Source organism: Onychomys torridus, chromosome 17 (genome assembly GCF_903995425.1).
Source record: "Onychomys torridus chromosome 17, mOncTor1.1, whole genome shotgun sequence".
Classification (NCBI taxonomy): domain Eukaryota; kingdom Metazoa; phylum Chordata; class Mammalia; order Rodentia; family Cricetidae; genus Onychomys; species Onychomys torridus.
The window spans coordinates 16,766,718-16,825,727 of NC_050459.1; the positions used below are offsets into that span (position 1 = coordinate 16,766,718).

The 59,010-nt window shown below is 42.9% G+C and overlaps 3 protein-coding genes across 3 annotated transcripts; 1 reads left to right on the forward strand and 2 right to left on the reverse strand.

The window, feature by feature from the left end:
* Positions 1 to 2,225: 2,225 nt before the first annotated feature.
* Ckap2 (cytoskeleton associated protein 2) lies at positions 2,226 to 20,508 on the reverse strand. Its single transcript, XM_036166566.1, has 9 exons — positions 20,382 to 20,508; positions 11,639 to 11,720; positions 10,638 to 10,710; positions 9,763 to 10,550; positions 8,583 to 8,787; positions 7,354 to 7,524; positions 5,727 to 5,796; positions 3,938 to 4,187; positions 2,226 to 3,028 (listed from the first exon to the last, which is right to left on the reverse strand). The coding sequence occupies exons 1-9, from the start codon at positions 20,491 to 20,493 to the stop codon at positions 2,782 to 2,784; spliced, it is 1,998 nt and encodes a 665-aa protein (XP_036022459.1). The 5' UTR covers positions 20,494 to 20,508; the 3' UTR covers positions 2,226 to 2,781.
* A 4,641-nt stretch (positions 20,509 to 25,149) lies between these two features.
* On the reverse strand, positions 25,150 to 25,743 carry LOC118569218 (charged multivesicular body protein 1b-like). The gene has a single exon (XM_036166967.1). The coding sequence runs from the start codon at positions 25,738 to 25,740 to the stop codon at positions 25,150 to 25,152; it is 591 nt and encodes a 196-aa protein (XP_036022860.1). The 5' UTR covers positions 25,741 to 25,743.
* Positions 25,744 to 28,884: 3,141 nt separating this feature from the next.
* Vps36 (vacuolar protein sorting 36 homolog) lies at positions 28,885 to 53,857 on the forward strand. The gene is made up of 14 exons (XM_036166744.1): positions 28,885 to 29,038; positions 32,783 to 32,851; positions 36,159 to 36,229; positions 40,136 to 40,250; positions 40,837 to 40,926; positions 42,114 to 42,200; positions 44,495 to 44,527; positions 44,615 to 44,692; positions 46,130 to 46,264; positions 48,383 to 48,448; positions 49,421 to 49,485; positions 50,034 to 50,118; positions 50,951 to 51,027; positions 51,117 to 53,857. Exons 1-14 carry the CDS (start codon positions 28,943 to 28,945, stop codon positions 51,208 to 51,210), a joined length of 1,161 nt encoding a protein of 386 aa, XP_036022637.1. The 5' UTR covers positions 28,885 to 28,942; the 3' UTR covers positions 51,211 to 53,857.
* Positions 53,858 to 59,010: the final 5,153 nt, after the last annotated feature.

Genomic DNA, 59,010 nt, shown 5'->3' on the forward strand with positions numbered 1-59,010 from the left:
AGGAAGGCACTGAGACGAGGTCGCTGACGTAGTGATGACTGGACTAGCACGTCTTGGTGTCTAGGTTAGAAATCCCTGTGAAGGAAGTGAAGTTGGCATCCCTGCCATCTGACTGTAGCTATGTGGCTACCAACTTTTTCCATTCGGACACAATGCCTATTTTAGCTTTGTATTGAACTGGCCTTGAACTTGTGATTCTACTGCCCCAGTCTCCAAAATAACTAAGACTACAGGTAGATCTCACCATGCCATCTTATTTTTGTGGTGCCTGGAGGAAGGAACCACACCCTAGTCCTTAAACACTGTCATTTTATTTCAGCTGGGAAAGGTTCTTACTCTGTAGTGCAGGCTACCCCAGAACTCAGTATACTGCCCAGGGTGAGTTGAACTTATAGTAATCCACTTGCCTAGGCCTCTGAAGTACCCAAAACTTATAATTCTTTAAAAAAATGATTTATTAATTTATGTGTTTGTGTGCATGGACCACAGCATGAATATGGAGATCAGGGAGAGTTTTCAGGAGTTGGTTCTCCCCTCCCACCATGTGAGGCTGTCAAAATGGCAAGCACACTTCATTTACCCACGAAGCCATCTTGCTGGCCCAGGGAGGGTACTTTTTAAGTGACTGGTATGAATAAACGCAAGGCTTCAAAGACAGCAACAACACACAATATGTCAAACAATTTCTAATGATTCTTACAGTAATTACATGCTACAATATTTTAGATATACTGTGTTAAATGTTATACAAATTACTTTTTTTGTTTTTTCGAGACAGGGTTTCTCTGTGTAGCTTTGCGCCTTTCCTGGAACTCCCTTTGGAGACAGGCTGGCCTTGAACTCACAAAGATCCACCTGGCTCTACCTCCTGAGTGCTGGGATTAAAGGCATGTGCCACCAGTGCCCGGCACAAATTACTTCTTTTACTCTTCAGAATCATTGCCACTAGAATATTCTTTTATTATCCACATAGTTGTATTGTTTCTATTGTTTCTAATGCTGCTCTGCAAGGTCACAATGGGGAGAGCACCTGAAGAACTGTCAATGAAACCAAGAATGAGCACTGGCAGTGCAAGAGAGAGTCAGGAGAAATGACGACCTAGAGTCCATTACTGGCAGAAGAGGCACTTTATCAGGCAAGTCATTAAACAGCATTAAGGAGAGAGGAGAGGGAGCCAGCTCAGGGTTCCTCAGCTTCAGCACTGTTGACATTCGGGACTCTAATTCTTTGCTGAGGTTGTGGTCTGTATCTCTGGCCTCTGCCCACAAGATGACAGCAGTATTCACAACTCCATTTCCCCATCGTTCTATTTTTTTGAAACAGGGTTTCATTATGAACACCAGACTGGCCTGGAAACCACAAATCTGCCACCTCTGCAGGGGATTAAATGTGTGAACCACTACCTTGACAACCAAAAATGCCTTGATTTTGAAAATGCCTGAAGGGAAGGACAGACCCAGATTCAATTCTCAGTTCCTGCATGGCAGCTCACAACTAGCTGTTACTCCACTCCCAGGGGTTCCTACACCCTCTTCTGGTTTCTGTGGACACTGTACTCATGGGATGCATAGATATACATGCAGGCAAAACACTCATGCACATAAAAATAAATCTCAAAAAAATTAAACACATGCCCTGGGAAAGGTGGGAGTGGTACAGACTGCCTGTGGCTGAGATCCAAGTGTGGCTGTATAGATTAAACATCAGAGGATGAGAATTGGGGCTGAGCATGTGGCTCATCCATCCAGTACATGCTTAGCATGCATGAAGCTTTCGGTCCCCAGGCACCACCAATTTTTGAATCTGAATTATCCCTAGTAAGCTTGTTTAAAATGCCTGGTTTCCAGCCTGGGACACTGTTCTAGGGAGCCTGTGAAGGTTATACCTGCCCTAGAGGTTTTCCCAACACTGTGTAAGCAGTGTTCTCTATCCTCTGCAGCAGACAGGCCCATTCCCCTACCATGCCTTCCTCAGCATGGTGGACTGCACTCTGAAAGAGTCAAACTCTCCTTTGTTTCTGTCAGGTATTTTTATTTCATTTTATTTATTTATTTATTTATTATGAATACAGTGTTCTGCCTGCATCCCTGCAGGCCCGAAGAGGGCACCAGATCTCATTACAGATGGTTGTAAACCATCATGTGATTGCTGGGAATTGAACTCAGGACCTCTGGAAGAACAGCCAGTGCTCTTAACCTCTGAGCCATTTCTCCAGCCCCTCTGTCAGGTATTTTATCACAACAAAAAAAAGTAAGAAATGCAAATACAAATTTAGCAATGTATTTTGAAGGCAAAGTTTAAATCCAGCTACTGTAGCCAAAGTATTTCTTCTTGCAGTGCTTAAGACTGGATCCAGGGCCTTGCAATGTTAGCAGAGTGCTCTATGGGGACCACATCCTGAGCCCACATAACCTATTTGTTGAAATAAGTGCCATATTGCAGCATACTATAGCCCATATTAGGGTCCTAAGGTCAGTTCCATCATTAACTAAGTCAATCAATAAATGAAATGTCACTGGAACACTATACAGATATTTATTATAAACATATTAAGTACAAAGTCACTGTAAAAATATAAATTTATATAGACTACATTTTCTGACTATGCAGCACTAGTGTAAGGAATTAGTAAAGTGAAGAAGCTATCATGAGATCTTAAAAACAAACAAGCTAATGAAGTTCACTGTACTGTACTTCGGCACAGGGGCAGCTTCAGACCTATAAAGCTGTATGTAACAAACCACCACAGGAATAAGACAACAGCTCCTTGCTCAGGAGCACTATTTCTCTCCCACTAGGTCAGTCTCAGAGAACATGGGGCACAGTGATGCATTAGGACGGCAAATGAAAGCATCCTCTCCCAACTCAGACAGCTGTTCCAGGGAAGACACAGAAGGGTCGTGGTCTTTTAACATGTCCGGCAGCTGTAAAGCCTTCTCTTGAATGCGTCGTGAACGCCTCACTGGTGTGAGAAACTTTAGCTCTTTAAATGTGGAATTTTTACCATGTTGTATCTTCTTTTTCATACTGAAAAACAGAAAAATATTTCACAAATTCAAAAACACGTTCAAGTGTTTATCTTATACTTTTATTGTTTCTCACAGTGTACTTCTATGTGGCACCCATGTGCCAGACTGTCTTATAGAAAGGGAGAGGCAACACAAGTTCCGAGAAGTGAGCAATTTGCTTTATGTGGTCCTTCGAGTAGCTGTAAAAGCCTGATTTCTCACTTCCAGCACTACAGCTATTAATACACTGATAAATGTAAACCAAAAATGTCTTCATTTTGAAAATGCTTGGAGGGAAGGACCCAGGTTCAAATCCTAGCCTCACAAGACAGGTAGCTCACAACTATCTAAAGTTATTCCAGTCCCAGGGGAATCCAACACCCTCTTCTGGCTTCTGTGGGTATTACACTCATATGGTATAAAGATACACATACAGGCCAAACACCCGCATACAAAAAAAATAAATCTTTAAAAAAAAATGCTTGGGGGAATGGGCAGTGGTGGTGCTCCCCTTTAATCCCAAAACCCTGGGAGTCAGAGCCAGGCAGATATCTTGTCTGGGAAAAAAAAAAAAAAGCCTGGGGGAAGGTGAAGGTGGTACAGATTGCCTGTGGTGGAAACAAGTCTAGCTTTTGTAAAGGGGCACAATGTAGGAAAAAACAAAGCCAGTACAGTAATTGAAAGGTGAAATGTCCCAATGACTTTATACTTGGATTTTTTTTTTCTGGTTTTGTTTGAAACAGGGTAGTCTAGGCTGGACTTCAATCCACAGCAGCCTGCCTGCCTCAGTCTCCCCAGTGTTGCAATTACAGACATGAGCCATCATGATCAGGGCTCTGGATTTGACCCTTAGCATTAACATTTATTTTTTTAAACAAAATTACCACTGAAGCTTGAAACCAAATCCCATTCCAGTTTAAACATTTACCTTTGCAAGCCTGGTGTAGAAGATACATTATATCTAATTAGGCAGCCTGCTTCCATTTTTGAATCAGGGGTTATAAAATGGTCGGTTTGATCTTTTATTTTGCTGTCTTGGTTGTCCTCACAACCTTCAACGTTTCTATGACACTCCATCTCCTCTCCTGGATTTCCTGGTTCCAGACCGACACTTGTTTCTTCAATTTTGACTTCCTGGGTATGTTCGTTGGTTGCATGAGGCTCCTCACTGTTTTCTCCTACAAAAAAATTTGAAGATGTAAACTTAAAAATTCAAAATGACAGAACCAAACTGCATGTCCCAATCATTACTTTTTCTATGTACAGACTGCTGCCAAGGGTTTAACAAATACTTACTATCCTTTGTGCAGATACAAATTTAAGAATGAAACCACCCCAGTTCTTAAGATTATGTCCCATGAAAGACAGTTGAAGAACAACTAACTATTAAATGAGGAAACACTGTAAGTGAAGTAAGATCAGAGGGTTTTGGTACCTATAAAAAGGAATGTACTAGCTAGATTAATGTCTACTTGACACAGGCTAGAGTCATTTGGGAAGAGAGAATTTCAATTGAGAAAATACCCACCCAAGACTGCTCTATGGGCAAGCCTGTGGGGCATTGTCTTATTAATGAGTGATGTGGTTGGGCCCATCCCAAAGGAAATGGCGCTACTTCTGGGTGTGTGGTCCTGAGTAATAAGAGCCCCTTCTGTAGCAAAGGCCAAGCTAACTACCAGAAAGCCAGATCCCAACAAGGACAGAGACTCCCTGCTAGATCAGAGGTCACACTGGCCACTAGAAATCCAAGCCACAAGTACTAGAAGACCAAAAGGAAACAAACCAAGGAACAAAACACCCATCCAAGAAGGACAAAATCAGAAATCAGGATCTAGACCTATAATCATCTCAAAACCAGATTCCTAAATTCCAGTGTAAGAATACAGTCAATTAAAAAAAAAAAAATGGGTTGGGGATTTAACTCAGTGGTAAAGTGCTTTCCTAGCAAGTGCAAGGCTCTGGGTTCAGTCCTCAGCTCAAAAAAACAAAAAAACAAAAAAACAAAAAAAAAAAAAAAAAAAAAACACCACAGTCGATAAAAGCCAGGGCAAAACCGCACCACCAGCAAGACCTGAATATTCCAAAGCAGCGAAGCACAAGGCAGGCCTCAGCGAAACATTTCACTATTAGGATAAGAATTTGTACTGTGTCAAGCTGAGAACAGAAAAATAAATAAAAATGGGGAAGAAAAAAAAGGAGGAAGCCAGTAGTAAGTAACAGCACTCCTCCATGGCCCCTGCCACAGCTCCTGCCCCGACTCCCCTCAGTGATGGACTGTGATGCAGAACTGAAATAAACCCTTGGGTGGTGTTTTACACAGCAATCGGAAGCCGGACTAAACTAGGAATTACGCTTACGGCACAGGAAGATAGATACTGGGGAGGCTTCAAAAGTAACATTTAGAATGAGTCCTGAAAGCAAGTACTGGACAGGACCAAAGGTCTTCTAAACAACAGCAGCAACAACAACAACAACAACAGCAACAACAACAACAACAACAACAGCAACAACAACAACACCAGCACCAGCACAAGGCTGCTGTGCTGGTGATCACAGTCACAGTGTCGCCAGCCCTAAAGACATCCACTGAAGTTTAGAAGCAGGTCAGTGCAAGTACATGGAGAAGAAGACCTGACTTCTTAAAAGTTAAATAAAATAAAAGGAAAACAAACCAGTAGATTTTAGCAAAATTGCAATTCACCTGAAGGAAAACTTACCCAAATTAACTTTTTCTTGACTCTTCATTGTTAGAATATCTATGACTGTTTGTCGCATCTCTTCAATAGGCTTAAATTAAAAAAAAAAAAAAATGTTTGTTAACAAAAGAGTTTATATGGTCAAAAATAAGGTTATTTCGGGGCTGGAGAGATGGCTCAGAGGTTAAGAGCACTGACCGCTCTTCCAGAGGTCCTAGGTTCAATTCCCAGCAACCACATGGTGGCTCACAACCATCTGTAATGAGATCTGGCGCCCTCGTCTGTGTACATAATAAATAAATAATCTTTTTTAAAAAAAGGTTATTTCAATAGAAAATATTAGACACAGTGAAAATTTTTCCAATCTTAAACATTTGTTTTTAAGATTGAAAGTGATTATTTTATTTCAACTTAATAGAATAAGAAAAGTGAACTTAAAGGACAGAATTTTATCATTAAAAGAAAAAAATCCTCTAATTTTTAGGCCTTTGATAACTAGTAATGCTTGTTTGATTGGAACAAAATTAATGAGCAGATGGGAAGTTATCCTCTGTTCACAGCTGATTATACTGCCTGAAAGGTCTTTTTAAAAACATTTTGGGCTGGAGAGATGGCTCAGGTGAAGAGCACTGACTCCTCTTCCAGAGGTCCTGAGTTCAATTCCCAGCTACCACATGGTGGCTCACAACCATCTGTAATGGGATCTGGCGCCCTCTTCTGGCCTACAGGGATACATGCAAGCAGAACACTGTATACATGATAAATAAATAATCTTTAAAAAAAAGAAAGAAGATTTAAAAAACATTTTAGCCGGGCGGTGGTGGCGCACGCCTGTAATCCCAGCACTCGGGAGGCAGAGGCAGGTGGATCTCTGTGAGTTCGAGGCCAGCCTGGTCTACAGAGCTAGTCCAGGACAGGCTCCAAAGCTACAGAGAAACCCTGTCTCCTGGGAAAAACAAAAAAAATTAAGTCCTAGTTGTATTTTGTCTCACACTATTAAATTCATCTCTGACTATCTTAGGGTTGGTCAACCCAACATATTTCACATGTTCAAATTTCACTGTCTAAAAGATAGTGAAAGCACTTTCTATGTTCCTTAGAGCCACCCTGCTTGGTGACACAAGATTAGTTATGAAATGGAAGCCCTGGTTCAGTCCTAGTTTCAGAACTCAGTCCTAGAATCATCAGTTAAGGCCTGCTCTATGTCAGCCCTCCTCCACGGTCTCTACCTACAGCCTAGGCTCTCACATCACATCACTACGCCAGCAGCACACTGTTATGTAACAGTGTCCCCTCTGGTCCGTCATAGGAATCACATAGGAGGCTATTTTGTGCTAAAATATCGTTTCATTTACATTTCATTTATATTTCAGCATGTATCCATTTTCTGAAGCCTTATAACCCTTAGTACACAGATGAAAAGTGTTGGAAGGTTGAATGGAAACATGCACGATGCAATCCTTGTAGTGTGCACTGTCTCTTCTGCTCCACACTGAACCCTGTGCCTCCATGTGCCACTGACCTACACTTCCAGGTCCTTTTGTAGCCTTCTAACACTCAATCTTATCAAGTTACACCATGATGTGCTCCAAAATAACTCTGAATTGTTCACACTGTAAAACTGAAGATCAGTCCATTTTGATCTTACCTGAGCCCCTGCCAGAATGGCCTTCTCATAGATTGAGATAATATTTTCAATAGGACTTGTGATTGGCTCAATACGTACAAGACATATCCAATATTTAACAAGTTTTTTGGCATCTGGAATATTATGAATCAGGTCATTCAATGTGCCTAAAATTTCTTCTTTTGGGCATCCCTAAAATACCAAGAGATAAAATGTGTGAGCTACAAATTACGAATTATGAACAAGAACAATGAGCAATATAAAAAGTTCCTAGTGGGAGCCAGTTACACAGCCTAGCAGTCAAGAGCATGTGATGCTCTCTCCATCAGAGAACCTGCGTGGGTTCCTGGAACCCCTGTTGGGCAGCTCACAGTTGACTATAAATTCCAGATTCAGGGATCTGACACTTTCTGGCCTCCACTGGCATCTGCATACATGTGATACACATAAATGAGAGGGCTGGGGAGCCCGAGCAGAGCCAGAACAGGTTTCTAATAGCCCTGCCGGGGACCAGGCCTTAGTTCCAGTTTACTGGATGGAACTGGCTGGAGCTGAGCAAGCAGTTCTCGGGAAGACCACAGCTCAGGGGCAACCAATCAGCAGGCACCCCACAGCCTTTTGAGGGCTCAGCAGGCACCCTGAAGCCCCTTCTGCTGGCTCAGCAGATGTTCCCCTCCACCCACCAGCCTTCTACTAGCTAAAGATAGCTTTTCCTACCCTCCTGTCTAGAAGCCCCTAACCACTACAGCCGCCAACCAATCAGCTCCCAGACTAATCTTTCTTCTACCAATCAGCACCAGATTAATCCCTCCTCCTTGGAACTCCCTTAACTTTGCTTAAAAAAGAACTTGTGACCTCCCTTGGGGGTTGATACTTGCCACCCCATCATGCTGGAAATAAACGCTCTTGCTAAACTGCATATGTGACTGTTGGTCTTTCTTGGGGGCTTCTCTCTGACCCTAACAACTCATTTGAGTACATAAATAAAATCTTTTAAAAAACATATCTAAATTATGTACAAAAATGAGGGCTCTACCTAGAAGGCTGGAGATGGCCCTGTGGTTGAGAGCACTGGCTTACTCTGCCAGGGGATCTGGGTTCAGTTCCCAGGACCCACATGGTGGCTCACAACTATCTGTAACTAGGGTTCCAGGGGATCTGACACCTCTTCTATCCTCTGCAGGCACCGGGCACACACATGGACATACATCCAGGCAAAACAGCTATACATATTTTAAAAAGGACTCTACCTCATTAATCAGGTTCAGGCATTCAGAAATGGTCTTGTTTACTTTTTCAGTAAATAGCCTCTGTTCATCTTCTTCTGCCATGGTAGTCCAAAAGGATTCGACTGGGTTTTCACTTGGTCCTTTGGGCTCAGACTGATGAGCTATTAAATTCGGAGGCCTTTTTAGCCCTCTTCCTTTGCCAGTTCTCCACTCAGTCATTCGAGATCTACAAGCAGAAGCAGTACACTGACATTATTTTGATTTTGATGATGGCATCCTGCTAAATGGAGTGGGTGAATATATTTCAAATCTGGGGCTGGAGAGATGGCTCAACAGCACCAGCTGCTCTTCCAGAGAACCCTGGTATGAATGAACCCAGCACCCACATGTGGTTCACAACCATGAGCAACTCCAGTTCCAGAGGACCTGACACCTTTTTCTGGCCTCTGTGGGCACCAGGAACACACATGGTGCAGACACATCCATGTATGCAAAACACCCATACACAAATCAAGAAAACTAAATTATAAAGTGGTGGAACATACAAAATATTTGTTTGCAGAGATGAACTCTTGAATATAACAAGATCAAATATGTTCAAAGGATCCAAGAATGGGAGCTGGGGAGATGGCTGAGAGGTTAAGGGTTCTTACTGCTCTTGCAGAGGACTCCGGTTTGGTTCCTCACACCAACATCAGGAGGCTCACAACCACCTGTAACTCCGGTTCCAGAGGAGCCAATGCCCTCTCACACACACACACACACACACACACACACACACACACACATCCCTGGGAGGCCTGCTTGTTTCTGAAGGGGTCTGGGGGAAAGTAGAGGTGGGGAGAGGAACTGGGAGGAGGGGAGGGAGGGGAAACTGCTGTTGGGATGTAACGTTTGAGAAAAGAATAAAAACAATAAAATAAATTCTAAAAAAAAAAAAAAAAAAAAAAGAACCAAAAAATGGCTATGTTATAAATATTTCTCAATTGTTATTAGCGTTCAGCTGAGATCAAAAAGCAACCAGCAAACTACATTTAAAACATATAACTTTTTGGTCTTTTTACTCCATACATAAATCTGACTGCGTGGCAGAAAATAATCAATTAAAGGAATTCTAACACATTCAAAGGAATTACAAGCCAAATTCACATACGGTATTCTACTGAAAACTAAGAAGACAAAGTGAATTTCATCTACTTACTTTCTCTCCTCTGTACTTTCTCTGGGCGGAACTGATCTATGAACAGTCGCTCCTGCTATTGTGTATCTGCGCTGGTCAGTATTTTTTGACTTTTCTATCAGTCTGGTATTAGACAAATTAGTCCTGGCTACACCTTCAGATGTCACGCTTCTTGATGGTGCCTTGTCTCTTTTTCTGTCCTGAGGATGGGTATCAACAACGGACGCAACTGCTTCTGATCGTAGAGATTCTTTTTTAAAAGGTCCTTTCCTGACTGTCACATTGGCAGGCGCCCTGCCGAGGCCCTGTTTCGCAGTGCCCTGGGTATCACCGTGGAGGCTCCTAATAGGCGGTCGCACAAGTGTGTTCTTTGATGTAGTGCTCACAGATTTAGCGTTGACACACTTGGTGGCAGCAGTCACGTGTGAGGCTCTTATACTGATGGCGCTGGCAGGCACAGACTGAGCCTTTGCGGCTTTGGACACAGTAGCAGGAAGTTTCTTGCTTGCTGCAGGATTCTCGCCTTTGACACTCGGAAGCTTTCTAAATGAATTAATCTTGGACTGAACAACCTGGCCATGATAATAACCAAGCGCTCGTTTTTTGGGCACGTCGGCGTCCTGTCTGGGCTTTTCTGCTGTTGCTTGCATCTTTTTATTGTCTTTAAGGTGACTTGCCTGGTCTGACATCATTGTCTGTCCTTGAAAATCACCTCGAGTTGATAACTGCACAGCTTGAATGTTAGCCTTCAGGTTGTGTCTTTCTGAACTGGTTACGTTCCTTGTGTTTCCAATATTTTCTTTATCGGCCTACAAGAGTTAAGAGGACTCAGTATTTCAGAACTCATTTCTTCATAACAATGTAGGGAAGGTCTGAGTGCTGGACACATATCTTACCATCTCCGTTTTGAGTTTCAGAATTCTCCTCCCTTCTTGGGCCTGATCTTCAGCCGTCTTCACTTTCTGATCTCTATTAATTAAAAATTTAATTAGTTCTGTATGAAGGAGATTTCCTTTTAGGGGAGGAAAGGGAGCGTGTGTGCACAAACTAAGCAAACGCCTACCACTGAACTAGTCAAGGCCCCACATTTTTAAATTTTAAATTGAGGCAAGTGAATTAAGATTTGTGCAGTTAATGGAGCAGACAAGATGCATTTAAAGCCTTAGTCCAATTTTTATTTATTTATTTTTTTTAGCCATAGACTAGTATAGTATCTGACTATCCCTTAGCAAATGATACCAACTGCATGTAAAATCAAGATAGGAAATAAAATATTTATTGTCAATTAGATATTCCAGTAATTCTAACAGATTCACAAATTCAGAGAATATTCTAAAGTGTGGAAACCATGTTATTTGGTAAATCTGACAAAATCTGGTATTTTAGAGCTAATGAAACTAATTCCTAACAACTGCAGAGCAAGATTATCACCCTCTAACTCTGCTTTTCTACTGGATGAAGTCCACCTAGGCAGAGGGTCACCTGCTGTCCTCAAAGTCACACATTCAAATATTAGTAACACCTAAAAGATTCTCTTCTTCTGTTTTGTTTGTTTTTGTTTTTCAAGACAGGGCTTCTGTGTAGCCCTGGCTGTCCTGGAACTCGCTCTGTAGACCAGGCTGGTCCCCTACTCTTTTGTGGTGCTTTTGGTGGCAAGCATTCTACTACTGAAATACATGTCCAGACCAGACCTCTTAATGCTTTTAAATATCACATGTTGAAGTAATAAGACCTGGAATCATAACTGCATTTATTATTGTGTTATTAAAATTTATTTCATTTTTTGAAAGTTAAATATGGTTAGTAGGAAAGTAAAAGTTACAAATGTGGTACATGTTAGGTTCTTAGTGGACAATTCTAATGTAATTCTGCACAACTGAATTAAACTTGACCTCACCTGGATATCTGATTTCCTTGTTTGTATGAAAACATTGTTTTTCGTGTTAACAGATATTCCTTGAGTTTTTCTTTTCTTTGTTCTAAAGAGGAAGGAGTAACAAAGTCAACTTTAGTTAAAACATCAAATGTGGTTGAATAACAGTTATCTTACTTGGAAAATTATTTTGAGATAGTATTGTCTGCACTGATGTAGAAGTAACTCAAATGAACAGAACTGGTGTTATAAAGAATTTGCTAACGAATTTGCTTAGGAGACATTAAATCACACTAAGCAGAGTTTAGCTAAGCCAGCGCTGCCCCCACAAACACCCCACAGGTAAGTGAGGCTAACCAGGCAGGTTAGAGGTAAGATTGAAGATGCTAGGATGTAAATGCTTATTCACTAGACTTCCTTTTGGCTCTAGTCACATACAAAGGGCATTTACTCTAACAGGCTGCTCAAGGTGAGCAGAGTAGGGTCAACCACCAAGTCCTGGTCTGCTATAAAAGTCCTCTGTGCTCTTATCAGTAAATCATAATTCTGCCAGGTAGGCAAAATGACCCTAGGTAAGTAACAGCTATTTGAAAATAACAACACTGATGTACTTAAGAAGTAATTCTGTCAATTATCTTAGCTGTGTCAATCTCTCATATGCCCAAAGTGTCCAGACAGGAAGTGTCCTGTCTGTTTAAATTGTTCCAAGTATTACCTGGAGCCAAGACCTGGAGTTTAATAATGACAGCACATGTGAAATGTACAAGCCTAAAGTATATATAAGCCAATGGTTCTGAACCTGTGGGTCACAACCCAGGGGTCACCTAAGACCATTAGAAAGCACAGATATTTATATTATGATTAATAACAGTAGCCTGGCAGCAGTGGCACATGCCTTTAATCCCAGCTCTTAAGAGGCAGAGCCAGGCATATCTCTGTGAGTTCAAGGCCAGCCTGGTCTACAGAGTGAGATCCAGGACAGGCACCAAAACTACACAGAAAATCCATCTTCAAAACAAAATAACAACAACAACAACAAAAATAACAGTAGCAAAATTACAGCTATGAAGTAGCAACAAAAATAATTTTATGGTTGGGGTCAGCACAACATGAGGAACTGTATTAAAGGGTTGCAGCATTAGGAAGGTTGACACCACTGATATAAGCTATTGAAATCTCTCCTCAAGGCCAGCTCTTCTTTGGGTGTTAGCCAAAACCTAGTTAAGCACTATTAAGGAGCCTTTCCTTCATTACTCTCTAAGTGTGTGGAGTGATTCCTCACAGGGAAGGCATGTAATGACATGCAACAAACACAGAGGTCCTCAGTAGATGTCTTTCTACAGTGTTGTATTGCTGGAAAGGCTGCTCAAATGGCTGGGGGGGCCCTGCAAGAAGAGTGCTCCCTGACCATTTCCAGCACCTCCTCTGCAGGGCACTCCAGACTCTCCAGTCAGAGATTAGGAAAATCCACCAGGAAACCTTCTGGACAAGGAAAGGTGTCAAGACTGACCCTACCCTGTGGGGTAGAGAGCTCAGATGGAGCTCAAGGAAGCTTCCCAGTAAAGCTGACAGTCAGATCCCGGGGTACACGAACTGGCTTCCCAGCAAAGCTGACAGTCAGATCCTGGGGTACACGAACTGGCTTCCCAGCAAAGCTGACAGTCAGATCCCGGGGTACGTGAACTGGCTTTGGAGCCCAGTCCCTATGGAGGAATACCTTGCTCAGCCTTAAGCCTGCCTCAATTTGATATGCCAGACTTTGCTGACTCCCCAAGGAGTGGATTGGGGGAGGGGGAGGTGTGTGAAAAGGGAGCAGGAGGAGGGGAGGGAGGGGGAAGGAACTATGGTTGATATATAAAATGAAAAAAATTTTTTAATAAAATTAAAAAAAGAAAACAATGGAGGGAACCAGGTGGTGGCACATGCATTTAATCTCAGCACTGGTAGGCAGAGGCAGGCAGATCTCTGTGAGTTCGAGGCCAGTCTGGGCTAGAGTTACAGGACAGGCTCCAAAACTACACAGAGAAACCCTGTCTCGAAAAACAACAATGAAAGAAAGAAAGGAAGGAAGGAAGGAAGGAAGGAAGGAAGGAAGGAAGGAAGAGAAAGAAGAGAAAGGAAGGAAGAGAGGGAGGGACGGAGCGTGGTAACGTCGGAATGGATGTGTGAGTGAAGGCGCTGTCTGGTCATCCGCCAGGAGAGCTCTCTGGTACGTCGCAGAGATGCCCCTGGAGTTGGGGGAGAGTAGGAACAACTTTCTTTGAGAAAATTCACTCTCTGTTCAGCTGGATTGAGCCAGATAAACTAGACTGCAAACTCATTTTCACCCTTGAAACCTGCATCATCTGTGCCCCCAGATAGGAGCTGCTGCTGGCCTCTGTCTCTCTGTCTCTCTCTGTCTCTCTCTGTCTCTCTCTGTCTCTCTCTCTCTCTCTCTCTCTCACACACACACACACACACACACACACACACACACACACACACACACACACAAAGGTCCAATTAAGACTTGGAGCTCCTTCCCTACAAAGAATTTTGAATCCTGCTCAGAACAGAAAATGGCTCTGGTACCTCTAAACGGAAAAGACCACTTCTCTAGCAGGGCACGAGTGGGCCATACAATCTCCATTGAGCCGTGCCTGGGCTAAAGTGGCTGCTGGAGCCTCTTGAGCAGTAGCTACAGTTGCAGCAGGAGGCCCCCTCCCTTTCTTTAACCCTAACCAGAAACCCAGGCATCCCTGCCAGCCAGGGAGACCAGGGGCCCCACCTCAGAGAGGCCACAGGGTGCACAGCTAGTTTTTCTGGGAAGGGAGCCCCTTAGCTGTGGTCTCTAGAGGGAGTCTGGAGTCATGCTGTGCCAAGTGCTGTGCCAAGTCCAGTTGCTTGCTCTTTCCACTTAGTCTGTCTGTTCTTGGGACTCCTTTGCCTTACGCTTGTGGAAGAAGTCACTGCGTGGTCAGAACAGCTAAGAGGTAAACTATTTCCAATATCTATTTCCAATAGAGCTCATGGTATAAAGATGCCTATAATAAACACAGCTAATGGGAAACATACATGGGGAGGCTAAAAGAGACCCACTATTTTAAATCTCTCAGTAGTAACTCCAGCAGCATAGATTTAACAGGGCTCCCTCAGCTAAATTGTGTCAGATGATGTAAACATGAATTTAAAGCTCCACATGCTAGTAAGTCAGGTTCTCCCAGCATCCCTCAGACCCTACTGTGATAGGGCATGGCTGGCTACCACACCCTCTACCCTGAACTCTCTGGCCCAGGGGCTGGGCTGCCCTTCCCTTCCCCCAGAGGCTCTTCCCTGTATAATCCAGACATTTAAGTTACCCTTTCTCTCCAGTACCTTTGGCCTCCAGGCTGCTGCACCTGGTTCCCTTCTCTCCTTTCTCCCTTCCCCTCCCCCCTGCCCCCACACCCAGCTCTGCCTGTTCATATCCACTCTGCACTCTCCTAGATACCTTGCCTCTGGCTATGCTCTCCCACATATCTACAATAAACGTTCTCCTCCACCACACCTAGGAGTCATGTCCTTCCCTTTCTTTTTTTCATTCACTTTACATAGAAACTTGCAGGGCCTAATAGTGTAACAGTATGTTCACGGGTGGTATTAATTTATTGTATTACCCTATGTGTGTAACTTGGATTCACCCTTCCTTTATTAAGGTGATGTTGCATATGTTCTAGCTAAACAACTGCCATCTTCAGAACTCCAGCTGTGGCTGCCTAAAATAATTACAGCTGGACATGTCAGATGTTAATATCCCCTCAAGGAGAAGAGTCAAGGTCTCTGTACCCTAACCTGAGGAGGGGCTCCTCCTAGCCAGCTGTATGCAATTAGGCTCTAATTTTATGGGGCCTCAAGGTTTCTGAAGATAGGGTATAAAAACTGTGAAAAACTACGGGGAGCCTTGAACTCAGAGATCAACTTGCCTCAGTTTCCCAAGTACTGGGATTAAAGGTGTGAGCCACCTTGCCCAGGTTGGTATTCACATTTTTTAAATTGTCCAGTCAAGGTGATTTATATGTAAAGCTTAAGATAGCTGGATGGGTCCAGGACTTAAAAAAAAAAAATGGTTTTCTAAAACTACAATTACAGATGTTTAGCTCTCTGAGTACTCAACCCAATGTGTTTGTTCTTGTTTACACAGAATATTCTTTCATTTAAGGTTATTGCTATCTCTAAAGTTCTGGATGAGACTGAACTTTCTCAGGATGTCAAAAAAAGTTAAGATATAAATTTGAAGTTATATCTCTAATAAGGGTTAAATCTTTTAGATAAGATAAATTAGATAAATAAATACAGGAACAAAACCATAAAAGCCTGAAGCCAAGCCAGAGGTCCGAACATGTCAAACAGGACTTAATGGACTTAACGGTTAAAATGATCTAATATTCCTATGCATATCATGGTCTATCCATGTTGACAAAAGCTGACTTGAAGATGTGTGTCTTGTCACTTGTGTCTTTGCTAACTTTGTTAAGCTTTAACTACCTGGAGAAACTGAGTCATCCAGAGCTGTGGTAAAAATTAATTGTATGCCTTTTATTCTTCTGTCTCCTGATGACAGCCAATCTTCTTGTTCTCTGCTATAATTATACTCTTGTGATAAAGTGAGCTACGGAATACAAAAGCTCTATTAAATTGACAGACTATAATTGTACTTTTGTGATAAAGTGAGCTACTGAATATAAAAGCTCTGTTAAATTGACTTAAGATTTTTTTTTTTTTAAACTATACTACCCAGGAGAAAGAGGTTCCCAGTTTCTTCCAGTTTCTCCGTGGGCTGTATTTATTGTATAAAGTGTATTTTGGTGCTAACAGAGCTTCAGTTTAAAAAACAAAAAAAGCTGGGGGTTGGGGATTTAGCTCAGTGGTAGAGCACTTGCCTAGCAAGCACAAGGCCCTGGGTTTGGTCCTCAGCTCCAGGGGCTGGGGGTTGGGGAAACTGTCATTTTTAAGGCTCAGAAATTTTAACAGGGATAATTTACCTTAGTACAAAATCCTCACATTGTTGAGAATTGCTAATTTATTGTAAACTGTTAAAACAAAGGTGATTTTGGGGGGGGCTGGGGATTTAGCTCAGTGGTAGACAAGGCCCTGGGTTCAGTCCTCAGATCCGAGAGAAAAAAAAGACAAAACAACAAAAAAACCAAAGGTGATTTTGGGCATAAAAATTAATGACCAGTCACTTATAAGTGATTAAATGGCTGGGTGGGTGGCAAACACCTTTAGTCCCAGCACTGGGGAGGCAGAGACAGGTGGAGCTCTGTGGGTTACAGGCCAGCTTGGTCTGCATAGTTAGTGCATTCCAGGACAACCAGGGCTAGAGAGAGAGAGAGAGACCTTGTCTCAAACTGAAATAAAAAAATTTATTAAATGATTAAATGTCCTTTACGTGCCCAGAATTGTGTTTGTAGTCACGGTAAGTACAAATGTAATTCATTTATTTACAGAGACAATATGAGAGAGACCAATTTATATCTTGAAGTACAGAGTCTTCTGCATATGCTGTCAAGGGTAAACCCTAAAGCAGGTAACTCAAAACAAGTTTAAAAGCAAACTTAAGGTTTGTTAAATAAAAAATAATTTTCAAAATCAGGCACATTAAAAAGGAACAACTAATTACAGAGAACTAAATGCTCAAGTAAAATGGGTCAAATTTACAATACACTTACATGATGGGCTCCAGTGATGCTTTCCCTGGGTAGGACAGATACCAGAGTAAGTTGCATGCTAGCCTCATTGCAGAATAAGGATACATGGGGAAGTAAGACTTGCCAGAGTCTCCTGTCTCCACTGTGCAGAGGAGACCAGAAAATGTCCTATCTATAGGGAAGATGAATCAGCCCTCATGTCTCCCTTGACAGGCAGATGGAGTCTCACCCAGTGGAGGATCTTTGAGTCTGCATCCACACCCTAAATGTCTCAAGCAACAAAAGCAAATAGCAATGACTTCACTCACTGTCTCCTGAACTGACTGAGGATGCTGCAAATGGGGGATCTTTTACCTGAGCCTGTCACCCAACTAGTATGAGACCTGAATGCTAGTTCAATTGGCCATGACCTTTGTCCTGGCTTCAATATTCCTTCTCTTGGCAAAGCTGGTGATCCAAGTCTCAGGATCAATAACAGATTATGTAAGGACTCCCCAGGAGAGTTTTAGATCATATAAGACAGAGCCTCTGTCAGAAGGCCAATCAGCGCCGGACAGTGGTGGCCCATGCTTTTAATCCCAGCACTAAGGCAGAGGCAGGCGGATCTCTGTGAGTTCGAGGCCAGCCTGGTCTACAGAGTGAGTTCCAGGAAAGGTGCAAAGCTACACAGAGAAACCCGGGAGAGGGGGGTGGGGGGGGGGGGAAGCCAATCACCAATCAGCACAGCAGGCTGAAACATGGGCACTCATTTAAACACTAAGTTGTAGGTGCCATCCTACCTGAGGAGGAGGAGACCTGGACTGTGACAGTCCACCTACACCAGCCTCTCATAGAAAAGAGCTCTTCAGCCCAGTTCCCAGTGCAAACCTGAAAGCCACGGCACATGACACAACATATGGTCCAAGCTTGCGGAATCCAACAGGAGACATTTGCAGATGGGGATCACAATGCCTCTTCCTCCCTTGGACTCATGGTAATACTAGCCGTAATGCTTCCTACAGGGCTAGCCACCATGGACTCCCATAGACTGGACACAAAGAATTTTACTAGCTCTGTTCTATCTCGTAATAACGGGTTTGTAAAAAATTATCTGGTTTCTTTAATGAGTTTCCCTGGCTGTGCATCCAAATGACAATTGGTCCTTGTAAATGATATATTTTTCTGAAAATGAACAGAGCCTCGCAACTCTATAAAAGGCCTAAATCTACTAGCTGCTGTTTGAATAAAGAGTGCTATTAATATGGTAACTAGTCAGGGACTAGTTAGAAACACGGTGCAGCACAGGGTGGAAAGTGTGGCCAACAGAAGGGAAGCCCTAGAGAGCCCCTGGTACTCTTAGAATGGCTATTGGAATTAAAAGGCTTGGTTAATGTCTCTTACAGGGCCCTACCTAATGCTGCAACCCTTTAATACAGCCCTCATGTCCTGGTGACCCCCAACCATAACATTATTTCATTGCTACTTCATAAGTGTCATTTGCTACTGTTATGAATCATGATGTAAATATCTGATATGCAACCCCAATGAGGTTGTGACCCATGGGTGGAGAACCACTGTATTAGGCCTTTGGGACCCAGAACCTGGCTTGCTGGAGCCTGTTTAGTGCCTCGTGTGGAGCTGTGGTAGAACCACCTCAAACACAGATGGTTCTGACCTCGAAGCTACTTTCTCAGGTGTTGAAAACAAGAGGACCCTGAGTGTTCAGTCCCCTACAACACAACATTTTTAAAACTGGAGCTTTACAGAAAAATTTTAATAGCTCCATCAGGGAGAATGATGACTCTGGCTGACAATTTATTCAGAAAAGAATAACACTGGTATACTTAAGTAATTCTGGCAATTACCTTTGCTGCGTCAAACTCCCACCTACCCAAGTGTTCAGACTTGTAGTCTGTTGCTGTTTAAACTGTCCAAAGTGTAACCTGGAGCGGGGACGCAACAGCATATGTAAAATGCACAAGCCTGCTGGGCGGTGGTGGCCCACACCTTTAATTAAGCACTTGGGAGGCAGAACCAGGTGGATCTCTGTGAGTTCGAGGCCACCCTGGTCTACAGAGAGATCCAGGAAAGGCGAAAAGCTACACAGAGAAACCCTTTCTCAAAAAGAGGACTGGCTGCTCTTCCAAGACCCGGGTTCCATTCCCAGCACCCATGTGACAGCTCACACTTTCTATAACTCCTATTCCAGGGGAATCCAACACACTCACACAGACACACATGCAGGCAAATCATCAAAAATCTAATTTAAAAAAATGCCCTACAGATTTGCCCACAGCCTGATCTTACGGAAACATTTCTCAATTTAGATTCTTTCCTCTCAGCTTGCATCTAGCTGGCACAAGTCTAGCCTGAATAGCCGGGCGTGGCAGCGCACGCCTTTAATCCCAGCACTCCGGAGGCAGCGGCAGGTGGATCTCTGTGAGTTCGAGAACAGCCTGGTCCACAAAGCAAGTTCCAGGACAGCCAGGGCCGTTACACAGACAAACCCTGTCTCAAAAAAAAAAAAAAAAAAAAAAAAAAAATCTAGCCGGAATGATGCTCACAACTGCCCTAAATAAGAAACACATTCTCTGGAGTCCAGGGTCAGGAGTGAGGCAGGCTATTGCTCAACGTAGAACAACTGGGGGGGTCCATCCTCAGCAGTGCAGTACCAGCAAAGACGGACGGGCATCGCAGACAGATAGACAGACACCACGATCCCTAGGGCACACCATTTCGACGTACGGTTCCAGAAAGCCAGTCTCCAAAAAACAACGGTAGAGAGGAGATACTAGTCTCCCAATTTGGGCCAACTTACAGAAGTTGGGTGAGAACATGCTTTCCGTATTATCGCCGCAGACCACTCCCCTCCGTCTGCCAAAATCAAGCAACAGCCCCAAGCCTCACCTGCCGAGCTCACACCGGGCGATCCCGCGCGCAGGCGCAGTCGGGGGTCCTTGCGGCCCCGCCCCCCCAGCCCCGAGCCCCGACCCCGGTGCTAAACCGCTGTCCTCCCCAGCTTCCAGCCCGGCGCGGGGCCGCGCGCTCCCCACGGCCAGCGGCCTAGGCTGTCAGGAGGCCGTGGGGCGGCCGAGCGGCCGAGGCCCCGCGCCGCCGCTCACCTCTGAAGGCCGGCTGGTCTCTCTTGGTCGGAGGCAGCTGCAGGTCCCGGGGCACCGGCAAGGTGTTCCTCGCAGCCCTGCCTGGACAGCGTTTCCTGGTCGCCTCTGCCATCTCTTAATGCGCGCGCCTCGGCGCCGGCGTGGATTGAATGGGCCAATGAGCGCGGAGGGGCGGGGCCTGGGCGAGGGGCGGGGCCTGGGCGAGGGGCGGGGCCGTCCCGGAGTCTGTAGCGTTGGCAAGCTGGCGTGAGGTTTCAAAAAATCGAAAGATGCTCTTTCCAGCTGGACAGACCACAGGGTCGGGGCGGGGCGGGGCGGGCTCGCTGAATCCTCGGGATGCAGCAGGACTGGGGTTGACAAGTCAGGACAAGTCCTCAGACACAGCCCCGAGCAAGGCAAAGGACAGCAGATGGCTGCTGGTGCGCTCACCGAGGGGAGCTCAGAACTTCCCTGAGGAGTACACAGTCACAAAGGCTCTTTTGAGCTGCCTAACGGAAGTGGGTTGTGATTACAATTCGCAAGCGAGATGAGCTCACATGTTAGCTGTCCATGTTTGCATAGCTTGCATTTTTATTTATTTATTTTGGGTTTGTTTTTTGGTTTTTTTGGGGTTTTTTTGTTTTGTTTTGTTTTGTTTTTTTGTTTTTGTTTTTGTTTTTGTTTTTTTTTTTTTGAGAAAGGGTTTGTCTGTGTAGCTTTTGAAACCTATCCTGGAACTTGCTCTGTAGACCAGGCTGGCCTAGAACTCACAGAGATCTGCCTGCCTCTGCCTCCCGATTGCTGGGATTAAAGGCGTGTGCCACCACTGCCCGGCTCAAAATCTTAAATTCAGATCTACCTTTGTACTGTTATTACTTTATTGAAATGTTTGTAATGTACCACAGGCTGACCTAGAACTTAGCCTCCTGAGTGCTAAGACTACAAGTGTATACCCAGTCCTTTTCATGCATTTGTGAACTTAAGCAAGAATAGGAGACAAGAAAAGAGAGACAGAGAAGAGAGAGAGAGAGAGGGCAGGCTATAACTGTTCCACCCAGGCAGTATGTAATTCTTCTGTGAGATAAACTAACGCTTTTGGACAGTTTTTCTTTGTTTGTATATTTACGTGTGCTACTATAACCTTTCAACTCCCATCATTTAAACGTCATCTATATAAAACCCAGACAGTCTGGCAGTGGTGGCTCACATCTGCAATGCCAGCCCTCAAGAAGATGATATGTGAAATATATTCCCAGAAAGAGGCTACATCTTCAAACTGGAACTTTTTGCAAGGCTGATTGATTAGAACCTCAGTGACGGTGGAGAGGCTGGAACATTGCAGGCCCAGGACCCAGCTACAATTTATCTTAGGCTGTCTTTAGTTGACTAAATAGCCATCCCTTCCCAACCTTGTAACAGCTCCTCCAGACCTTAGGACAACTGACACCATGTTGGAGGCCTTGTTTTATTTAAGCAAGAGAGAATGCTATTTTTCCAGGCCAGAGGGTCTCCCCAGCTAGCTCTCAGCTGTGGTCAGCTTTTCTACTATTTTCTCCCTTTTGTTCCCTCAGATCTTTTTGTTTGTTTGTTTGTTTGTTTTTTCAGCTCTAGGGATAGAACTCAGACCTATTCAAGTGCTCTGCCATTGAGCTACATCCCTGGAACTTCTGCAGGATTTTTTTTTTTTTTTTTTTTTTTTGCCTTTTTAAATTTCCTATTTTAGTATAGCTTTACCAACTTAGGAGAAGCTCTCATTTTTAAAGACATCACTGATTTACATACTCACTACAATATGGTTGATTGTTAAAGTTCCATTGGTGTTGCTGGGCGGGGTGGTACATGCCTTTAATCCCAGCACTCGGGAGACAGAGCCAGGCGGATCTCTGTGAGTTCGAGACTGGCCTGGGCTACAGAGTGAGTTCCAGGAGAGGCACCAAGTCGACACAGAGAAACCCTGTCTCCAAAAAAAAAAAAAAAAAAAAAAAAAAAGGCTTCATTGGTGTGCTGGCTAGTCTTGGTTATCAACTTGACTGTATCTGGAATCAACTGAAACCTAAGCAGCTGGACATGCCTGTGAGGGATTTTCTTGATTGGGTCATCTGAGGTGAGGAGCCATCCTAAATCTGTACACATCTAGTAGCCCATACAAGGACACAAAGGAAGCTTTTGCTTTTTGCCTGCTTGCCCTCACTCACACTGGCAAGTTCATCTATCCTGCTGCAGAGGGCATGCATTCCCTGGTATTAGAACCTACTTCTTCCGAATTCCAGTGTAGACTGAAGACTAGCAGAATCCCTTTAGCATCAGAGCCCCTGATTGAGACTGCTGAGATACAGTCTCATGGACTGAACAATTACTGGATTCTTGGAATTTCCACTGGGAGACAGTCACTATTGGACAATTTGGACCATAGACTAAGCGATGCTAATAAATCATTCTATCAGTTATTTTCTCTTAGAGAACCTTGACTAATACAACCAGACAGTTAATTTTGGGGGCCTGGGGAAGATAGCTTGCCTAGCAAGCATGAGGAACTAAGTTTTGATGCTTAAAACCCAGTTAATTTTATGTCTGTGATATAGGTGGAAGTTTCTGTCCTGTCTGCCAGCTCCCAAATAACCAACACAGAGACTTAATATTAATTATAAATGCTTGGCCAATAGCTCAGGATTATTACTAACTAGCTGTTACATTTTTATTTTTCCTTTGGAGCTGAGGATCGAACCCCGGGCCTTGTACTTGCTAGGCAAGCGCTCTACCACTGAGCTAAATCCCCACCCCCTAGCTGTTACATTTTAAGTTAACCCATATTCCTTATTTATGCTCTGCCCCATGGCAGTACCTATATTAGCATAGCACATTCATCTCCTGCTCCCTCTGTGTCTGGCTGGTGACTCCTCTGACTCTACCTTTCCTCATCCCATCGTTCTCAGTTTGGTGTTCTTGCCTAACTTTATCTTATTCAGCAATTGGCCAGTCAGCTTGTTTATTAAACCAATGGTAATGACAGATATTCACACATTGTACAGAAGGATTATTCCACAGCATTGTGAAATTCAACTTAATAGTTTTTTTTGTGTGTGTGTTTTGTTTTTTGTTTTCAAGACAGGGTTTCTCTATGTAGTCTTGGCTGTCCTGGAACTCACCCTGTAGACCAGGTTGGCCTCAAACTCACAGAGATCCGCCTACCTCTGCCTCCCAAGTGCTAGGATTAAAGGCGTGCACCACCACCACCACCGGAGGGCTAATAGTTGTTTTAAAGGATTAAGACTCAGGTTTTATTGATGCATGCCTGACTCAGCACAACTGTGTATATGAGAAGACATGTCTTCTGGTAAAGGTCATTTGAGAGAGGACACTATGCAGTTAAGGTGTCCCTTAGAGCACTTATCAAAAAAAAAAAAGTGTAAATATGTACACACACACACACACACACACACACACACACACACACACACTGGGTGGCAGTACTCATCTGTGCAGGCTTGTCTTCGTTGACACTCATTCACATGGGAAACCACACTATAGTGGATTTTTCAAAGAGTTTTGTAGAGGCTCTATTTTTGTCTGAAACATTGGAATTCTCTTAATAGAAGAAAAAGAAACAGGAAAAGGGGAAATTAAATAAAACAAACTTCGTAAGTATTTAACTTAGGTTAATGTATGTGGCAAGCAAACCCTTGTTCTCTGTGTTTGGAGGCCGGGAGGAAGTGGTAGCTGCTTTGCTTTCCACCAGAGGATAAAAGGAAGGTGGATGGTGGTGGAGACTTCTAGCCTCTATCTGGTTCCTTCTAATCCCAGCTCACTCCTTGGTCCGAGACTTCCAGCTAGCTAAATGTACATTTAAGCTTTGCAGATCTACAGCATTAACTTATGCTTGAGGTTTGAAAAGAGTTGTTGCTTTAAGACAAAATAATACATACAAATAATTAGCACTTAAAAAGGCTGTTCTAATTTTATTTATAGTTTTGGTTATTAAATCAAAACAAAACCTATAGTGACATAGTTCCAGGATTTACCTGGACCCAAATCAGCAGTTCTTTGGCAATGTTAGGCATATAATAGGACTGCCATGTTGCTGAACATTATCTTGATCAGAAGTCAATAAAGATTGACTTTCATCAGAAAACAACTATAAATTATCAAATGTTAAGCCTTAAGAATTCTTGGTAAATTAGAATATAAATAAACAAATTTAATTTTTCCTGATATTAAATTATGTGGTATTTTTTTCCCAGTTACACAAACTCCATTATTATATGAACTAACAGAATGTAAAGTGAGTATTTTCAAAAATCTTCTATGGTAACTTTAATATAAATTAATAGTCAATTGTAATCTTTCTTTGACAGCAAAAACAAAGAAAACCAAGTGATATACAGAAAGAGTATTTCCCACCAAATAAGTTGAACAAAGTGTTTACAAATTTGTAAATAAAGTACCCATTCCTCCCCATTTAATTTTTTCGTACCATTTGTCAGTCTATATATCATCAACCACACTAAAAATAAACTTCAATCTGATGGATTACGTGAGGACTAGAGTTCTAGATTCATTCACAGCAAATTAACCGGTTCCAATAAAAAAAATACACATCATCATAAGCTATAAAGAACTTTAAAATCCAGTTAAAGGTGGAGGAAAACTGGAATTCCTTATCCTATCTGGAGAGAGCTGTAAACCCAAAGGTTTTTAGAAAGAAGAGTGTTGGGTATTCTGGCACAATTCTAGGGCACCCCTCTAAAACATAGAGAACACGTCAAACGTAAACCTGAGACAGCTTCTGCAGTCAGATTTGATCCCGAAGGCGGGCCAGTCTCTGGGACAGTCCATCCTGCTCAGCCGAAGCCAAGCTCATTCCCACGGAACTGGTCTGGCCCTGCGGCAGCTCCATGCTGAGGTCGAGGCCCGCCTCATCTGCCATTTCCCGGAGCAGCATGTCCACCTGGTTCTGGGGAGTGCTCAGCGTCGTCGTACTGCTCATCGTGTCTTCCAATTGCTGCGTCTGGACGTCCAGGGTCTCAAACTGGTGCTCGAATTTGTCCATCAAAGCGGAGATCTCCTCCAGATTCATGGTCTTCAACGTCGCATCCGTAGTCTTCACCACACCGGCCATGGTCTTGGTCACTTTGCCCATGGTCACCGCGGTCTGGACTCGGGCAGCCACCGCATCCACCCGCGCACTCATTCTCAAGAAATTCACCGCTTGGTTCTTCTGGCGGATGGCATTTTCAGCGTGTATCCTCGCAACTTCCATGTTGCCCTTCTGAATGGCCTTTTTAATTTTGGCCTTTTCGGCCTTTTCCTCCTTGTCGCATTTTTTGGCACTCCTGTTCAGTTCTTTGGCCGCGAACTTCAGGCTGAACAGGTGTTTCTCCATGTTGGACAAGGGCGTGCGGCTTCTGTGGAGTGGGCCGGGGCGAAGCAGCAGACACACAGGCTCAGGAGGTCTTCTCCCAGCCCTGTTTGTTTGCTTGCTTTAAGTGTCTGTAGTTAAACTCAGTATAAAAGATAAACCATGTCGGGCGGTGGTGGCACACACCTTTAATCCCAGCACTCGGGAGGCAGAGCCAGACTGATCTCTGAGTTCAAGGCTAGCCTGGGCTACAGAACGAGATCCAAGACAGGCACCAAAACTACTTTCTCGAAAAAACCAAACCCAAACCAAACCAAACAATAAATAATTAAATAAAAATTAAAAAGATAAACCATGAGATTTCAATATACTGAGACAGTAAGAAAAACTTTGAGACTACTATATTTTTCAACGTGACAAATTTTCCCTAATTTTCAGATGTACCCACTCCAAGAGCAGTTTTGGGTTTTTTTGGTTTTTGTTTTGTTTGGTTTTGGTTTTTCAAGACAGGGTTTCTCTGTGTTGTTTTAGTGCCTCTCCTGGATCTCACTCTAGACCAGGCTGGCCTCGAACTCACAGAGATCTGCCTGGCTCTACCTCCTGAGTGCTGAGATTTGTAGGGCCCTGGAACTCCCAAGTTGGGTAACTGCAGCCCTACTTGCTGACCTTAACCAGATGTCCTCCCTATGCTGATTCCCTGCCTGCGTCCACCCTCCTGAATGCTCACCAGAGGTTCTTTGTGTATCCTGCATTTGGTGAAAACAGCTTAGATGCAAGAATGTAGAACATTCAGTAGCGAACTTCTGCCCTCCGGGGTTCCTCCATTGTGCTGTAAGCCTATATTTAAGGTTCCCTCCCTTCTTCGATGAACGCCATTCGGCATCCTTTGGCACGTATGACCTGCTGTCTTTTGTCTTTTTTTGATCCACAGCCCCTCGCTCGGACATGGTGAATGGGTGGTGGTATCTCGGGCGCTACTGCAACAGAGATTAAAGGCGTGCGCCACCCGTGGCTGCCCAGCAAGAGCAGCTTCTTTTTTGAGATTGTTAACAAAATCACATCATTCTCCCTTCCCTTTCCTCCCTCCAAACTGCTCTCATGTGCCCCTCCTTACTTTCTCATGCCCAAGTGGGTGGGGGAAAGCCCGGAAGGTCTCAACCCTACACAAAGCACAGCTTATTTTAAACACACACACACACACACACACACACACACACACACACAACCACTCCACAGTGTTGGGAGGTGAGAACGATTCTTTTCTAAAAGGTCAAAGAAGATGTCTCTCAAAATAGACCATTGTCAACACAGCTGGCTATAAACTGTAGATTATGACTGTTATTGATCGGCTTCTCCTGTGGGTACATGACACAAGATATGTGCTTGTGGGAGAATAGGGTGGATCAGTCCTAGGGGCAGTTTGGGAAAGAAAGGCTAAAGAGAGAGTTTGTGAACCACAGAGATAACACGCAGAGACCTGGCAAGGTTGGTAATGAACGAAATCGCACTGAATTCTTTTTTTTTTTTTTTTTTTTTTTTGAGACAGGGTTTCTCTGTGTAGCTTTGGAGCCTATCCTGGAACTTTCTCTGTAGACCAGGCTGGCCTTGAACTCACAGAGATCTGCTTGGCTCTGCCTTCTGAGTGCTGGGATTAAAGGCGTGCCGCACCACCACCAGCTTTGTATGGGTACTTTACCTGCTTGTATATCTGTCGCATCAAATGCATATTTGGTGCCCCCAAAAGCCAGAAGAGGGCTTTGAATCCCCTGGAAATGGGGTTACACATAGTTGTGAGCTGCCATGTGGGTGCTGGGAGTTGAACCTGGGTTCTTTGGAAGAGCAGCCAGTGCTCTTTACCACTGAGCCATCTTTCTAGCTCCAAATACTTAAGTAGAAACAAAACAAAACAAACCATATTTCTCCTTCTCTTTTTCCTCCCTCCTTTCCTTTCTTCCTTTTTTCCATCCTTTCTTTCCTTTTTATGTGTGGCATTTTGTTGTTTGTTTTTAGGGTCTCACTATGTAGCCCATGCTGACCCGGAACACGCCTCTTGCCCCTGTTCCCCAAGTGTTAGTATTACAGGTGTGTACTACAATGCCTGGTTTGAAGAAAAAACTATGTAAAAAAAAAAAAAAAAAAAAAAAGAGGGGTTGGGGATTTAGCTCAGTGGTAGAGCACTTGCCTAGCAAGCACAAGGCCCTGGGTTCAATCCTCAGCTCAAAGAAAGAAAGAAAGAAAGAAAGAGAGAGAGAGAGAGAGAGAGAGAGAGAGAGAGAGAGATTTACGTTGGACAGAATAATAATTAAAGCTTTTTGTTCTACCTGGGCAACAGGCATGGATCAGTGCACAGACCTACACTTAGGCAAAATATCCATGCACATTGAAGGTTAAGGACCTAAAAGCCTCAGGCAGGCCGAGAAACTCCGGGCAGGAAAGTTGACTTGACTGATAACACCTGTGGCTCTCAGGATGGAGGAAGCCTCCGATAAGATCAGCATGAACTGTCCGGCAGATGGACTCTCCCATCCCCCGAGTTCCCCTTTTCAACCCTATAGACCGCCCAAGCCCCCTTGCACTATGTGTTCAGTCTCCAGTCTCTAGGAGGGACTGATGTCCTTCATTGTCCTTATTAAATGACAGTCTGCTTGGGATCGGTTTTTCCATGTCACCTCCGTTAATCTAAACTAATAGACATTTTTATAAAAAGGGGGTGGAGGGTGGCTCAGCCGGTAAAGGTGCCAGCTGCCAAACCTGAGTTTGATCCCCAAGATCCACAAGGTGGAAGGAGAGGATCAGATCTCATCAGGTGTCCTCTGTCTCCTACAAAGGAGCACTTCCTTGCATGTGCCCCACCCACACAAACACACTCATAAAATAAATACAATGTTGTAAAAAAAAAAAAAAAAAATCTGAAACAAAAATCCGAGAGAGGAGCAGAGGGTATCACCTAAGATACTGATTACAGATTAAAAACAACAGTTATTTGAAAAACAAAAACAAATCATTATTTACAACCTTTTAACAAGCCTATCCACAAGGAAACAAACGTGCACATGAGTGGCCGCCGCCAGGGGGCGCTCCCTCACGCCGCCTGTCGGTGGCCGGGGGTCGGGTGGAGGGGAAGCTCCCAGCCTGCGAGCGGCGCTCCACCCCCGCCGGCCACCAGGGGGCGCCGCTCGCAGGCCGGGAGCACCGGCGAGCGGCAGAGGCTCGGCCGGCCGCGGCCATGGACCGCTTCGTGTGGACCAGCGGCCTCCTGGAGATCAACGAGACGCTGGTGATCCAGCAGCGCGGGGTGCGCGTCTACGACGGCGAGGAGAAGGTAGGGCGGAGGCAGACCCGCGCCCGCGGGCCCCCATGCTGCGCCCGGCCTGGCTCGCCCTCGGGCCCCGGGCTCCCGGCCTCGGCCTCGCGGCCCGCGGTGCACCGTGGACGGCGGAGCCCGGCGCGGGGGACCGGAGGTCTCGGGGGGACGGGGAGGGTGGCCGGAGCCCGGGACAGCCCAGTTCCGCCTTGTCGGGAGCGCGCCACCGGAACGCCTTCCCCACCCTCCTGCTGGACCGGTGATGATGGATTTGTTCTGGGCTGAGCCGCCGTCGGTCCCTCGCTCGCCCGAAAGGATTTCCGAAGGAGGCAGCGGGGTCCAGCCCCTTGGGGTTTTCCGTTTGCTTTGTCATTACTTTAGGAAGTGGGTTTGACGCTTCGTTTGTTTTATGGAGTCATGTAGTTAAGCCCTTGCCTTGGAATGCAAGCTGAAATCTTAAGAGACGGGCTTGCACATGATACGAGAAATCCCGAATGGAAGTAAGTCATTTGTACATACTGGGAACTGCCAGCCGTCCTGTTCTGAATGAAATGTACGACCTGAAACGGAGGGAAAGAGCTTGCGTTCCCACAAACACTTTTACTTTCAAGTTTTCACTTGCTGCACCCCTCCTTCCTCGCTGCTATGGAAATGACGCCTCGCTCTGTACTTCGATACGCTTTTTCCTGGTCAGTGCTTACAGATGTTGGAGGTGTATGCGACGTTTGACCCATGTCCCCCGAGTTTCTTAGGGTATTTTTGTGGATTGTACTACTGTTGCTTTGAACCAAGATCATTTCCACAACTGCTTTAAAAATGTTTGGTTTACTTTTTAAGTAGCTCAGATTATTCTGGTTTTAGGTAGTAAATGCAAACCAGTCTGACTTGTCTGTCAGGTTGAGAATAATCCACGGGAGAACGGAAGGGAACTATCGCACAGTTCCTTCACTAGAACAACAACCTTTCCCATTTCCTCCTGCTCATCGACATGGCAGTGGTCATAACTGACATGATGAGCTTTAAATGTATATCCTAAACTTTGATTTCAACAAGATAAAACCAGAACTACTCTAGTCTAAGGGAACATTGTGCACTTCCAAGCTAACAAAACATTTGCTTTGAAAACGGGAATTTTTACTAGCAAAAAGAGATTCTTAAAATACCATTAACTCAGTTGCTTGGTTTTGCGTAAATCAGACTAGCCAAGACACTTAAAGTTAGGTTGAATTTCATACTAGGAGTACTTGAACTCTATTTTTTTAATGTGGAGCTGAGGATCAAACCCAGGTCCTTGTGCTTGCTAGGCAAGCGCTCTACCACTGAGCTAAATCCCCAATCCCCCCTCCCCTTCTCTCTCTCTCTCTCTCTCTCTCTCTCTCTCTCTCTCTCTCTCTCTCTCTCTTTCTATTTTTATTGTAACATTTTTCTTATTTTTAATTGTGTATTGGTGTGTGTGTGTGTGTGTGTGTGTGTGTGTGTGTGTCTGTCTGTCTGTCTGTCTGTCTACATGTGGGTGTGTGCACATAAGGGCAGGTGTCAGGCTAGGCCAGAGGTGTCAGATTCCCTGGATCTGTGGGTGCTGGGTCCTCTAGAAGAGAAAGCAAGTGCTCTTAACTGCTGAATCATCTCTCCAGTCTCCTTCCTCCCCTCTTTGAGACAGGATCTCTCTGTGTAGCTCTGGCTGTCCTGGAACTTGCTATGTAGATCAGGCTAGCCTCAAACTCACAGTGATGTGCCTGCCTATGCCTCCCAAGGCTGGGGTTAAAGGCAAATGTAACATCATACCTAGCCTTTTACTTCTAACTCAGAGGGAAGCACAGAACTTTTAAATATTTCCTCTGGTAAGCCCAAGTATTCTGGTGGAATAGTGCACTGTTTCGTTTTTTATTACCCCGACATCATCTGGGTCATCTGGGAAGAGGGAACTTCAGTTGAGAAAAGACCTCTATCAGACTTTGTGTGGTCAAGTCCATGAGGCATTTTCTGGATTAATGATGACGGATGTGGGAGGACCCAGCCCATTGTGGGCAGTGCTGCCCTTGGACAGGTGGTCCTGGGATGTCTAAAACAGCAAGTTCAGAGACCCACGGGGAGCAAGCCAATGGGCAGCATTCCTCCGTGGTCTCTGCTTCAGTTCCTGCCCTGACTTCTTTTCCTGATGGATTATAAACTGTAAGCTGAAATAAAACTCTTTTCACCCCAAATTGCTTTGGGTCAATAACTAATTAAATAAGTAAATAAAAAGCATGTTCCTGTGTATGCTTAATTTAACATTAAAAAGTACATATATTTCAGAGTTACACGAAGTTATGTATACTAGTGGTAAGTTTCTTTGATTTTTTTTTCAAACTAGTAATATTGGTTAAGTACACATGAGGAAAAAAAAGAGCTGGGCGGTGGTCGTACACCTTTAATCCCAGCAAGTGCTGGGATTAAAGGCATGCGCCACCACCGCCCGGCGTATTTTTATTTTTTGTTTGTGAGGGGAAGTGGAGGGAATAGGCTCTTACATAGCCCAAGCTGCCCTCAAATCTTCTGTTTCTACCTCCAGAGTGATGGGCTTACAGGCAAATGCAGCCATACCAGTTTTTGTGGTGCTGGGAACCCTCTCCCCAATTTCATGGGTGATAGACGAGCAGTTTATCAACTGAGGTCCATCTCCAGCACACACTAGAGTTTTAAACAACAGTTCAGAATTCTGGAGTGCAGAATTGGGCTGTTAAATAGTGCTGTACAGGCTTGATGGTATAAGCAGAGGCCTCTTTCTCACAGTTCTGAGGTGCAAGTGGCCTGGATCTAATGCTGGGAGATTAGGGGATTTGAGGTTCCTCTTCTTGCCTTGTAGATACCACCATCTCACTGCGTGCACCTCAGCCTTTCCTGGGTTCATGCCTGCAGAGACAGCTTGCATCTGTTGTCCATGCAATGACTCTGATCCATCATTGGGTCCCCATTTCATGACCACATCCAAGCAGAAGCACTTGGCTCTAACTCAAAACACCATCATATTGGGGACCTGGGTTTCAGTTCTCAGCAAGAAGCAACGGGGTTGTCTGGGGCTAATGGAGAGATGGCTCAGCAGTTGAGAGCACACACTGGTCTTCCAGACCACCTGTTGGCTCCTAGTACAGCTCACAACTGCCTACCTCCAGCTCAAAGAGAGTCAGCACTGTCTTCTGGCCTCGGGTGACACTGGCAGTCACATGCACACACTCACACAGACACACACTCACATGCACACTTTAATATAAATCCTTTAAGAAAGGAGCTCTTGTTTCTTTCTCTCCCTCCCATTTCCTCCCTTTTCCTGAGATAAATGAGTGCTTCCTGTGTACTCATGCCGACCTCCTTTTTGGTCCTTAGAGAGAGATGCAGATACCCACATGTGAAGCACATTTTGTTGGAGAACTTCATTCTATGTAATGCATTGTAAACTCCCTTTTCCCCCATCAGCCCTGCCTTAGCATTCCATGATAGCATATGTTGTCCTAACTTTGGCATGTGTGCTGTGCTGTAGATGTATTTTATTAGATGATTTAACTGTCCGATACTACATGTAGGTCATTTCAATTTCTCCATAGTTCTATAATGGCTGTGTGTGTATGGAATATATATATGGTATATAGCTTTACTTCTTTTTAATCTGTGATAAACCTCGTTCTAAAATGTTCTGTAATTTCACATTGTACATTTACTAGGTAAGACAACGTAACAGGATAACATGGAGTGATATTGACATCTTGTACACTCTTGTCGTTTTAGATAAAGTTTGATGCTGGGACTCTTCTTCTTAGTACACACCGGCTGATTTGGAGAGACCAGAAAAACAATGTAAGAGACCTCAGCTTTTAGCATCTAATTCTGGATATTGTTTAATTAGTTGTGTGAATTGGAACTGAGGGCCTTGACTATGCCAAGTGTGTGCTTTATCACTGAATTGCACCCTTAGCTACCCCCATTCAAGATTTTGTTTGCTTTCTCTTGTTTGTTTTTGTTTTGTTTTGAGATAGGATTTTACTCTCTAGCCTAGGCTGATGTAGAACTTGCTGTGTAGACCAGGCTGGCCTCAAACTCAAAAAGATCTACCTGCCTCTTCCTCCCGAATGCTGGGATTAAAGGTGTGTGCTACATCTGCACATGATTTTAAAATAATTATAAATGCTAGCAGACTAAAGAATGCAGCATCAAGAGGCAATAGCACCTGTAAGAGGGAAAAAATGGTTCTTAAAGAACAAAAAGTCAGATATTGCAGTGAATAGCACTCTTCCAAAGGATACATTACAGTTTATAGTCCATCATGGCATTAAAAGTTCATGGTGAGGGGCCAGAGAGATGACTTAGAGGTTAAGAGCACTGGCTGTTCTTCCAGGAAACCCAGGTTCAATTCCCAGCACCCAGATGCAGCTCACAACCATCTGTAACTCCAGTTCCAGGAGGCAGGAGTCTTCTTCTGACCACCATGGGTACTGCACACACATGGAACACAGATACATGCAGTCAAAACACCCATGGCACATAAAATAAAAAAATAAATAATTTTTGAAAGAAGTTCTTGGTGATTGGGAGTATAGTGAAGATGTGAAAACACATGCTTGGTGATCCCAGCCTGAGGCCTGTCTTCTGCACCAAATTCAGTCAGGACAACCTCTCAGCTGGATGGTGAATGATTAGAAAAATAAGAATAATATACAGACTAGATGGTTTATCCGTTGACAATTGTAAATTTCAAGTTAAAACTCTTTGGAATAAAGATATCAGCTCATACATACACCTCATTCCATCTAGAAACTGTAAAATCGGGATGCAGAGTCTTTCCCTAAGTGATATAGGGCAAAGCCTTTCTTAGCAGCCAGCCTAATCCCTGCAGCAGACTGCTCCTGCTTCCCCACAGGGCAGACTGCTCCTGCTTCCCAATAACCTGGTAGAACAAGTTGTTCAGAGGACATTTGTCTTTCTAAGGATCCCTCACAACTGATGAGAGATGGCTCCTCCCCTATACTGAGGCATGCTGCAGGAGTGACTGACTGGTATTTGAAAGTGTAAGAATTAAGCATCCCAGCACTGGGGAGGCAGAGGCAGGTAGATCTCTGTGAGTGTAAGGTCAGCCTGATCTGCAGAGCAAGATCCAGGACAGGCACCAAAACTACACAGAGAAACCCTGTCTCAAAAAACAAACAAAAACAAAAACCAAACAAACAAAACTTATGTGCAGAAGAGAAATCTTTTGATGATGATGAGGTGCCCTGAAACCAGATATTGGTAAGTTAATTTTAGTGTAACCTTTTGGTTACCATATACGAGGTCCTTTAGACAGGAAAGGGAAGAGAAGGTTACAGGGAAGATGGACGTGATTGGTGAGTGACATGTGCATGTGTGGAAATGTCCCATTGAGGCTGTTGAGATGGTTCAGCCGGTGAAGATGCTTGCCTCCGAAACTAAGGACTTCTAGCCCCAGACAAGACATGGTAGAACGAGAGAGCTGATGTTTGCAATTCTGATCTTCACACATGCACCGTGGGGCTGCAACATGGATATGTGTGCATGCTTATGCACATACATGCAAAATAAATAAATTATAAAAAAAGAGTGAAACCTATTAAATTGTTCAATTAATAATATTAATAAAAAAGGAAGCCAGTTTTGAAGTTCTTTTTTTTTTTCTTTTCAAGACAGGGTTTCTCTGTGTAGTTTTGGTGCCTGTCCTGGATCTCATTCTGTAGACCAGGCTGGCCTTGAACTCACAGAGATCTGCCTGCCTCTGCCTCCCGAGTGCTGGGATTAAAGGCATTCACCACTGCTGCCAGACCAGTTTTGAAATTCTTAGACCTATTATATACTAGTCATGTATAATGATTTAGTTAACTACTTTTTTTTTCCCACAAGATTTTACTGTGTTGCCTTGCGTAACATTGAACTCTTAGGCTCAAGTGGTCCCTTTAACACTCCCAAGTAGCTGGGATTATAGACATGTCTACACATGGACTTGTAAAATACTTTAAAATTTATATTTAGTAATAACAAAGCTGCATTAGTATTTTCTCTTAAAATGTATATATAGATGTGTGCATATCTACATAACTAAAGGGGGGATATTATAAAGATGCAGAAAAATCACTCATATAAAATGCATTCATTGGGATTGTTTTGACTTGTTTTATTTTTTGTTCCTTATAAGAAATATTACATCAAAATTTTTTTCATGTAAGTTCATGTTAATTTGAAACTTGAACAATGCAAATGTGAATTCTGTTACATTGGCTGTAGATCCTGCCATTCATGTTTTACAAAAAGTTATTCAAAATTGTTCATAAATTTTGCCTGAAAAAAATTACTAACTATGAAAACAAAGGTAGTTACAATTGTGTAATTTATTTTAAAATATTTATTATTGTTTTTTTTTATGTATGTGCTCATGTGCATGTATATGCATGCAGGTGCCAATGGAGGACAGAATAGGGCGTCCCAGCGACTAAAATGATCAGCATAGGTGCTGGGAACTGAACCCTGATCTTCTGGAGGGGCAGCAGATGCTCTCAGCTGCCAAGCCATCTCTGCAGCCCCATTTAATTTTACTTTTTGAGACAGCGTCTCACTGTTTAGCTCAGGCTGGTCTTGAACTCCTTATCCTTCTGTCTCAGATTCACAAGTACCGAGATTAGAGGTGTATCACCTCCTGGTTTAATTACATTGCATTTGTTGTTATATGAGTATGGGCGTACCACTCTGCACATGTGGAGGCCAGCGCATACCTTGCAGACTTCTCTTCTCTCTTCTACAATGTGAGTCCTGGGCATTGAACTCAGGGTTAGGCTTTGGGCCAGATGCCTTTACCCACCAAGCCATCTTACCAGTCCTTTGCCTGCTTTTAAAAATCTCCTTATGTTCTCCCATGCACCAAAGTGCCAGCACAGAATTTTATTTCAATTTTCCTTAAGTTTACTAAGGAGATTGGAAGTATACCTGTGATAGAGCCCTTGCCAGGCACGTGCCTCCTGGCCCTGGCTCAAGTGAGCAGTTTATTTAAGGAATACAGCGTTGAGGTTTTTAAGTACCTCACAGGGAGCAGTGTTCTCATGCTGCTGGACTCGATCTTCTGACACATGCAATAAGCTCTTTTTCTCCGTTGGTTTCCTCTTAGGAGTGCTGCATGGCCATTCCTCTGTCCCAGATTGTGTTTATTGAGGAACAGGCGGCTGGAATTGGGAAGAGGTGAGGCCTAACAATCTATTTGTTGTTGTTTGTTTGTTTTGTTTTTTCAAGACAGGGTTTCTTTCTCCGTGTAGCCCTGGCTGTCCTGGATCTCACTCTGTAGACGGGGCTGGCCTCGAATTTACAAGATCCGCCTGCCTCTGCCTCCCAAGTGCTGGGATTAAAGGTGTGCACCACCACCACCACCACTGCCTGGCACAAGGTCAAAAAGTCTTTATTTACAAAAAACATTTCTTATCACACTATTGGTCAGTAGGTTCCTTAAAGTTACTTTTCTACTTTATGTTCATTCTTAAAGTCTTAATAAAGTAGTAAGGTTTGATGTAATATCCTTGGGTCATAATAAATAATATGATCCTGCTCTTACTATATGTATTTTCACACACATACTTGTCTTTTTATTTATTTATTTATTTTGGGGGCTTAGGATCGAACCCCGGGCCTTGCGCTTGCTAGGCAAGAACTCTACCACTGAGCTAAATCCCCAACCCCTATACTTGTCTTTTATGTGTGTGCCTGTTATTCCATATTTAAACTCAGGAACCCCTCACCTGAGGGAAAGAACTATTGATACTGACCGCTATTGATAACCCTACTCCCTTAGGGTTATCATTCCTTGCTGGTCATTGTTATGGTTCATAGGCATCAAAACTGGGTAGGATTATAGGTTACTTCCATTGTATGTCACCCTCTGGTACTCTGAAAGCCAGTTCTCAGAGAAGAGACTTTAAAGTCGGAACCACCTTGGACCCTCCAGATCATGTGTCTGAAATGCATGGTGTCTTCAGCAGTAGGGACTTAACTCCCACTTCTGAGAGACAGCTAAGGGCAGCTGCAGTAGCCTGTACTGTTTGGGGGTCCATGAGACAGCCCTGACCAACAACTCCAAACAGGGCTTCTCATGCCTCAGGTTGGGGTTCTTGTTAGATAGTCTATGGCTCTGGAGGGGTGTATTGTTAGTCCATAGGGGAAGATTTCATTTAAATTGTGTGTGTGTGTGTGTGTGTGTGTGTGTGTGTGTGTGTGTGTGTACACATAGTTGTAGTGTATGTAAGCTTGGGTAGATAGATAATACAGTCTCCTTGTGACTTTTCAGATATCCTTACTGTTATTTACCACCCTCCCTTTATTTAATCTCCCTCTGCCTCCCTAATTAAATCCTCCTGCCTCAGTTGGTCTTATTCAAATCAATTGTGCCCTGCTATTCAAACATCTTCTCTATGGCTCCTCCTCCGACTTTGGTCCCTTTTACTTTCCTGGTTTCTGCAGTTACTCAGGATATGTACTCATACTGCAGAACCTGAAGAAGTTAGGGGCCTCAGATGAGAGAGAACATTCACATGCATTTGTCTTTCTGAGTTTGGATTACCTCAACCAATATGGTATTTTCTGCTTCCCTCCACTTACCTGCAAAGTTCATGATTTCATTTATCTTTACAGCTAAATAGTATTCCATAGTCTATGTGTGCCACATTTTTGTTATCTGTCCGCTGGGTGAAGGCCATTGAGTTCGTTTCCATTTCCTCGCTATTGTGAATAGGGAAGTAATGAACATGGCTGAGCAAGTGTCTGTGGAGGAGGATGTCGAGTCCTTTGGGCAGATGCCAAGGAGTGGTACAGCTGGGTTTTCCACACTCATTTCCAGAATGACCGCACCAAATTGCAATCCTGTGAACAATGAATGGGGGTTCCTTTTCCCCTGTACCCTCTCCAGCATTCAATGTCAGTTGTTTGGTATCTTTGTCGTTCTGGCTGGAGTAAGATGAGATCTCCAAGTTGTTTTGATTACATTTCCCTAATTGCTAGGGATGATGAACATTTTTGAGTATATTTTTTAGACATTTTTTTTCTTCTGAGAACTCTGTTCAGATCCCAAGTGCATTTTTAAATGGGTCATTTGGTTTTGTTTTGTTTTGTTTTGTTTTTGATTCTTTGTTTTTTGAGCTCTCTATATATTGAGGATATACGAATATTTAGTTGTGTAGATAACAAAGATTCCCGTTCTGCGGCTTCATGTTCACATGACTGATTGATTCTTTGGCTGTGCAGAAACTTTTTAGTTGTCATCGTTGGCCTTGATTCCTGAGCAAATGGAGGTTTATTCAGAAAGTCCTTCCCTCCACCTACACCATGAAGGGCACTGCCTGTGTGTTCAAGCAGCGTTTCGTGTTTCACATTGAGGTCTTTGATCCTTTTGGAGTTAGTTTTCATGCAAGGGTCTAATTTCATCTTCTGCATGTGAACATGCTGTGGATATCGCTCTGTGTAAATAAAGTTCTGATTGGCCAGTGGTCAGGCAGGAAGTCTAGGCAGGACAAGAGAGAAGAGAATTCTGGGAAGTAGAAGGTTGGAGAGAGACACCGCCAGCCACTGCCAGGAGAAGCAACATGTAAAGACACTGGTAAGCCACAGACCATGTGGCAAAGTATAGATTAACAGAAATGGGTTAATTTAAGATAGAAAAGGTAGATAACAAGCAGCCTGCCACGGCCATACAGTTTATAAGCAATATAAGTTTCTGTATGCTTTCTGGGTTGGTTCTGAGCGGACTGTGGGACTGGCGGGTAAGAGAGATTTGTCCTGACTGTGGGCCAGGCAGGAAAACTCCAACTACAAATGGCGCCCAACGTGGGGCACGAACCCACGACCCTGAGATTAAGAGTCTCATGCTCTACCGACCATTTGTTGGAAGATAGTTTCTTTTATCCAACTTAGCATTTTTAAAATTTTTGTCAAATATTAAATTGCTGAAGTTATGTGTACTCATGTTTGGGTCTTCAATTTTGTTCCATTGGTCTAATGTCTATTTTTCTGTCAGTACCATATTATCTTTATTACTATGGCTCTGGAGTATACATTGAGAACTGGAATGGTAACCTCTCCAGAACTGTTCTTTGTGCTCAGTATTTTTGGCTATCTGGGATCTTTTGTGGTTCCATGTGAATTTTAGGATAGTTTTTTTTCTTCCTTTTTCTATTTCAGTGAAGAATGAGATAGTGTTTTTTATTTTGATTTCATTGAATATATAAATAGCTTTTGATAAGGCATTTTCACAGTGTTAATTCTACCAATCCATGAGCATTGAGTGTCTTTCCCTTTCCCAGTGTCTAGATACGGGGGTTGGGGCAGGGTGCGTGGAAAGGAGGGTCAGGAGGAGTCACCAGGCCAGACCCTGGTGAAGCATGTCTGGTTGTGCATTTAATGGTACTGAAAATGCTGCTGCTGACTCCCTGGGTCGGCAGTACTGTTGGGGCTTCTAAATCATGCTGCTGCGTGAGTGGCACTTTCCAACAAACGACACTGTGAACACTGGATAGGTTTCTATTAACATATCAGCCAGCCCATTTTACAGATGCTTTTTCACATGTTTTCAAGTGTGCAAGGCAGAATGCTTTGGCAGAAATGATAGCCCCCCTGTAACCTCAGCTGATGGCTCTGTGGATGGGAAGCCTAGTCATAAACCACTCACAATGTTGGGAACTTACTTTGAATTCATTTCTAAAGCCATACTTTTATTTCATCTATATACCCGATAATATTTAGTTCATATTTTACATTTTATTTTTGCAGGTTTTAATGAGCTTGAATATAAATTAGAAAAGAATTTCTTTTAGGAAATTCATTATTTTTATATGAATTTAAGAGTGATTTAAAATATACAAGGAGTTTAAAAATAGTGCTTGTTATATTGGTGCTCACTTAATCCCAGCACTTGGGAGGCAGGGGCAGGTGGACCTCTGTGTTGGAGGCCAGCCTGGGCTACAGAGCAAGTTCCAGGCTTGCCAGAGTTACAGATGAGCCCTTTCCTGAAATCAATACATAAATAGTAAGAAATAAGTAAATGAAAAGTCATAAGACAGAATTAGTGATTTTAAAAAATGGCCAACATATTTGTTGTTTCATTAGTGCCAAAATCGTGGTTCATCTGCACCCTGCTCCTTCTAACAAAGAGCCTGGCCCATTCCAGAGCAGTAAGAACTCCTACATCAAACTCTCCTTCAAAGAACATGGCCAGATTGAGGTAAGCTTCCTTATGAGTAGGGTAGGATTCGAAGGTGCATGTTGTGTGTTAGAATGATAGAAGACAGTATTGTGAAACATACCAGGTTTTAAACCACATTTTTTTACAAAAACAAAAAACAAAACAAAACCTTTTTGTGTTCTGAGTCTCATCAAAAAGTGAAAAGCAGGGGATGTGGTTCCATGGCCTCAGAAGCTGGAAGCCTGCTAAGTGATGTCGCTCCACTGCTCGTGAAGATTTAATGGTTAGTTGACAAGGCAACAGAGCACAACATGGGGATGGATTAAGCTGACCTATCTGAAAGCTCAGCACCAGGCAGGTGATACTGGTTAGCTCCATACAGAGAATGACTCAGGCACAATGACCCAGTGTCATGGTTTGGAGGACCTAATTGGGAAGTTCCTGGGCACATGTTCTTAAGACTTATGCAGCTAATCCTAGAAAACAGCTTTGGACTTCCTTTGATGTCTGAGGATCTAGTCTTGTTTCTGATGATTGAGCAGAACTTTATACTAAAGAAATGTTTTAGTACCATGTGTGTGATGGTTGCCATTTGACTGACTCAGGGTTTGCATGTCCATCACAGTTTTACAGGCGTTTATCGGAGGAAATGACACAGAGAAGATGGGAAAATGTGCCAGTTTCCCAGTCATTACAAACAAACAAAGGACCCCAGGTATTTGAAAGCTTTTTGTAAGCATAGTATCTTCCTCTTTGTCTTCTTTTTTTTTTTTTTTTTTTTTTTAAGACAGGGTTTCCCTGTATAGCTTTGCACCTTTCCTGGAGCTCACTTGGTAGCCCAAGCTAGCCTCGAACTCACAGAGATCTGCCTGGCTCTTTGTCTTCTTTTTTTTAAAAAATAATTTATTGAACTTTATTTTATGTGCATTGGTGTGAAGGTATCAGATCCCCTAGAACTGGAGTTACAGACAGTTGTGAGCTCCAATGTGGATGCTTCAGGTCTTCTGGAAGAACAGTCAGTGCTCTTAATCACTGAGCCATCTTTCCAGCCCCCTTTTGTTTGTCTTCTTAAGCAGGGTGACCTAGAACTTGTGTGTAGTGCAGCTGGCCTCAGTCTTGATGTGGTCCTCCCAAATTCTAGGATTATGGGTGTGAGCCACAAGGCCCAGCCAGAACAGGGTTTTCATCTCTGTACTTACATACTCTTTAAGAAGACTCTGGCCATGTGGTGGTACACACCTTTAATCTCAGTCTCTGGGAGGGAGAGGCAGGAAGATCTCTGTGAGTTTAAGGCCAGTCTGGTCTACATAGTGATTTCTGGGACAGCCAGAGCTACATAGAAAGACCCTGTCTCAAAAAACCAAAAAAACAGAAAAAGGAGAAGGAAGGAGAAGACAAACTCTCTGTTATCACACACTTGTCAAAAACAAAACAGTAAGTTCTGATTTTTAAAAAAAATGAATTTTTCTAGGTATTAGTCTGAATCAATACCCAACCATGCACAAGTTCTCACATATGAGAAAATAGCTTGGTTAATAACTTGTCAAGTACAAGAATTTTAGCTACAATTTATATATATTTGATAAATTATTGATATCTAATATATGATAGATCTCCAAAGAATAAAAAATAAATAAGAAGTTTAATTAGACCTAAAATACAGAGAAAAACATGCATGCCATTGATTATATATTTATTTTTTCTTTGCTATTTAAAGGTCATTCTGTGCAACCAGAAAGGGACAATGCTTTGAAAGGAAGTGAGATGTAATTGTATGCTTTCTCTGTGGGTTCTTTCCCACCGTTGAAAAGTCAGTATAGTTTACAAAGGGTTTGTTTCCTTCCGTTTTTTATATTTTCTTCTTGTTTTTTGTTTTTGTTGTTGTTGTTTTGTTTTTCCCAGCCAGGAAGAGTAAGAGCTGTAGGAATTGTAGGTATCGAAAGGAAACTCGAAGAAAAGAGAAAAGAAACGGACAAAAACATTTCTGAGGTAATCCCCAAACACCCCCTACAGCTTTGACTAGTCTCAGCCTGTAATTCGGAGCATATTTAGTTTTCCTGAAAATCCATAGTCTCCTGTTCCCCATGACAGATCTGCCTCACCTTGGCACATTTTAACATTGTTTTTTCTTTGTGATCACACTTACAGAGAGGCTATGGAATAGTGAGCTGGTTTTTATTAGTAGTAGTTCTTTTTCTGAAGGTTGTTGTAATGTTCAAAATAAAGTTCTCAATTTATGAAATAAACTATTCCATTTCAAGAAATAAATTATTTCCATTTTCATGGACTGTCACGCCTCAAAGGATTCTCCACAGACCTTATGTTCTGTTATAGAGACTGACTTAGTTAGGAAATAGTTCTTATTCTCCGCACCGTGGGCCTACATGAGAAGCTGTGCCTACTGTTGTGGTGCACTAGATAGGCAGGCAAACTGGCACTATTGGTGTGTGAGACACACCAGAAGGGACCCGTGGCATGGCCCTTGGTGTCTGTTGGGGTCAAGGAAGAAAGACCTGTTAGCAGTGGGAAGATGGAATCAAAGGCCAGAAGGATGAGCAGTGTTAGCAACGCTGATGAGCACGAGAGGTCCAGGAATGGGGTGGGCAGTGCAAAGGCAAGACTCACCAGTTCTGAATAGAAAATTCAACCTGTGGAAACGATTAGAGAAATGAATAACCAGAGCAGTGACAGGCAGTCACTACAGACCAGCACACGGGGTCTGTGTGTTTAAAACAAAACTACAGTGGATAATAATAGAACGCTCTGTAATCTGGAGGACAGAATAATAGAACACTCCCTAAACCAGAGGACAGAATAATAGAATGGGCATGTGCATCTGTCTGGCTTTCGTTTTTATCTTATATACCTTCCTAGACTTCTTTTTGATAGTTTCCTGATTCTAAAGTTAATAATAATAATAGAAGTAAAAGCATGGAAATTTTTGCGCTTTGTAATTACTTAAAACGTTTTTTTAGCCAATTCTTTTAAAGCATTTATATTTGTTTTTGTTATTACAAGTGATAAAGGATGTATTCTGTGTAAACTCAACATTTTAGTATTTTTTGCTATGAAAATAAACAGTAGTAATTTCTCATACTGTTTGTACTTAAACAAGTGGAACAGATCTGTTAACAGTTTGTGTAGTTAGTGTAAAATGCTGTGTTTGCACGATGTCTTTGTTCTAGTTTTGAAAAAGAGGTTGGTGTGTGATTTAAATGTTAGAACTGACTCAGTTTCATAGCGGGTGCCCAGAGCCTCCTACAAAGGGCTTCCTGCATGTGCTGGCTCTCCCTGATAAGAGCCCAGGGTCTGAGCCTTTGTTTATCTGAGGAAATTCCTGTGAGGTGTGTGCACGTTCCTTTTGTTTTTATTGTTAGCTTAGTGAGCTGGCTATGAGGATCTTACATGATTATTTTTACACTATTCTTTGAGCACAAGAAAAAAAGTTTTTGCAGATGGGGATACTTTCCTGCAGATTGGCACAGCTGATCAGAGCCACAGTTGTGCACAGCAGACTATGTGCACTGAATTTTCACTGAATGACAAGCTGCTTAATTGATTCTCAAAAAGAAAGAAAGAAAGAGAGAGAGAGAAAGGAAATATCCACGCACATCACTTAGTTGAGAAATTCTACAGTATATTTTCAATAACTTGAAGTAATTTATTAGAAGCGTATCTGATTGAGTTTGAAGAAGCCCTTGAAGTAGACATTTGTAGTGGTTTTATTTAATGTGTTTTGGAGGTATTTGGATGGTTTTTGTGCAGTAGCCACTGTATACAAAACTGTAAATGTCATGGTCTAATATTCTGAGGCTAAGGCTCGTTATAATTATGTCCAAAAAAAGTATTCCTGCACCTGGGCATTGTCATTTTTAAGCTGGCAAGCTTTTTACAGTATTTGGTTTTTGATCTCCTATCAGAAAAAAAACAGTGACTTTGTGTGTGTGTGTGTGTGTGTGTGTGTGTGTGTGTGTGTGTGAGCAATGGCACAACCCATGACTTCACCAATGCCAGAAAAGCATTCTATCATTGAGCCACGCCTCAGATAGAGATTTTCTTGTATGTATCCAAGAACAGTAAATAATAACACATGAAAAATTTGGTAGTAGTTTGTTTGAGAAGTTTACAGTTACTTAAAGTAGACTTTTAAAATGTGGTAGATGTGTTGTTTACACTATTAATAATAAAGTGCTACTTATAGAAAATTTTATGTTTGTATCATTGCTTTAAAACATTTTCATTCTTTGAAAAGGTTGCAATGCAAACTTCGTTTCTCATTTCAGGCCTTCGAAGACCTTAGCAAGCTAATGATCAAGGTATGTGTCACATGCTCCACTCAGATTCAGTCTTGATGGTCTTGAAAGTCTATTTTCTTAGAAGAGTCTTTAATCTTTCTCTTTCAGGCTAAAGAAATGGTGGAGTTATCAAAATCAATCGCTAACAAGATTAAAGAGAAACAAGGTGACGTCACAGAAGATGAGGTGAGGATGATATTCTGTCTTCAAAGTGGTAGATGTCAGATAGAATGCAGTGATGTTCTTGCTGTCAACCAGTTCTCTGTCCCTCCCACTGAGCTACGCCTGTAGCTTCTTACAGTTTCTGCCTTCCAAACCTTTTTTTTTTCCTTTTTTTCAGAGCTGAGGACTGAACCCAGGGCATTGCACTTGCTAGGCAAGCGCTCTACCACTGAGCTAAATCCCCAACCTCCAAACCTTTTTTTTTTCTTTCTTTCTTTTTTTCTTTTCGAACTTTTTTTTTTGTAATTGTTATGTGCAATAGTATTTGGCCTGCATGTATGTCTATGTGAGGGTGTCAGATCTTGGAGTTACAGATGGTTCTGAGCTGCCATGTATGGCTCTGGAAGAGCACCCAGTGCTCTTAACTGCCGAGCCCTCTCTCCAGCCCTCAAACTTTTTTTTTTTGTTACACTTATTTCTTTATTGGGGTGAGCTGTGCTGTAGCATGCACTTGGTGGCCAGAGGACAACTTGCAAGAATTGATTCTCCCCTGCTACCATGTAGGTCCTGGGCACTGAGTTCAGGTGTTTGTGTGGCAAGCACAGTTGCCCACTGGGTCATCTCACTGGCCCTGCGATAATGTAATGTTTTTGTTTCTTGCGTGTGAAAGTGCGAAGGAGAAACTAGATCATATTCTTTTTCGCTAGTTCTACAAGGATTCAAGGTTATTTCAGTGTTCTTTCTCATAATGTAGAAAAGAAAGCTATTGAAATGTCTGAAGAGTGGCTGTTCTGTGGCAGACCAGCCCCCACACTTATTTACCCCAGGACTCTTGAGGAATGAGGGATAGGAGACTTAGTTAGAAATAGAGAGGAGAAAATAAACACAGGATAGACTCAGGTGGGCCTGGATCCTTATCCACCGGCCCGGAACTTCATTCCAAAGGTCTATTTATTATAATGCCAAGGGTTGGAGCAAAAGACCTCCCCCTTGCTAGCTACAGTCACCTGGTGCCCAGGCCCGTGGTCCAATCAACCTCTTATGCAGTCCTGCTGGGTGTAGTCACTAGGAAACCTAGTGGGCTCCAGCACTGTGTTTGATGTCTACTGTGTTAAGTTTGGCTGTAATCTGGTCATACCTGGTTTTTCTTTGTAAGTTTTTAGTTTTAGCATTTGGTTAGCATTAAAAAGAAATTTTATTAAAAAGCATTACCTTTCTCTCACATAAAACTTTGAGAATAAACAGTTTGAGACTGGGGTAAAAGGAAGGAGAATAACTGGATTTCTTCAAGGAACAAGTCAGAAGTTCACTGCCTTGAAGTGCACAGCATGGAAGAAGCACAGTAGAAGACATGGTTATGTAAATAATTGTACTACATTAGTTTATGATGGAGAATTTCAAATGTTGTGAGGAGAAACTAATTTTATAGTCTATTGATACATTTCCCACCCTCTCTTACAGACCATCAGGTTTAAGTCCTACTTGCTGAGTATGGGAATAGCCAACCCAGTTACCAGGGAAACCTATGGCTCAGGCACACAGTACCACATGCAGCTAGCCAAACAACTGGCTGGAATATTGCAGGCACCTTTAGAGGTAGGTAAATCTAAACTCCAGTATACCATGAAAACTATGCTAAATTATTTCCATGTCATCAAAAATCTCAAGAGCCTAACTGTTTGTATTGTGTGGTTAACATTAAATGACATGTTTTTTCTTCCAGAAATATTAAATTGGCTTAGTATACTTATTAATTAGCTTTTGACTCTAATCTTCAAAATTGCTTTTAATTTCCATTTCAAATGTTTATGCTCTTTAAGTCTGTTTAAAGAGTTTTTCCTGTTTTCAAAAGATCTTTCTCTGTATAAATATGTTTCTCTCTAGTCTTATTTTTTGGTTTGTTTTTGAGATATTATCTCATTTTGTAGCCGAGGCTGGCCTTGAACTCACCATCCTCCTACTTCTGCCTCTCTGAGGGCTGAGATTATAGATATGAACCACCATATCTGGCCATATCTAGTTTCTTTGTTTGTTTGCTTTTTGTTGTTGTTGTTGTTTGTTTGTTTTTAGTCAGGATCTTTCTTCATATCCCTGGCTGTCTTGGAGCTCACTGTGTAGACCAGGTTGGCCTTGAGAGATCTGCCTGCCTCTGCTCCTGAGTGCCGCGATCACAGACGTGCGGCACCGTGCCTGGCCCCGTCTCTAGTCTTTCTAGTTTCTGCTAATAGACTCTGCTAAAGCACTCTTTGTGGTGTAAATCTCTGCCAAAATAAGTACCACAGCAGATCCCCGTGTGCCCATCATCTAGCTTCGTCAGGAAGTCACCCTCCACTTAGTCCAGGTCATCTCCTATACAAATACTCTAATACCTATAATGATAGGAGACTGCTTTAAACACAGCTGCAGTATCACTTTCTCACCTATAAAACGCTGGAAATCCTTAATGTCACATGTCTGGTCGGTGTTCGCAATTCACTCTTACAGTTGGCTTTCTCACATCCAGATACATTACAATTGGTTCACTATTTCTCAAATTTCCTTCCCTCCCTCTCTCTCTCCCCCACCCCTCTCTCTCTTTTTCTTTTATGGTGGTTTTTCTGGTTTGGTTTTAGTTTTTTGTGCTGATGGTCAAACACAGGGCCTTGTATATCCTAGGCAAATATTTTATTTGCCTAAGCTGCAGCCCTAGCCCCACATTTATTTATTTATTTTTATTTTAATTCTAACTGATTTTAGGAGAAACAGATAGTTTAACTTACAGGGCATAGTTTGACTTACTATGTAGTATTACCATGTTTGCCATTCTGTACATTCTCTGTAAACTTTTATAAATAGCAGTTTTTAGTGACAAAATATTTTATAGGGGATGTTGTACATTTCTATTAGTAGGTATGTAGTGTCTATATTTATAAATGTATACACACATATACGTAGCTAGCTAGCTAGTTAGCATCCATTGACAGTCATTACCTATGTAATGTTATTATGCTATTAGAGCTTGCAAAACTACGGTATCACTTAATTTTATACTTTCTTCCTTTATTACCTGAAATTAGTTAAACATTAAGTAAACATAAAAATTCATTAGCATTTAATGAGGCTTCCTCTGAGAGGCTTCCAGCCACCAGGGCACATGGCCCCTGATACCCTTTGCCTTCTTCTCGGTTCTCCTGCTGAAGAACCAGAGCAGTTCTCCAAAACTGCTCTGCCATGGCCTCCTTGTGCTGGCCTGTGATGGGGTGGCTCCAGGCTCATTTGTGGCAAGAGTTACCTGAGTCTGACCCCTGACCGATGCCCGCGGTTTACCAAGGCTGAGAGTTGGGCAGAGGCTCTGGTCCCTCGTATGTGGTTCTGCCTCATCCCAAACTCCTGAATCAACCCAGGTGATGCAGCTTGTTGAAGCTTGTGGCGACACACGCTGCCAGTGTGGCTGTGTTGCCTGTGGCCCCTGGGTTCTCGGGTCTGTCTTAATCCAAGTCACATGTCTGCAGTCAAGAGACTAAGTGCAGTGTTTGAAACATGGTGTAGCCCCCCTCTTCTCATCTAAATGGTATTAAAGTCCTTATATAGAAGTTGAGGTACTGCAGAGTATGTGAATAGACTCTTGTGTATAAATACAGCTTTTTATGAAAAAAAATGTAATTTGTGATTTCACCCAGATTATGATTTCTGTTAAGAGTGCTAAATACTTGTTTTCCTCTCCCATTTTAACAGGAACGTGGGGGAATAATGTCCCTCACGGAGGTGTACTGTTTAGTGAACCGAGCTCGGGGAATGGAGGTAAGAATGGCGTATTTCCATGATCTTTTAACTAAAGTAGACCCCCCCCCCCCCCCCCCCCCGAGTACACGTTGAGGAAAGCTGTGACCATCCAAGCTATTTTCAGAAGCAGTGTGAGAGAAAAAGGTTGTCCTGGGGCTCAAGAAATAGATTCTGTTCCTGGTTTTGCCAGTGACTGCTGAGTGACCCTGAGTGGTGCACTTCTCTGCCTTGGAACTTGGTTTTGTTACCTTCAGAGTAAAGGTTTGAATTAGTGATGCTTGTCAGCGCTAAGTTCTGTGTACTGTAATGAATGGAAGAAGCCTTTTCTCTGCAGTATTTAACTCTGGAACAGACTCAGCTGGCCTCAGCTTTCTTTGTAGATAGTGCAGAGGCAAAGCCACCTTACTCCTTTGCCTGGGAATCAGTAGGAGCCGTTCATTAGGTCCCTCTGGCCAGTCACACCTAGGCCTTGGCCTCTGAGGCTCTTTGCTGGTGCTCTTGGTGCCCTGGCAGTCCAGTGCAGACTTGTGTAAGCAGTCACTTCCTGTGACTCACCCGAGTCCCATGAGTGCAGCCGCCATCTTGTCATCGAGTACACGATGGTCCATGAGGCACGCACCAACTGTTAGCGCACTTCTCTGTCACCCCTGCTTTTACTGTCCTCACCTTGAAGATAACTTGGGGATGAGGAACTTGAGGTGCAGATAAAGTAAGTACTTTGATTGAAGTCACCTGGAGATGGTGGTTTGACAGGCATTGTACTTAGGCTTAGCTGGCTCCGGAGCCATCCCATGTGACTCAAAGCTATGCTATGTCTGCAGATCTCCCTGTGTGGGGTGTGGAGATCTTGGGTATATGCTCAAGAGTGGAATAACTGGGTCATGGGTCCTTGACTTCTTCCTCTGTGGTAGAATAACTTAGTGGTTATTATAATTATATAGGACCATTCTATTGCTTTGCAGCATAAACTGGGTTTCTTTTCCTCATTAGTTGCTCTCACCAGAAGATTTAGTGAATGCGTGCAAGATGCTGGAAGCGCTGAAACTACCTATCAGGTAAAGGAATCTCCACAGGAAGTTTGCCAACTGTGACCGTGATTCTGCACAGAGGAGACCTGAAAGTCCACCCAAGCCTACCACTGTGCATGGCAAACCGGAACGATACCCTCTTGAGGTTCTGCTGTATACGACCTGAGTTCACCTGGTGCTGCAAGCATCTTCTGCGCTCTGTACTTCATCCTATCAGGGAAGGGTGTGTCCTGGGTTAGATCACTTCAGACTTGTGAATTCAGAGAGGAAACGCAGAAGAACTCACCTCTGAACCTTCAGCAGTGCACATGTTCACTTCTGAACTGTACTCCTTATCCTCAGGCTAAAAGCACCCCAAACCAAAAAAACTGTACCATGTCGATTGTGGTTCATAGTTTTATTGTCTGTTAACTCTTGAGTTCTTTAATTCTGTCATGGTTACACGTAGTCATTATGGCTTAAGCATTGTGTGATTGTCCTCAGGCCTGGCCGTTAAGTAAAGTAGAATGTGGCTTGCTTCTCTCTTACAGTTGAACATCCTAGATATATCCATGCTGCTCTCATCTGTTTTTCAGGCTTCGGGTTTTTGACAGTGGTGTCATGGTAATTGAGCTTCAAACCCACAAAGAAGAGGAAATGGTGGCCTCAGCCCTGGAGACAGTATGTGAATCCCATTTCCTTCAGTCCTTAGAGCTTGCCACAAAGACCCAACTGCATAGTGACTTGAGAATCAGGATTCACTGTTGAATTTAGCTTTGCTGAAAAGTCAGTCATAGGCTTAATGCTTTGTGATAGACGATCAGCATCCATAGTAAAAGTTGATGAAGTTTTTGTCTCACTTAACATCTTAATGAGGTGTTTGCTTTCTTGTTAAAACTCAGCATTGGGAACAGGTTTTCAAGTCCAGCCTTTACTGGACCCAGTTATAACTATGGGCCCCTTACCACAGCGTGTAACACACAGTTTGCTATGCTGCTTTTTCAGAACACCTAGTAGTTTTGTCTAGACTTTCATACAGTGCCTTCTTACAACATGAACGGCTTCATGTTGGTATCTAGCCTCTGCTCTGCCTGTTCTGAGCCCATCAACTTTCGCAAAAATTGAGCAGTTAAGATTTAGGTCTACAGGACTGGACTCAGCGGCTAATAACACTTGTTCTCACAGAGGAACTAGGATCAATTAATTCCCAGAACCTTCATGGTAATTCACAGCCATCCGTAACTCCAGTTCTAGGAGATTCCCACCTCTCTTGAGCTCTGTGAGCAGCAGGCACAAATGTGGTGTGCATCTCTGCAGGCAAAACCCTCATGCACATAAAGATACATCTAAAAATAAAGAAGATCTAGTTATAGTGACTGTTGGATTTTAGTAGAAAACCCAGTAAAACATTCCCTTCCCGTACTGACTATGTATTCCTCTGAGTGTACTAAAATAATCGTGGTTGTTGGTGCTTTGTTTCTCTTGTTTGTTTTCTGCTGTGTGTTGCCACAAGGTTTCAGAAAGAGGATCCTTAACATCGGAAGAGTTTGCCAAACTTGTGGGGATGTCTGTCCTTCTGGCTAAAGAAAGGTATGTAAGTCCTTGCCCCCTTGCTGTGGTGTGTGATATCTTTCTGGATGAACAGATCATTGTGGGATTTTTTTTTTCTTTGTTCCCAGGCTGCTTCTCGCAGAGAAGATGGGCCATCTTTGCCGAGATGACTCCGTGGAAGGCTTGCGGTTTTACCCAAATTTATTTATGACACAGAACTAAGAATTTTGTATCTGAAATACCTTTTGTCAATACACTTGGCATTTTGCTAAGGTTATATGACATTGAGCTAACAAATGAACACAAATAAACCAAGAATTTGTTAGAACTTCACAGTATAATATAAAACTCTTAATCTTTCCCTAAAATTATGGCCTCAGAAATGTATGCAGGGTGTACGTATAGGAAAATACAGAAAAAAATGAGTGTACATATGCATTTAAAGTCATTCTATAGTTGTGTAAACTCTTGGAATTTAACTTGAAACATGGTGGATTTTAATTTGATCCTTGAATTTAGGTCCGTGGCGGAAGAAGCGAACTTGCATGTTTGGGTCAATCAGATAATCGTTTTTTTCTGTGACTATACTTCACCAAATTGTAAATGTTTTTCTCTGCATCGTGGGCATTCATGAAGGAAGTAACAGCTACACTGTAGTTTAAGAACCACCAGCAGTGGAATAAAAGGTCCAGCTGCAGAGTGCTGTACCAGGCTCTTCCTTGGGGTCTTTGGAAGCAAATGTAGGTGTGTCTCTACCAAATCAGATAAAACACCTTTGCAAAAGGAGAGGGCTAGGGTCTAGCTTACTCAGAGAGCATTTGCCTAGAATGCAGAGGCCTTGCATTTCAGACCTCCCACCCAAATAACAGGGGGAAGAGGGAGTGAGAAACTATTATGCATTTACTCCTCAGGTTCTTTTTAGTTTTTAAGTGATAATTTCATAAATGGCATTTTTAAAGACCTCAGCAGTATCATTTTGTTTAAGAAACGTGGATTTTGAAACTGAATTAAAGAGCTGTGTAGACGCACCCAGAGTTGTAATTACAAGTCTGAGAGTTGGGTAGTTCTAGAAGGGCATTACTGCGTAGGACCTTAATTGCTCTTTACTTGGAAGCCAACGGTGTGAAATAGGAAAGTTGGCAGATCTCCTTTCTTCTCTCGCAGTTGGGAGTCCTAACACTCGACTAGAAATAGTCTTCTCATAGTCCAGCCGTCTGCCCCTCTTCATGCCCTACATGCTGTAAGTTATGTGGAGGAAGCACCTGAGAGGGAAGTATGTTGACAGCAAAAGCTGGCTTTGTCACCTGTAGACAGCTGGAGTGTTTAAGTGGGTTGTCTGACTTCCTATGTCTAGCACATTGGCATTACCTCAGACTCAGGGAGCCCACTTAGAGCCTTAGCTGGAAGTAGAAGGTTTGTGATCGTGTCGCCCTGGAACTACAGGGAGGGATGCCCAGGCTCACAGGAGCTTGAGGATGCTCTCTGGGTGAGGTGGAGGCCACTGCAGATGCCCTCAGCTGCAAACCAGGGAACCCCACTCCTGATCCCTTCCTGGGAAGTGGCTGCCTGTTGCCTCTGTCCTCCAGTATCAGGAAAATACTGTGGCCAGGGCAGCCTCCTTTAGTGTTGTCTTTCAAATCTGTCACTTATTTCAGTTGTGGTGACGTCTCCCCTAATCACCTCATTGTTTATCTCAGGTTTACTTTATGGTTAACTCAGTGTTGGCTATCCCAATCTTATAGGGATTGGTCGGACCATTGTGTCTGTTTATTAGAATGTCTTACCTCTCTCGTCTGCACAGTCTGTCACATGGCTCTGGCGGACTTACACACACACACACACCTCTTATCTGACTAAGGTCTTTAAACCAACAGGTCACTGATAATCTGCTCTACCATTTGGACTGGTTGTAAGGTTGTTAGGTTACGGGGCTGCTGAATCTCGTTCTAATGGTTTGGATTCATCACAACAAACACATGATACACATGTTATCCAGTGTGACTGCAGATTAACAAACAGTGGAGCAGTCTGAGTTGTAGAGTGGGAATGAAGGGTGAAGAAAAGTGACATAAATATACTTTGAAAAAGACACATTGAAAAGAATGATTTTTTAAATCATTGTTTTCAGACCTTGGTCTATCCTTTTGACTGTTCTTGTCAGATGTGTTGTTGTGGTCCTTTAGGTAGAGGCTGTGTTTAAATACAAACCAATCAAGCCCTGGGTGCAAAAATGTTCTGCCTTGGTGCTCCTCACTGTATAGTTTTTGGTCTCTCACTTTGCTTTTAGGAAAATGAATCTCTTTGTAAATTTAAAATGGAATAGTTTAGTCACTATAAAGAAAAATAACTTACATTATAAAATCAGACTGTTTCCAGGGTTAGATGATTGGTGTTACTGTAGAGAGTCAAATTATTGTGAATCTTTAAACTAATTTTCTTACCTTGGTGTTCTTTTTACAATTCTCTGTAAAATACGTGAAAATGATAAATGTTCAGTCACACTAAGCCAATATGAGAATTTTTCTATTTTGTAATTATTAAGCATTGCTTATAAGTTGTCTTTGAGGTTTTATAATTTTGTTATCTTAAAAATGGGAAATAACTTATAAGCTTTTTAAAAACTCTTGATTCAGATCTCAATGTGGACCAACTGGGTGCATTCCCCTGGATGTATTACCATATGTTCCTGGTTACTAGACTAAGCTGACCAGAATGTCTGGTTATCAGTTTCACACACAAATATTTAAAAAGGTTATCTTTTGCCCAACAATCTCTGCATGTTCATTTTAGTACAGTGGAGTCACAACTTGTTAGGTGGCTAGGTTTTAAAAACTTTGCCTAAGGTCAAAATAAAGCATGCTCAAAATGACCCTTGAAAAGTCTCTTAAATTGCTGATAGAGTTCCTTCTACGGTCTTACATTGTGAGTCCCTGGGGAATAATATATAGGTATGAATTTATTATGCACACAGTAAACACAGTATATGGTGATGTGCATGCCAACAGTGGACTTTAACAATACTCACACTGTTGAAATGTGTGTATTGCCCTTTTTGCCAATAGGTATAGTTGGATTTATGTAAATTTGTTGCCAGTCCTTTTAAGATAGACCTAGAATGCAAGCTTAATAAAGACAGATTTTTTTTCTGGCATGTTCATGGATATGTTCACCAAAGTCTGGAACAAGGTTTGGCACACAGTAAGCATTTAACAAATATTTACTAAATTAAGTCTATCTATATCTATCTGTCTGTCTGTCTATCTATCCATCCATCCATCCATCCATCCATCCATCCATCTATATACTTGTTGATAACTAGGCATCACTAATCACACCCCTACTCCCAGATCTGTCCCCTCCCCTCCTTCCCTGCCCACCCATATATTTGTCCTTTCTTTCTAAAACCCATAAAGTACAGTTTCTGCCCCCCCCCCCCATACTCCTGGATATGTGGCCTTTCCCGAAGAGCGATTATCCCATAAGGGGCCACCCTTAAAGAAAACCGACTCTCTCCTCCCAGCAGCTATAGGTTGCCAACAGCTTCTTAGCCAGGAGTGGGACTTCATGCCCAAATCCCATCTCCCTGCTGAGGTTTGGTCTGGCTTGAGCTTGTGCATAGAGACTCAACTGATGTGAACTCATGTGTGCAACTGCTCTGCTATATCCAGATTCCTAATAGTCATCTACTGCCTCGGGCTCTTAAAACCTTCCAGCCCCTTTCTGCTGTGAACCCACAGTCTTGGGAGGAGATGATATGCTATTGATGCCATGTTCAGAGCTGAGAATTCCAGTCTCTTCTCTACACCCTGACCAGTTGTAGGTCTCTGTTAATTGTCATCTGCTTAAAAAAAAAAAAAAAAGCTTCTCAGTTGGGTGGTGGCGGCACACACCTTTAATCCCAGTACTTGGGAGGCAGAGGCAAGCGGATCTCTGTGAGTTCGAGGCTAGCCTGGTCTACAAAGTGAGTTCCAGGAAAGGTGCAAAGCTACACAGAGAAACCCTGTCTTGAAAAACCAAAAAAAAAAAAAAAAAAAAAAAGAAGCTTCTCTGATGAGGCTTGAGAGATGCAATAATCTATGGGTATAATGATAAGTCATTTGGAGGCAATTTAATACTATGCCCACTTAGTAGAGTAATAGTAGTAGGCTGTCCCCAGGGCTATGATTGTCAAAGTATAAATTCTCAGCCCTGATAACAGTACCAGGTATGGATTTCAACTTGTACAGAAGGCCTTAAAGTTAATCATAAAGTGGTTGGTTACTCCCATGACGTTTATGCCCCTATTGTTAGAGTAGACATGTCTTGCCAGGCCAATGATGGTTACAGTTCTCAGGGTTCACAGCTGGGTAAGACTGGTGATTCCTTCTCTCCTCAGGTAGCATGCATAGAACCGTCCTTCCAGTGTTATGGAAGTAGGGATGAAGCTTCCAAGTTCCAGATTGATTTCCCCATGTTCTATGATTTAAGTGTGTGGCAAGCACCACAGGGCAACACATGAAAATCCCAGTGCCAAGAATGGGTTTCCTTGTTTGGAGTTGTTGGCAAGTGAGGTGTCATTGACCCCCAAATACTATGGACTGTTGCCCATGCTCTTAGTTAATCTCTGGAGCCCGCTGTTTTGATGGTGGGCTCTGGAGGCTTTGTAGAAGAGCCCGATAAAGACAGCTGAGGCTCAAGTGACAGAAGATGTCAGTACATGGAAGAGGCGGGACCATGCATGAAGAAGTCCTTGGTTCTGGCATGTGCCTTGGTCTGTCTAGACTTTCTTTCCATACTGACTTCTGTGGTGATATATTGTGTACCCTAATAAACTTGCCTGAGGATCAGAGGACAGAGCCAGCCACTAGATTAGACATCGAGGTCAGGCAGTGGTGGCTCACACCTGTAATCCCAGCACTTGAGATCTCATGCCTTTGCTTGGAAAGCATACACACCTTTAATCCCAGGAAGTAATATGGCAGGGCAGAGAAAGATATATAAGGCATGAAGAAACAGGAACTTACTCTCTTTAGGCTGAGGATTTCATAGAGGTAAGAACTAGTGGTTGGCTGTTCTGCTTCTCTGATCTTTCAGCTTTCACTCTGCTATCTGGCTCTGGGTTGTTTTTTGTTTTGTTTTGTTTTGTTTTTGTTTTTTTTTATAGACCATCTTAGATTCAGACAACAGACTTCCACTCACCCACAATAACCTAAATCATACCATACCCTGCACCATCCCACCTGCCCTAGAAAAACCCGTTTCCTGTATCTATAGCTCTGTTTTAAAGTCTGTAAAAGTTACTGTCTGCCTCATATAATTAATTATATTTTGTCTTGTTATTTTAACTGTTGCTTTGAGGCCACAAGAAAATACTGAGCTTCTTTAAGTTTAAGTATGGTCAGTTGCCAGATCCTATGTGGCTTGTGTTCCAGAACCCTGGCTAGGGTGGAGGATGAAGGAAGGAAGGAAGGACACACACACATAGATAACATGTACAGTGACACTGGATTAGGTGGAGTTCTCTAACCACTCCCACCACAGCCCAGAACCTCAGCATGGTTTTTTTTTTTTTTTTTCATTAAGTTTATGGTTTTTGTCTGTAATTTACAGGTAAATGGTCAAACTGTGGTATGACACATGCAATGGACCATTACCCAGCAAAAGAAAAGAACATGCCACTGACCCAAGATCTCCATGAACTGACCTCAGGACAACAATGTTGAGTAACAGGAACAATCCATGGCTGTCCTAGCACACTTGTGGCCCCTAGACTGCAGGTTACATGTGATATGCCTGTTGGCATAAGTCCTCAAAGAATTGTCTGTTTGGTGTATACCATTCTCCCAGTTTTTTTCTAACAGTTTGTGTGACATTATTGACATTCAACAAGCTGCACAGTTTAAAGTATGAAATTTGTTGTTTTGAACTAGTCATACATACATCTATGAGACCGTATTGTGCTTGCCCCAAAGATTTTTCTCTGCCTCATGACCAGCCTTCCCCTCCTCACCCTGCTTTCTCACCAACCATCGATCTGCTCTCTGTCACTATTCAAGAGTCTACATTTATAGAATTTTCTATAAATGGGATCATAAGTTTTGACTTGATTTTTGTCTTGTTCCTGTTGCTCAATATCGCCATCCCGAGGTCAGTCTGTGGAGAACACAAGCCAATAGCACATTCTTTTTTGTTGCCAAATAAGGATCCTCTGTAGGGGCCATACCACAAACCTCAGCATGTTTCCTAGAGCGGGAGGAGTTAGCTAGTCTCTAGTCTCATCTGCAGGTGAAGTCTCGGGTGGAGGAAGCAGCAGTTGCTAATCTTTGCACACGCTCATCAGTCATTCATAAATACTCATATTCAGGCTCCCAAGGAAAACTGCCTTTCCTCTTGAGCCTGACCCATATGGGCAATGGCTTTGCCAGTTTATGACAGTCCAGTTGGCTTTGGGGTCCTCCACCAGCTGTGCCCATGTCAAAACACATGTGCACTTGGAACTCACTCACAGCCTACAGTCAGTCCTTTGAACCCTCGCTGTCCTACTTCATTGAACGTACACAGTACATTTCTAATTGAGTGTTAACTTCACTAAATGCCTTCTGGCTTAACAGTTCCCTCCTTCCAGGAGGCTTCTCAACCAGCTCAACCTGTCTGAGATCTGCCCTGTTACTCGAATTCTAAGACATGAGCCATATGTCTTAGAATGTAAGAGGCACTCCTGAAAAGTCAGATTGCACACACGTAAGATCTTGCTTTCACAAGCTGTTATTATAGTGTGAAAATTGGGTCATTTTTGTTCTTCCTTGTGCCCTGATGTGAAATTGTTGAGTTATGATTTCTAGACTATGGATTATTAGAATAAAGAGCATTTGTATTCAGATGGTTTTCTGTTGGGTGGGTGGGTGGGTGGTTTTTCAAGACAGAATTTCTCTGTGTAACAGTCCTAGCTGTCCTGGAACTTGCTCTGTAGACCAGACTGGCCTCAAACTCAGAAACCCAACTGCCTCTACCTCCTGAGAGCTGGGATTAAAGGTGTGCGCCACCGCCACCCAGCTTGTATACAGATGGTTATTGAGTGTATAAATTTTACAATTGCAGAGGTCACTGGAAGAGTTGCTGACTCAGAAAGAGAGTTCAGTGTGCTGGAGTTCTAACCCTGGGCCTTTCATGCGCTAGGTTAAATGCTCTTTCATGAGCTACATCCCCAGCCAGAATTCAGTGCATGTTAAAAGCCAGTTTGAGTTCGATACTGAAATCATACCACTGTCCTTCAAAAAGACTTTCCTTCCTTTAATGTTGCCTTTATTTCAGAAAAGATTTTTATCATATTTGTCTAATAAAGACAGAAATACAGCGTCTTAGTTGGGATTTCTGTTGCTGTGATAAAACACCATGACCAAAGGCAACATGGGATGGGATGGAGGTGGAGGTTTATTTCAGCACATTCCATCACTGAGGTAAGTCAGGGCAGGAATTTAAACAGGGCAGGAGCTGATGCAGAGGCCATGGAGTGGTGCTGCTTACTGGCTTGCTCAGCTTGTTTTCTTGTAGAACCCAGGACCACCAACCCAGGGATGGCACCACCCACCATGGGCTGGGCCTTCCTGCATCAATCACTAATTAAGAAAATGCACTACAGTCTTGCCTACAGCTGATTTTATGGAGGCATTTTTAAAATTGACATTCCCTTTCAGATGACTCTAGCTTGTATCTAGTTGACAAAAACTAGCCAGGACAGTCAGTTTGTCATGAACTATAATTAATATAAAAATGGCAAAACATCTCAATAAAGCTGTTATTTTTAAAATGCATGTAAGATTTGTTACACCCAAAGTGAAATTTTTTTGAGAGTGTATTTGGAAAGGTGAATACATAACAAGGTGCGGTTTATGCTGCTTTCAAGCCCCACAAACCTTTACTATAACTCTTATATACCTTTTATAGCAGAGAAAAGGTGGGATCAAACAACCCAGGGCTACCTGGGATCATCAGGCTTGGCAGCAAGACTACCTGCTGAGCCATCCACAGGCCCTCCATTGAGTT

Excerpts from the sequence above, each read along its gene's own strand:
- Ckap2 (XM_036166566.1), bottom strand. The coding sequence starts at position 20,493 with ATGGCAGAGGCGACCAGGAAACGCTGTCCAGGCAGGGCTGCGAGGAAC. Across the intron at positions 11,721-20,381 it reads AGACCAGCCGGCCTTCAGAG|AACAAAGAAAAGAAAAACTC; the intron begins GTGAGCGGCGGC and ends CTTCCTCTTTAG. Across the intron at positions 8,788-9,762 it reads GAAAGTACAGAGGAGAGAAA|ATCTCGAATGACTGAGTGGA; the intron begins GTAAGTAGATGA and ends TTCTGCTTGTAG.
- LOC118569218 (XM_036166967.1), bottom strand. The coding sequence starts at position 25,740 with ATGGAGAAACACCTGTTCAGCCTGAAGTTCGCGGCCAAAGAACTGAAC.
- Vps36 (XM_036166744.1), top strand. The coding sequence starts at position 28,943 with ATGGACCGCTTCGTGTGGACCAGCGGCCTCCTGGAGATCAACGAGACG. Across the intron at positions 40,251-40,836 it reads AAGAACATGGCCAGATTGAG|TTTTACAGGCGTTTATCGGA; the intron begins GTAAGCTTCCTT and ends TGTCCATCACAG. Across the intron at positions 51,028-51,116 it reads GTCCTTCTGGCTAAAGAAAG|GCTGCTTCTCGCAGAGAAGA; the intron begins GTATGTAAGTCC and ends CTTTGTTCCCAG.